This window comes from Erythrolamprus reginae, chromosome 10 (genome assembly GCF_031021105.1).
Source record: "Erythrolamprus reginae isolate rEryReg1 chromosome 10, rEryReg1.hap1, whole genome shotgun sequence".
NCBI lineage: Eukaryota > Metazoa > Chordata > Lepidosauria > Squamata > Dipsadidae > Erythrolamprus > Erythrolamprus reginae.
In genome coordinates, this window is record NC_091959.1 from 23,826,470 (window position 1) to 23,898,558 (window position 72,089).

General features: G+C 42.2%; 1 protein-coding gene across 1 annotated transcript; it reads left to right on the forward strand.

The window, feature by feature from the left end:
• Positions 1–28,975: 28,975 nt before the first annotated feature.
• Positions 28,976–47,264, forward strand: MINAR1 (membrane integral NOTCH2 associated receptor 1). Its single transcript, XM_070762041.1, has 4 exons — positions 28,976–29,158; positions 35,545–37,885; positions 40,479–40,733; positions 46,403–47,264. Exons 2-4 carry the CDS (start codon positions 35,597–35,599, stop codon positions 46,598–46,600), a joined length of 2,742 nt encoding a protein of 913 aa, XP_070618142.1. The 5' UTR covers positions 28,976–29,158; positions 35,545–35,596; the 3' UTR covers positions 46,601–47,264.
• The last annotated feature ends 24,825 nt before the right edge of the window (positions 47,265–72,089 follow it).

The window sequence follows — 72,089 nt, forward strand, 5'->3', positions numbered from 1 at the left end:
AGAGTGCAGCACTGCAGGCTACTTCAGCAGTTCAAATCTCACCACCGGCTCAAGGTTGACTCAGCCTTCCCTCCTTCCGAGGTGGGTCAAATGAGGACCCAGATTGTTGGGGGCGATATGCTGACTCTGTAAACCACTTAGAGAGGGCTGTGAAAGCACTATGAAGCAATATATAAGTCTAAATGCTATTGCTATACAAAAAAGTTAAGAGAGCAAAAAAATCTAAATCTATCTATAGAACAGAACAGAAAATAAGTGAATAGTGAATAGTGAATACACTATACACTTTGGTGCAGATGCTCTCAGTGTACATAAAAGAAAAGATACAACACTTAATGATTGCCGCAGGGTACAAATAAGCAATCGGGAAACAATCAATATTTATATAAATCATAAGGATACAAGCAACAAATGACAGTCATACAGTCATAAGTGGGAGGAAATGGGTGATAGGAATTGTTTTGGGGCAGGAGCTGGGCCAGAGCCCAGGAATGATGAGACAAAACTAGTAGAAATAGAAGTGCAGACGTAGTAAATAGTTTGACAGTGTTGAGGGAATTATTTATTTAGCAGAGTGATGGCATTTGGGGGAAAACTGTTCTTGTGTCTAGTTGTCTTGGTGTGCAGTGCTCTATAGAGTCACTTTGAGGGTAGGAGTTGAAATAATTTATGTCCAGGATGCGAGGAGTCAGTAAATATTTTCATAGCCCTCTTTTTGACTGGTGCAGTCTACAGGTCCTCAATGGAAGGCAGGTTGGCAGCCATTGTTTTTTCTGCAGTTCTGATTCTCCTCTGACGTCTGTGTCGGTCTTGTTGGGTTTCAGAACCAAACCAGGCTGTTATACAGGTGCAGATGGCAGACTCGATAATTCCTCTGTAGAAGGAAGGAGAAGTTCATCTTATACGATCATTTTATATGATCTTCGAGAAGTGGAGTCATCCCACTTCTCGAAGATCGTATAAAATGATTTTTGCTGATCTCCTTCCAAGAAAGTAGGCATCCTCCTCTCTTGAAATAACAACAGCAATAACTAAATGCCGGGATGTCAATGCTGCTGATTCTGTCCTTTTGAGGAAGAGACAGCAGTGATGCAGACTCTGATAGCGTCTGATGTAGTATTTAGGATGGCTTTAAAAAAAAATCCAATACCTTCAAACAGAAACGTTCCCAATGTTGTGACGGTAAAAGCAGATCCTTTACGCGGTGCATTTAAAGAGGCCTTTGATCACATAAACAGCTGTTAAGCTCAGATTGCTCCAGGAGGTAAGAAGTCTCAAGGAGCATCCTATCACTTCAAACTCCTTCTTGCCGTTGGCTTGGCTTGGAAGCTCAGCAGAATTAGCCCAGGTTCAAACTTGAATGGGAGACTATGTTAGTCTACGTTAGCCTGCAGGCTAAATTGGGAAGTCCCTGAGCTGTCAAGGGAGTGGGAAGCAATGAAATGAGGGGTGGGCAACTACCTGGACAGGGGGGGGGGACGTAGTCAAAATGGAGCTCCACCCCAGAGCACCCAATTTGCACTGAAAGGTGTTGAAAGAAAATGCAGGGTGTCCTGCATAAGCCACAACCACAGTGTGGTAGTAAAAAATTTGGTAGCCCTTCACTGATTGAAATCCTCTTAAACTGGGAGTAAGGAGTATGGCCGGTGGGTGGGCGTGCACATCAGAGTGACATTTGGCTTCTTGCAAGAGGACGTGTGGGTGTGGGGGATTTTGGCGATTTCCGGTGATTCTTAGCTTCTGTACCTGCGCGGAAGCCAATAAATCACTGAAATCTTGCGTGCCCGTGAATCTTCTCACAAGATTTACTTCCTGTGCATGCACAGAAACCAAATCTTGCTCTGACAAGTGCGTGCACCAGCTGGTCACCCGGAGTTTCACGCACATTAGCACTGGTAGCGGTGGTAAGTTACAAGCTCCACCTGGTGGGGGGCATTTTTGCCTTCCCCAAGCTCTGGAGGCTTTCCTCGAGCATCTGGAGGGCGAAAACAGCCTCCCCAGGCTCCTGAGGCCCTCTGAAGGCTGGAAACAGGCCCATTTCCGGCCTTCCCAAACTTCCAGTAGGCCCATTTTTCAACCTCCCAAAGTCTCCTTGTGTAATAATAATAATAATAATAATAATAATAATAATAATAATAATATATTAGATTTGAATGCCGCCCCTCTCCGAAGACTCGGGGCGGCTCACAACAATATTGAACAATATATGACAAATCCAATGATTAAAAACTCTGTCTAAAAACCCTTATTATTAAAAATAACCACACAACCACACACATAACACATAATCCTTGCCTCAAAGAGATACAATTTCCCTCCCTATTTACTATTACTGAGCATCCAAAATATACTATTTAATTCTATGTATATATGTTATATTATTATGTCAGTACAACACAGCAAACGAGATCACTATGCTGGATTTCATATTTCATCACCTGTCGGGCGCTTCCCAAGCACCTAGGACTGCGTGATGTAGCGGCGAATTATATTTGCCGATCCCAGTAAAGCGGCCTTTTGCAATTGACAGATGGAGATTTTGTTAATTCCGATGGTTTTCAAATGTCCGCTGAGATCCTTTGGCACTGCGCCCAGCGTGCCAAGTACCACTGGAACCACTTTCACTGGCTTATGCCAGAGTCGTTGCAGCTCGATTTTTAGATCTTCGTATTTCACTAATTTCTCTCGCTGCTTCTCCTCAATTCTGCTGTCTCCTGGGATTGCGATGTCGATGATCCATACTTTCTTTTTCTCCACAATCAGGATGTCTGGTGTGTTATGCTTCAGAATTCGGTCAGTCTGAAGTCGGAAGTCCCACAGTAATTTTGCTTGCTCATTTTCGACCACTTTTTCGGGCTTCTGATCCCACCAGTTCTTTGCCACTGGTAAATGGTAGTTCCGGCACAAGTTCCAGTGGATCATCTGTGCCACAGCATCATGTCTATGCTGGTAGTCAGTCTGTGCGATCTTTTTGCAGCAGCTGAGTATGTGATCGATTGTTTCATCTGTTTCTTTACAGAGTCGGCACTTTGGATCATCTGTTGATATTTCAATTCTGGCTTTGACAGCATTTGTTCTAATGGCCTGTTCTTGTGCCACCAGTATTAGACCTTCTGTCTTACTCAATCAGAACCATACATAACTCTTACTAGTCAAAGGGATACGTCAATTACCTCATGCCTGGTGACATAGAGGGGTTTCAAAATCTTGCGGAAGGCGAGGAGGGTGGGGGCAGTTCAAATCTCCAGGGGGAGTTGAATCCAGAGTGCCGGGGTCACCACAGAGAAGGCTCTTCCCCTGGGTCCCACCAGATGACATTGTTTAGTCAACGGAACCCAGAGAAGGCCGACTCTGTGGGACTTATATCCAAAACGGGCTGCGTGGGGACTCCTAGGTGGAACAGGGCAGGTGTGAGGGGCCAGCCAGGAGTGTGATTTGGGGGTTCTCCGAACTGCACAGAATCTTAGCTAGAAGGTCTCACAAACCCCTGCGAATCCCCAGCAGCCCACCACCTTCTTAAAATCCATAACCTCTCAGAAAAAAAACATTAGCAAACCACTTCTCTGTTATTAAAAAAATGGCATTGATTTGCTTTGGAAGAGGCTTATGGTCAATACAGCAAGTACGCTAAAACTCCCACAAGTACCTGCAGTGGAATCCGAGGCTTGTTTCTTGAAATTGCAGGATGCCAATTATTATTTTGTGTGTGTGTGATGCATTCAGTGAATGAACGCTGTGGCACAAGCCAGCCTTGTGAGCAATCTAACTTTCATTTCACGAGACATAGAAACATAGAAGATTGACAGCAGAACAAGACCTCATGGTCCATCTAGTCTGCCATTATACTATTTATTTATTTATTTATTTATTCATTCATTCATTCATTCATTCATTCATTCATTCATTCCTTTATTAGATTTGTATACCGCCCCTTTCCGTGGACTGTATTTTATCTTAGGATGGATATATGTTTATCCCAGGCATGTTTCAATTCTATTCAGTCCTATTGCTCTCCTATATCTCCTGTACCTTTCTTCTATTCCTATATCTCTTCTTCTATTCTTTCATTGATATGTTCTATTACTATATCTTCTTTTCTATTCTTTCTTGGATATACAGTATTTTACTATAAGTATCTCCTCTATAACCTTCATCATGTATTTTACTATGTGTGTATATATATATATAACATTTGTGAATGTTCCCAACAGTTTCTTTCTTCGCAGTGAGAAATTCAGTGCCGACATGCTGCTTGTAACGTACATCACTTACAGATGCTATTTCAAAACACTGCTGCAGCTACGCTATCTGTCTGAAGAAATGTACACATGCACTCCTGAAAATTCAAACAATGTATATCTAAAGTTTCACATTTGTACCATTACTGTAGGCTGAGAAAGAAAATGTGGTGCATTACTTTCTGGGCGACCCTCATATCTCTAACCATGCAAAATGATGTCCATGGGTTCGGGAAGAGTCAGCCGTATGTGAACCACACTGCAATGTGTGAGTAAGACTACAACCTTTGTGGCTACATAAAAATAGATTAGCTGGAATATCAATTGGACGTCCAAGGGAAAGTGGAGCGTTGATCAAAATTGCATCATTTTTCATGAGATAAGACGAGGCTTTTACATTTTTTGCCAATGTCACAGCGATAGATTCGCCCACGAACACTAAATGAGAAAGCTTCCTATGACAGGTGCACATTTTTCAAGGAATGGATGTAGAAACAGCTGCTTGCTACGCTCCAGGTAATGAAACAATCTGGAAGGGAAAACTTGGAGAATATGCTTGCATTTGCAATAAGTGAGAAATATTTTGCTCCTTAAATTCAGAAAATCATACCGACAAACAACAACAATCACCCGCCCTCCACGGTATTGTGCCCTTTGGATTTAAAACCACAAAAACAGGGGCAGGAGAGTCCAGAGAAAGGATTTGAAAGAAACACGCTCATTTATCCTCAAAACAGTAAGCCACCGTAATGGTAAATAAATCAAATAAATATCCATTCTGGATTAGACTTCAGCTCATGAACAGGGCAAAAAAGCAATGGTCTGAATCGGCAAATGTTGTAAATTAATTGGAACACATTTTCCCCCAGACGAAAATGGAGTAACGTTGTCAACAGGCAGCCAGTGTGAAACGCAACAGATCCTCCCAGTAATGAACAACATGTGTGACCTTTATTGCGGGTATTCAACACCATTCGTTCCTCTGCCTCAGTGGTACCATTTGACAAAATAATAATAATAATAATAATAATAATAATAATAATAATAATAATAATAATAATGACAACCACAATATTAATTTATTAATTTATTAATTTATTAATTTATTAATTTATTAATTTATTAATTTATTAATTTATTAATTTATTAATTTATTAATTTATTAATTTATTAATTTATTAATTTATTAATTTATTAATTTATTAATTTATTAATTTATTAATTTATTAATTTATTAATTTATTAGTTAATTTGTTAATTTATCAATTTATTAATTTATTAATTTATTAATTTATTAATTTATTAGTTAATTTGTTAATTTGTTAATTTACTAGATTTGTATGCTTTACCAAAATTGCAGCTTCTTTGATGTTTTCCCCACTGCAAAGTCCTTTTTATTGGGTGGGGGTTCTTTCCGATTTCACTTGCTGGAGTTCTTGGAGTGTCCTTCCACTGATCTTTTCATCTTTTCATCCAATAAATTTCTGTCTCTTTGAAAATAATAATAGTATTATTAATAGTAGTAGTAGTAGTAGTAATAATAATAATAATAATAATAATAATAATAATAATAATAATAATAATAATAATAATAGTACAAAGTTGGAAGGGACCTTGGAGATCTTCCAGTCCAACACCCTGCTTAGGCAGGAAACCCTACACTACTTCAGGCAGATGGTTATCTAACATCTATTTAAAAACTTCCAGTGTTGGAGCATTCACAACTTTTGGAGGCAAGCTGTTCCACGGATTAACTGTTCTAACTGTCAAGAGATTTCTCCTTAGTTCTAAGTTGCTTCACTTGTTTAGTTTCCACCCATAGCTTCTTGTTCTACCCTCAGGAACTTTGGATTCCCTGACTCCCTCTTCTTTGTGGCAGATCCTGAGATATTGGAACACTGCTATCATATCTCTCCTGATCCTTCTCCTCATCAAACTAGCCATGCCCAGTTCTTGCAACTATTCTTCATATGTTTTAGCCTCCAGTCCCATAATCCTCTTTGTCGTTCTTCTCTGCACTTTTTCTTGAGTCTCAATATCCTTTTTGCATTGTGGCGACCAAAACTGAATACATTATTCCATGTGTGGCCTTATCAAGGCCTGATAAACTGGTATTAACACTTCAGGTGATCTATCCCTCTGTTGCCAGGCCGAGAGCTTCTTGAGGCAATGCTGAACAAGAAATTACTTGGGAAGGAGTCTCTCAGATAAAGCAAATCTTCACACAAATGAACTAATTGTCTCCTACAAACACCACTCCCCTTTTGCTCCTAGTTATTTGCTATGGGAGGGGCCATTCAGCATCCCTTTGTGCTTTTACTCCAGAGTTGATTTGTTCCTTGCGCACGTGCACATTGGAAACAGGTTCCAACTGTTCTACAGCCCCCACTTATATCTGACTCCAAAGGTAGCTGATAACTGTCGGATGGCCCAGGCCCCAGGCTCCATTTCTGCCTCGGATGCAGAGCACTCATCAGAGACTTTCCGCGACTCCAGGACTGGCCCATGTTCCTCCCCAAACTTCTCACTGTCCTAATCTGCCGCCAGTTGGAGACACAACAATTATTCGTAAAAAATAATAAAGGCAGGACACAAATAAAAATATAAAATCTAGAATGGTTATGCCATTAGAGAAAGATATATAAGAGAATTGGAAAGAAGATTCCATTCTGTTCCGTAAGAGAGATTGCAAGACTTTCCTATTCATACTTCATATTGGGTGACTTTATTGGTTAACAATAAATGAATAAATAAATAAGTCAGTCTTTGAAGAAATCTCCAGACTGCTTTTGTTAACCATAAAGAGGGAAGATTGTCTCTTGTTCAGAATAAGCAAAACTCTGATGCAGGAAATACGATTCCCATTACTGACCACCGTGTTGGATGTTTTTCAGAATGCCACTTAGCTCATAATCTTAATAATTTTCTAAAAAATTATAGCAGTTCTAAAAGCTGTGCTGAGCAGAAAATGCTACAATTAAATTATTATGTATTGGACGGATCTTCTGATCCAATTACGCTGAGATAACATTTCTCCAAGTCAGGAACACTCTGGGAATAGGGGCTTGCTTGGTCATGAAAAGTTCCTGCCTGCACCGCAATGTAATATGGAGATTCAGCAAAATATAACATTGCGAGTGTTGATTTTTAGAACATGAAATATTGACCTCTTTCAGTTTTCTGCTCTCCTTTACCGTGGATATTAGAATTTATTTATTTATTTATTTGTTTGTTTGTTTGTTTGTTTGTTTGTTCGTTCGTTCGTTCATTCATTCATTTATTTATTTATTTAAGATTTGATTTGATTTGATTTGTTTTGATTTGATTTGATTTGTATGCCGCCCCTCACCAAAGACTCGGAGCGGTTCACAACAGGAATACAGAATACAAATCCAATGATTAAAAAAGCAAAACAGTTAAAAAACCCTTGATTAAAAATATGCATACAACCCAAACAAACCATACATAAAACGAATGGCCGAGGGAAATCAATTTCCCCATGCCTGGTGGCAAAGGTGGGTTTTTAGGAGTTTGCGAAAGGCAAGGAGGATGGGGGCAGTCCTAATCTCCGGGGGGAGTTGATTCCAGAGGGCCGGGGCCGCCACAGAGAAGGCTCTTCCCCTGGGTCCTGCCAGACGGCATTGTTTCGTCGACAGGACCCGGAGAAGGCCAACTCTGTGGGACCTAATCGGTCACGGATTCGTGCGGTAGAAGGCGGTCCTGGAGATATTCTGGTCCGATGCCATGAAGGGCTTTATAGGTCATAACTAGAATGGTCTGTTGCGCCTTTGATTTACTTCTACAAATTCCAGGTTTCCCTAGAACAGCGATGGCGAACCATTTTTTTCCCCTCAGGTGCCGAAAGAGCATTTGTGTGCGCTATCATGCAGGTGCCGAAAAAGTGTAGGCATGCCCTATTGCCAGAGTGCCCACACCCATAATTCAATGCCTGGGGAGAGCGAAAACAGCCTCCCCTGCCCCCCGGAGGCCCTCTGGAGGCTAGAAATGGCCTGTTTCCCAACTTCTGGTGGACCCAGTAGAGTCTTGTTTCACCCTCTCCAGGCTCCAAAGGCTTCCCTGGAGCCGAGGGAGGATAAAAATGCCCTCCCACATCCCCCCGGAGGCTCTCTAAAAGCCAAAAACGCACTCCAAGAGCCTCTGCATGAGCCAAAAATCAGCTGGCTGGCACACATACCCACGTTGGAGCTGAGCTAGGGTGACAGCTTGCATGCCAGCAGATATTGCTCTGCGTACCACCTGTGGCATCTGTGCCATAGGTTCGCCATCACTGCCTAGAATATCATATTAAAGGGTTCCAAAGACAGAGAAAAGGGTGAAAGAATCCATAAAGGTAAAAGTGAGTTAATCTTCTAATATTGCCAAACAGAGACAAAATAATAATAGTAATACTAATAGGGTGCAATTCAAAACATCTGGAGCACCACTTGAACACCATTGGCATTGACCATCAGTCAATTGCAAAAGGCAGTTTGCTTGGAATGGCTTACATCCTGATATCTGTAACACCATCAACTATCAACATTTGCCTATCCCAGTTCCTTGGGAAGGACTTGAGAGATGCACAGAAATGTCAAACCTGAACATCTGGCTGACTGCATGATGAGCAATAATAAAATAATATTACCTCTGGGACCGCCTTCTGCCGCATGAGTCCCAGTGACTGGTTAGGTCCAACCGAGTCGGCCTTTTCCAGGTCCTGTCAACTAGATAATGTCGTTTGGCAGGACCTAGGGGAAGAGCCTTCTCTGTGGGGGGCCCCGGCCCTTTGGAATCAGCTCCCACCAGAGATTTGCACTGCCCCCACCCTCCTCCTCACCTTCCGTAAAAGTTTAAAAACCTATCTGTACCACCAGGCTTGGGGTCATTAGACCCTAGCCCCCTGACCGATGAGTGTAGTATGTCTCGCTGTTTGAATGGGAATGAATGATTTTAAATGTTATTAGAGTTTTTAAAGTTTTTGAGCTATATTAATTGGATTTTTAAGATATGTATATTGTATATAATCCTTCACTGGAAGATAACAGTGATCCATGACATCATGCTGGCCATTAAATACAGATTTTGAGAATTGCTATTGAAGAGCAACCTTAACATTCTTTCTTCCAACCAAAGTATCTAAACTTCTCTGCCTTTTGGCCCTTTGGAAGGCAGCCGCTCCTTTCTGGGAATCCAGGCTCCATTCCACCACAGTCTGGCATCTACCAAGGAGATATGAAATAACCGTACAGGAATAAATAAAGGAAGACCGAAGGAATGAAGGCATTGCAGCCCTGTTTTTTTTTTTCCCTCCCTGTATCCACAAGGCCAGTAATTAAAGCCAAGCAGCCCCTATGCAGAGTCAGGCATTTGCCGTTTGTCAAAAAAGCTGTGAGCCAACCAAGGTTTTGCAGAGCTGGTATGATTGATGAGCCTGTTGTAATTGAATTAGTTGCGAGGCATTGACCTTTCTGATGTAGCCTGCCCTGGAAAGCAAACAACAAACCCAAAATAATGTTTTTTATGAATGTGTTGGGTAACACGGCCATCAATTGGCTCCTGATAAATAAGACAGGAGACATTTGGAAGAAACAAAGCAGAGCACAGGCTCTCCACTTTGGGTACAAAAAAGAAATTCAGCCACAATCCATTTGATTTGGAAGAATGGATATTTTCAGTCATTTTTTAAATTTTATTTTTAACAATATAGTGATGCTGGATTGGACCAAAAATTTAGCTGAACCCCTCAGTGCACATATACCAAACCCAAGTTTCTTTGGTATGTATGTTTGTTAGATTGGTTTTGTGGTTTATAATCGGTTGTTAGGGTAAATGGGTTTTTATTTACTGTTGTTCAACTTATTTTTATTATTGTACTATTCTATTGTTTTTATTGTTGTCTTCCCAGCCAAGATAGGTTTTCAAATAGGTGCCTGGACTCTTTTTCAGTTGATTAAGTCACATTATTTGAATGGCCACAAAAGGAACAAATGATAGACAGCATTATTTGTTGAGGAGCACAGAAACATTTTCAGGTTTTGTACTGAACCCACAAGGTTCAGTATGATAACAGCTTAGGCAAGTAGCTCAATTTTCTTGAATTGCTATAAAAGTTCAGTTCTAGATAATGATTAAAATGATTAAAGCGTTTATGGGTAAAAACTATTGAATTAGTTCCTATTTTAAAAGTAATTAAGGATCATATTACGGAAGGAAGGACAATAAAAAAACGATTAAGTATTCAATAAATAGTGCATAAACTTACTACTCCCACTACGTCACACCCCCCCCATTACTGGTATAACTGTTTCCAATATCTGAAAAAGAATATTTATCTATCTATCTATCTATCTATCTATCTATCTATCTATCTATCTATCTATCTATCTATCTATCTATCTATATCTATTAGATTTGTATGCCGCCCCTCTCCGAAGACTCTCTGCATGCTAGGCCAGTGTTTCCCAAACTTGGCAACTTGAAGATATCTGGACTTCAACTCCCAGAATTCCCCACCCAGCATTCGCTGGCTGGGGAATTCTGGGAGTTGAAGTCCAAATACCTTCAAGTTGCCAAGGTTGGGAAACACTGTGCTAGGCTACTATGCAGTCAAAAGGCAGGGTCAGTTAAAAATCGGATGCACAATTTTTCCTCGCAGATCCTCACTTGCTTTCTCATCACACAGATTTTTATTTTTATTTTTTGGCTTCTTGGCCTGAACTCGGTGTTCAGCGCAACTCACTAAAGAAACTTGACAATTTCCTGAGAACATAAAGCATCCATAAATCAGCATTAATCGTTTTTCCATGATGGCCTGGCCATATGCTATATTACCTGAGGAATCAGGGAGCCCCTTCATTGGCTCAAGTAGCTTTCTTTGCGCGGAAGAAAGTGTACATCAATAGGTGTTACCTCTGCAGGCAACATGCAAATTATAATTAGAGGAAGATGTAATTAAAACAAATGACAATGGGGTCTGGTTGTTATTGTTGTCAGAGTCTCCAGTTTGGTTGCTTGGCAGCCTGGGGAAATCATCTCGGGTTTGGAGCTTTTAGGAAAGGATTGCACTAACATGCTGCAAGATTTGCATGTTCCTCTTCCTCTTAAGCCAATAGCCATCCTTGCTGAACAGGATCCATTATAGATAGAATAGATAGAAGAAAGAATTCTTTATTGGCCAAGTGTGATTGGACACACATGGAATTTGTCTTTGGTGCAGATGCTCTCAGTGTACATAAAAGAAAAGATACATTTGTCAAGAATCATGTGATAAAACACTTAATGATTATCATACGGGTCAAATAAGCAATGAAGAAACAATCAATATTAATAAAAATCTTAGGATACAAGCAACAAGTTATAGTCATACAGTCCTAAGTGGGAGGAAAAGGATGATAGGAATGTTGGGAAAAAAACTAGTAGAAATAGAAGTGCAGACTTAGTAAACAGTTTGACAGTGTTGAGTGAATTATTTGTTTAGCAGAGTGATGGCGTTCGGGAAAAAACTGTTCTTGTGTCTAGTTGTCTTGGTGTGCAGTGCTCTTTAGCGACGTTTTGAGGGTAGGAGTTGAAACAGTGTGTGTCCAGGATGCGAGGGATCAGTAAATATTTTGAGTAAATATTCAGTAAATATTGAGCCCGGGGTAACGCAGCACGTAGAGTGCTGTACTGCAGGCCACTGAAGCTGACTTGTAGATCTGAAGGTCAGCGGTTCAAATCTCATCACCGGCTCAAGGTTGACTCAGCCTTGAGCCGCCCCGACTCTGCGGAGAGGGGTGGCATATAAATCCAATAAATCTAATCTAATCTTCCATCCTTCCGAGGTGGGTAAAATGAGGACCCAGATTGTGGGGGCAATACCCTAGCTCTGTTAAAAAAGTGCTATTGCTAACATGTTGTAAGCTGCACTGAGTCTAAGGAGAAGGGCGGCATAAAAATCAAATAAATAAATAAATAATTTTTCCCCGCCCTCTTTTTGACTTGTGCAGTATACAGGTCCTCAATGGGAGGCAGGTTGGCAGCAACTGCTTTTTCTGCAGTTCTGATTCTCCTCTGAAGTCTGTGTCGGTCTTGTTGGGTTGCAGAACTGAACCAGACAGTTATAGAGGTGCAGATGACAGACTCAATGATTCCTCTGTAGAACTGTATCAACAGCTCCTTGGGCAGTTTGAGCTTCCTTTGTTGTGTTTTTTTGATGATCATCCCTAGATCCAAAAGGTGCTTCCCTCCTCCTCCAAAAGGCAACTGGACTTCATTTTTCCTTGAAGACATTTTTCTTCAATATTCGTGAAAATATTTACTGACCCTCGCATCCTGGACATAAACTGTTTCAGCTCCTACCCTCAAAACATCGCTACAGAGCACTGCACACAAAGACAACTAGACGCAAGAACATCTTTCCCCCAAAGCCATCACTCTAGTAAACAAATATTTGCCTCAACACTTTCAAACTATTTACTAAGTCTGCACTACTATTACTACTAGTTTTTTCTCATCATTCCTATCACCCATCTCCTCCCAGTTATGACTGTAACTTGTTGCTTGTATCCTTAAGATTTCTAACAAAATTGAATGTTTCCTGATTGCTTATTTGTACCCACTGACAATTATTATGTGTTGTACCTCATGATTCTTGACAAATGTATGTTTCCTTTTGTGCCTATGCTATTGGGAGCAGGAAGAGATGGCCATAAGTTTAGAAACTTGTACTCAAATCTTCTTCTTTTTTTTAAGATTTCCAGTAGATGTTTTTAAACTCGGAAGAGAATCAACATTCAAGAATCAATATTGGTAAGCTTTAAAAAAATATAGAAGGGACACATGGGCTCTTATAATACTTCAAATAGATTTACAAGTACGAAGTCCAGTAGATGGGGATTCTAAGGTGGTTCCAGGAAGTGGCTATTGTCATACATAATTTAGTATGACTTTATGCATTTAATAGGTTTCAGATATTTCTTGTCGACCACCAAGCTTTTTAGAACTACTTAGCTCCATTACGGGGTAGGTTATTATTTTTTTTTTTTAAAAGAGAGAGAAATCACTAAGAGGGGAAGCTGAATTACAGTTGGATCTCCAGTGTATTTGTGCATGTATTAAATCAAATCCAATGTTTGCTGTCAACAGTATTAGCCCCAATCTCACAAGTGGACAGGAGACTGTCATGACATTCTATCACGATTTTATCACAGGCAGCTTGTAGACTGTATTTCTTGCTGGGCTACATGTTTATTTCTTTATTTCTTTATTTATTAGATTTGTATGCCGCCCCTCTCCGTAGACTCGGGGCAGCTCACAACATAGAATAAAACAATTCACAACAAATCTAATAAATTTTTAAAAAATTGTTTTTTAAAAACCCCATTATTAAACCAGACATACACACAGACATACCATACATAAATTGTATAGGCCCGGGGGAGGGGGGAATGCCTCAATTCCCCCATGCCTGATGGCAGAGTTGAGTTTTAAGGAGTTTACGGAAGGCAAGGAGGGTGGGGGCAGTTCTAATCTCCAGGGGGAGCTGGTTCCAGAGAGTCGGGGCCACCACAGAGAAGGCTCTTCCCCTGGGACCCACCAGACGACATTGTTTAGTCGACGGGACCCGGAGCAGACCAACTCTGTGGGACCTAATTGGTTGCTGGGATTCGTGTGACAGAAGGCGGTCCCAGAGATATTCTGGTCCGATGCCATGAAGGGCTTTATAGGTCATAACCAACACTTTGAATTGTGACCGGAAATTGATCGGCAACCAATGCAGACTGCGGAGTGTTGGTGTGACATGGGCATACCTGGGGAAGCCCATGATTGCTCTCGCAGCTGCATTCTGCATGATCTGAAGTTTCCGAACACTTTTCAAAGGTAGCCCCATGTAGAGAGCATTACAGTAGTCAAACCTCGAGGTGATGAGGGCATGAGTGACTGTGAGCAGTGAGTCCCGGTCCAGAGAGCATTACAATAGTCGAGCCTGGAGGTGATGAGGGCATGAGTGACTGTGAGCAGTGAGTCCCGGTCCAGATAGGGCCGCAACTGGTGCACCAGGCAAACCTGGGCAAACGTCCCAGGGGAAGAGCCTTTTTAGGTAGTATGGGGCTGATCTAACTTCCCAAAATGCAGTGTACTGAGTAACTGTGTTATATGGGTGAATTACTGTCAGTTTTAGATTTTTTTTTTTAATGCCTCATTTTTAATTCAGATTTAGTTTCTCAAACTTGATGCTATTTTTTAAATTTAAAAATGCACTAAGATACGTGCACATTTGGTGCCTATGTCTGCAAATGTATGAATGCTTGATTTGCAATTTGGACTAATCTATATGCTCTTCACAATCTTTTTCTGAGTGCATTGCATGCCTGATGAATAACTTAAGTCTTCATTTTTGCATTGGTTAAGAGGAGAAAAAGCGAAGGGGGAAGAGGGACAGAGAGAAAGAAAGAGAGAGGGTGAGAGGGAGAGAAGAAGGGGGAAGGTTCCTCTTCAATATAAGCTGCACAACATGTTTCTCCCACATTTACTTGGTGCAGGGATCAGAAATAACCTGTCTGGACCAAATACCTTACGAAACTAGACTTTCAATCCTGGGCCTAGAAAGCCTAGAACTAAGACGCCTTAAACAAGATCTAAGTATTGCCCACAAGATCATATGCTGCAACGTCCTGCCTTTCGGTGACTACTTCAGCTTCAACCACAACAACACAAGAGCACACAACAGATTTAAACTTAATATTAACCGCTCCAAACTTGACTGTAAAAAATATGACTTCAGTAACCGAGTTGTCGAAGCATGGAACTCATTACCGGACTCCATAGTGTCATCCCCAAACCCCCAACACTTTAGCCTTAGATTATCTACGGTTGATCTATCCAGATTCCTAAGAGGTCAGTAAGGGGCGAGTACAAGTGCACTAGAGTGCCTTTTGTCCCCTGTCCTATTACTCTCCTATATCTCCTATACCTTTCTTCTATTCCTATATCTCTTCTTCTATTCTTTCATTGATATGTTCTATTCCTATATTTTGTTTTCTATTCTTTTTTAGATATATTTTACTATGAGTATCTCCTCTATAACCTTCATCATGTATTTTACCATGTGTATACATATACATATATATATATGTGTGTGTGTGTGTGTGTGTGTGTGTGTGTGTGAAATGTTTTTTTTAGCTGGAATTTTAAAATTAAGGGAGACTAGGATGGTCCCATTTTGGCCTTGTTCTGGCCTCATCAGCTAGCCACACCCTTTCCTTTACTGGGATTCGATCTGGTGAACTCTGCCTTGTAAAGCAGAGAACTAGCAGTTAGAGCTATCAGATCAGAACCCTTCCAGCTCTGTACCAGGGAGGGGGTATATGTTTTTTTATGTCGGATCACCCTGGTATATTTTAAGGAACGTCACAGCTCCTTTTTTGCCTCTAGGCCCAACCCAGGACCACTACAAGGCAGTTAAAACCCTCATTGTGTATTGGACAAAATAAATGAATGAATGAATGAATGAATGAATGAATGAATGAATGAATGAATGATATCTGTACATGGGGCATAGTTGGAAACTAATTCATATTCATACCAAGCTCATTCATATTATTTTGTACTTTAGAGTGAAATTGGAATGGCTTTTTTTCCAGATGTGCTGGAGCTGCAGGATTTCCACTTGCCTTTGGGAAATGTTTTGAGAACTTCCAAGCAATGGAAAAAGCTTAAGAGCAAATCAGATAACATAAAGTACAGGACACTGAGGTTCCATATTTGTGGATGGTCTAGTGCCATGATGGCAAAACCTATGGCAGGGTGCCACAGGTGACATATGGAGCCATATTGGAGGGCATGTGAGGCATTACCCTATTTCAGCTCCAGTTTACATATGCATGCTGGCCCGATGATTCGGTTTCAGAGAAGCTTCCCTGAAGCACTGGAGTGCAAAAAACCACCCAATGGAGAAACCAGAAGTTTTAAAAAACGGACTTCCGATTTCCCCGTTTTCTGCCTGCGTGTGCCACATGCCCTGAATTACAGGTTAATTAATCCAAGCAGACACACAGAGAAAATAGAATGCAAATAAATGTTCTTTATTAACAGAAGAGAAGAAAAAACTCCCTTTTAAACTTCAAAGGGATTTCTTGTACAAACTAGGCACGCTTGGAATACAATCCAAGAATGATGTCCCGTAATAAATCCAATTACTAACCCAGTAACTGGGAATTGGCTCACAGCTACTGTTGTCCAAACGCTGATAAACACTCAAAATGAATTTTAGTCCAGAGTCCGGGAATCCTAACAAAGTCTTGAATACAGCAAGGCACGGTCTTGATGAACTACGATCAGATAATCTTCCACAACGGCTAAGCCAGCACACTGCTATTTTATCAGCAGCTCTAATTACTGTAGCCCCACCCAACCACAGGTGGCCTCTCTTATCTCCTGTAATATGTCTTAAGTTGTTCTCTCCTATGCATAGCTCTACACATGTGTGGGTCTGTCACAAGTTCCTCATTGGAATCCAACGAAGATAAGGAAGATTTATCTCATCCTGGGCTGTCAGCCAAGACCCCCTCTTCCATCTCACCCACACTTCCTTCGTCATCGGATACTTCACTAGCTGACTCTGTCGGGAGCAAAACAGGCCTGTGACTTGTGGATGTTTCCCCCATATCCACCTCCACATTCCTTGGGGCAGGAGCTGGGGCAGAGCTAACCACAACACCTGTTGTGCTCCTTTTTGCACTTCGGAGGCTTCAGTTTGCCCATTTGGCCTTTTTTTTTTTCTGGTATAGTATAATAATATAAAAATAATGCAATGTAGTATAATAGAGAACTGGAGGCTAAAACACATGAAGAATGGTTTGCAGGTTTGTCTAGTACAGGGGAAGGCAAAGTTGGCTCTTCTATGACTTGTGGACTTCAACTCCCAGAATTCCCGAGCCAATCATGCTAGCTCAGGAATTCTGGGAGTTGAAGTCCACATGTCATAGAAGAGCCAACTTTGCCTACGCCTGGTCTAGTGTATTGAAAAGGACTGAAGATGAGATGACAGCAGTGTTCCCATATTTGAGGGGCTGCCACAAAGAAGAGGGGGTCAATCTACTTTAGAAAGCACCAGAAAGCAGGACAAGACACAGTGGATGGAAATTAATCAAGGAGGGAAGCAACCTAGACCTAAGGAGAAATGTCCTAGCTGGGAAAACAATGAACCAGTGGAATTGCTTGTCTCCAGAAGTTGAGGGTGCTCCATCAATGGAGGCTTTGGAGAAGAGACCGGACAGCCTTTTGTCTGGAATGGGACAGGATCATCTTGGGATCTTGGATGAGAAGACCTCCAAGGTCCCTTTCCAAAAAAGACAAATTCCTTGTGTATCCAATCACACTTCCAATAAATAATTCTATTCTATCCTATCCTATCCTATCCTATCCTATCCTATCCTATCCTACTCTACTCTACTCCACTCCACTCCACTCTACTCTACTCCATTCCATTCCATTTTGTTATTCTATTATTCCTCTCTTGGGCTGCTCTTGGAAGCGAGCACAAAACCTGGGCTAAGAACAGCACGTGCAAACCACAAAGCACAACACAACCTTCTCAGGCGAGCAAGCTGTTTACTCTCTTTCCCATGTTACCTGCTCCAGCAGAGACTCGGCTCCCCTATTATTCATAAATCAAGTGCAGAAGGCTCATTTGTTTCAGCCTTAGCTCTGGCATCCTGTCTGATACCTTTCATTAATTTGGTGGTGGGTTTTTTTTCATCAGCACATCTGGTAAGGATGGATTGATTTCTCCCAGGCAGCCTCGGTGTCAAAAAGCCTTTAGCCGAACAAGAATTTGTGCCTATCATCAGTCATTTGCTGCTTGCCACCGCCAGCTCGCAGACACAATTTTGTAGGCACAAGACTTGTGTATCCTGGTTGCGAGCGAGCAAGGGAAGAAAGCAAATAAATTACTTAATTATATTGATATGCAAGAGGGGAAGTTCTTTTTTTAAAAAAAATGGGCAGAGAACAAGAAGAGGAGCTGACTAAAAGATGAGATAACTGCAGCCAATCTCCTTTATCTAGTCCTTGTACTCTTCAGTGACTTTGCTCTGCTCATTTTACCCTATCTTGATCGCTGCTTGGCAAAGAGGTGGCATGGAGGGGTCTAGGACAGTGATGACGAACCTATGGCTCGGGTGCCAGAAGTGGCCCACGGAGCCATATCTCCTGGCACACAAGCCATTGCCCTAGCACAGCTCCAATGTGTGTACTGGCCAGCTGATTTTTGGCTCACATAGAGGCTCTAGGAGGGCGTTTTTGGCTTCCAGAGGGCCTCCAGGGGAGATGGGGAGGGCGTTTGTGGCTTCCAGAGGGCCTCCAGGGGAGATGGGGAGGGCATTTGTGGCTTCCAGAGGGACTCCAGGAGAGATGGGGAGGGCGTTTGTGGCTTCCAGAGGGACTCCAGGGGAGATGGGGAGGGCGTTTTTGGCTTCCAGAGGGCCTCCAGGGGAGATGGGGAGGGCATTTGTGGCTTCCAGAGGGCCTCCAGGGGAGATGGGGAGGGCATTTGTGGCTTCCAGAGGGACTCCAGGGGAGATGGGGAGGGCATTTGTGGCTTCCAGAGGGACTCCAGGGGAGATGGGGAGGGCGTTTATGGCTTCCAGAGGGACTCCAGGGGAGATGGGGAGGGCGTTTGTGGCTTCCAGAGGGACTCCAGGGGAGATGGGGAGGGCGTTTGTGGCTTCCAGAGGGACTCCAGGGGAGATGGGGAGGGCGTTTGTGGCTTCCAGAGGGACTCCAGGGGAGATGGGGAGGGCATTTTTGGCTTCCAGAGGGCCTCCAGGGGAGATGGGGAGGGCATTTGTGGCTTCCAGAGGGACTCCAGGGGAGATGGGGAGGGCGTTTGTGGCTTCCAGAGGGACTCCAGGGGAGATGGGGAGGGCGTTTGTGGCTTCCAGAGGGCCTCCAGGGGAGATGGGGAGGGCGTTTGTGGCTTCCAGAGGGACTCCAGGGGAGATGGGGAGGGCATTTTTGGCTTCCAGAGGGCCTCCAGGGGAGATGGGGAGGGCATTTTTGGCTTCCAGAGGGACTCCAGGGGAGATGGGGAGGGCATTTTTGGCTTCCAGAGGGCCTCTAGGGGAGATGGGGAGGGCATTTGTGGCTTCCAGAGGGCCTCCAGGGGAGATGGGGAGGGCATTTGTGGCTTCCAGAGGGACTCCAGGGGAGATGGGGAGGGCATTTGTGGCTTCCAGAGGGCCTCCAGGGGAGATGGGGAGGGCATTTGTGGCTTCCAGAGGGCCTCCAGGGGAGATGGGGAGGGCATTTTTGGCTTCCAGAGGGACTCCAGGGGAGATGGGGAGGGCATTTGTGGCTTCCAGAGGGATTCCAGGGGAGATGGGGAGGGCATTTGTGGCTTCCAGAGGGACTCCAGGGGAGATGGGGAGGGCATTTGTGGCTTCCAGAGGGACTCCAGGGGAGATGGGGAGGGCGTTTTTGGCTTCCAGAGGGACTCCAGGGGAGATGGGGAGGGCGTTTTTGGCTTCCAGAGGGACTCCAGGGGAGATGGGGAGGGCGTTTGTGGCTTCCAGAGGGACTCCAGGGGAGATGGGGAGGGCTTTGGGGCTTCCAGAGGGACTCCAGGGGAGATGGGGAGGGCATTTGTGGCTTCCAGAGGGACTCCAGGGGAGATGGGGAGGGCATTTTTGGCTTCCAGAGGGACTCCAGGGGAGATGGGGAGGGCGTTTTTGGCTTCCAGAGGGCCTCCAGGGGAGATGGGGAGGGCTTTTGTGGCTTCCAGAGGGACTCCAGGGGAGATGGGGAGGGCGTTTGTGGCTTCCAGAGGGACTCCAGGGGAGATGGGGAGGGCTTTGTGGCTTCCAGAGGGACTCCAGGGGAGATGGGGAGGGCATTTGTGGCTTCCAGAGGGACTCCAGGGGAGATGGGGAGGGCATTTGTGGCTTCCAGAGGGACTCCAGGGGAGATGGGGAGGGCATTTGTGGCTTCCAGAGGGCCTCCAGGGGAGATGGGGAGGGCGATTGTGGCTTCCAGAGGGACTCCAGGGGAGATGGGGAGGGCATTTGTGGCTTCCAGAGGGACTCCAGGGGAGATGGGGAGGGCATTTGTGGCTTCCAGAGGGACTCCAGGGGAGATGGGGAGGGCATTGTTGGCTTCCAGAGGGACTCCAGGGGAGATGGGGAGGGCATTTTTGGCTTCCAGAGGGATTCCAGGGGAGATGGGGAGGGCGTTTTTGGCTTCCAGAGGTACTCCAGGGGAGATGGGGAGGGTGAAACACAGGCCTACTGGGTGCACCAGAAGTTGGAAAACAGGCCATTTCCAGCCTCAGGGGGCCTCCAGTGGTGGGGGAAGCTGTTTTCTCCCTCCCCAGGCATTGAACTATGTGTGTGGGCACTCACACATGTACAATAGCACGGGCACATGCTCTTTTAGCACCCAAGGGAAAAAAGGTTCGCCATCACTGGTCTGGGATTACTCACCACTGTCACTAACCATGGCCAGTTCACCACATTCAATTTGCCCCATGGGAGAAATCACCATGACCAACTCGCCCTGCAACAAAAGTTGATATGTGTGTGTGTGGGTGGGTGTGTACGTGTATATATTTTTGTATGCAGTAATGGGCAGCCAAAAATTTTACTGCCACACTGTGGGTGTGGCTTATTTCGTGGGTGTGGCTTGATGGCCATGGGACCAGGTGGGAGTGGCTTGAACAATCATCATCATTCAAGTGAACTGTTAAGTCCTCGATTTACAATCTCACCAGTGTCGCTCTCTGAAGTGACAATTACCGTATTTTTCGCTCCATAAGACGCAGTTTTTTTCATCCCAAAGTAGGATGAAAAATCAGCCACGTCTTATGGAGCGAAGATGCAGGCAGGGAGGGGGGGGGGAGGCGCTGGAGCAGAGGGGGGCGGCGGCGATATACTCATCTGGAGACCGCCGCCTCTGTCGCCGCCTCTCCTCTTCCCAACCCCGAAGAGAGCCGCGCCTTTCGGCCTCCGGAAGTGCTGGGCCGGGGGATGCCTCCACCCCGCAGGTTTAGGAGGCGGAGCGGCACCGGAGGAGCGTTGGCGATTCCGAGCCTTTGGGAAGGCTACGGGAATCGCTTAAGACCCAAAACCCAGCCAGTCGCTCGCAGCCGGCCGCCGCCTGTGCAAAGTTTGGCTGCGAACTCGGCTGGCTAGCTGCTGCCTGGCCCCCTCCCTCCCGGAGGAGGGTCTCCCTTCGCACCACCAGCAGCGCTCCCCACGCCAGCCAGCCAGCCAAGCCCCGCGCCCGCCGGAGCCGGCTCCTCGCTCTCCCCCCGCCGCCCGCCGCATTTGCAGGAGGTGGGGAGGGGAGGGCGGCCCGCCAAGGCCAGGAGGGACGCCGCTGCCCCCCCTTCCCTCTCTCCGCCCGCCGCTGCGCCTCCTGCTGAGCCCCCTCGGCCCCGCGCAGCGCCTGTCAGAGGAAGCTGCCCTGTCCCGGACAGGATCCGGGGGCGAGGTCGTCGGGGTTTGAGGGGCCCTAAACCGCCCACAGCAGAAAAACAGAAAAAATAAGGGAGAAAGAAAAAGAGAGAAAGGAAGAGGAGAGATAGAAAGGGGGAGAGAGAAAGAGGGAGAGATAGAGAAGGAGAGAGAGAAAGAGAGAAATACAAAGAGAGTGAGTGAGAGAAGGAGAGATAAGAGAGAGAAAGAAAGAGGGACAGAGAGAAAGAAAGAGAGGGACAGAGAGAAAGAAAGAGAGGGACAGAGAGAAAGAAAGAGAGGGACAGAGAAAGAAAGAGGGACAGAGAGAAAGAAAGAAAGAGAGGGACAGAGAGAAAGAAAGAGAGGGACAGAGAGAGAGAAAGAAAGAGAGGGACAGAGAGAAAGAAAGAGGAACAGAGAGAAAGAAAGAGAGGGACAGAGAAAAAGAGAGGGACAGAGAGAAAGAAAGAGGGACAGAGAGAAAGAAAGAGAAGAACAGAGAGAAAGAAAGAGAGGGTCAGAGAAAGGGAGAGGAGAGATAGAAAGGGGGAGAGAGAAAGAGGGAGAGATAGAGGAGAGAGAGAAAGAGAGAGATACAAAAAGAGTGAGTGAGAGAAGGAGAGAGAAGAGAGAGAAAGAAAGGGACAGAGAGAAAGAAAGAGAAGAACAGAGAGAAAGAAATAGAGGGACAGAGAAAGGGAGAGGAGAGATAGAAAGGGGGAGAAAGAAAGAGGGAGAGATAGAGAAGGAGAGAGAGAAAGAGAGAGATACAAAGAGAGTGAGTGAAAGGAGAGATAAGAGAGAGAAAGAAAGAGGGACAGAGAGAAAGAAAGAGAGGGACAGAGAGAAAGAAAGAGAGGGACAGAGAGAAAGAAAGAGGGACACAGAGAGAGAAAGAGGGACAGAGAGAAAGAAAGAGAGGGACAGAGAGAAAGAAAGAGAGGGACAGAGAGAAAGAAAGAGAGGGACAGAGAGAAAGAAAGAGGGACAGAGAGAAAGAAAGAGAGGGACAGAGAGAAAGAAAGAGAGGGACAGAGAGAAAGAAAGAGGGACAGAGAGAAAGAAAGAGGGACAGAGAGAAAGAAAGAGAGGGACAGAGAAAGGGAGAGAGAGAAAGAGAAAGAAAGGTAGAGAGAAAGAGGGAGAGATAGAAAGAAAGAGAGAGGGGGGCTTGTTTGTATATTTTCCCAATTCCCCTAGGGCAGTGTTATTGTAATAAATATTTTAGCCTACTTTTTGGCTCAAAATATTTTTTTTCTATTTTCCTCCTCTAAAAACTAGGTGCGTCTTATCAGCAGGTGCGTCTTATAGAGCGAAAAATACGGTAGGTTCAACCTGAGAGGCTAACAACAGTCATAAATACAATACAAGTAAAAAGGGCAATAAATACATCAATAAAGTCTACATAAACATAGAAAATCCATAAAGGCAAGAGAGAAGAAATGGCCATTTTGTTGCACTAGCTTCAACTCCTTTCTTTCTTTTCCATGGAAATCCACTGACCAATTTGGAGCTAGTGCCTTGGACGCCTACATTCTGAGATAGTTTTCTGCAAAGTGGTTCACTCCAACTGCCATAATTTCCAGGTTACCGTCTCCGACAAATCCTCAAATCCTCCAGATAGTAGAGATAACAAGACGGGGTTCACAAGTCACACTAAATCAATACAATCCAACTGTGGCTGGATTTGCTCAACCCATTAAATCAAAAACAAACATACACCAGGTGTATGTTCAGCTTTTCTCATCAGCTCCGATGCAAAAAAGGATGTTGAGACTCTAGAAAAAGTACAGAGAAGAGCAACAAAGATAATTAGGGGACTGGAGGCTAAAACATATCAAGAACGGTTGCAGGAACTGGGCATGGCTAGTTTAATGAAAAGAAGGACCAGGAAAGACAGGATAGCAGTCTTCCAATACCTCAGGGGTTGCCACAAAGAAGAGGGAGTCAAAGTACCTGAGGGTAGGACAAGAAGCAACGGGTGGAAACTAAACAAGGAGAGAAGCAACTTAGAACTAAGGAGAAATTTCTTGACAGTCAGAACAATGAATCAGTGGAACAACTTGCCTCCAAAAGTTGTGAATTCTCCAACACTGGAAGATTTTAAGCAGATGTTGGATAACCATCTGTCTGTAGTACTGTAGGGTTTCCTGCCTAAGCAGGGTGTTGGACTAGAAGACCTCCAAAGTCCCTTCCAACTCTGTTGTTATTATTATTATTACCAACTTGTGGGCTTACTGATTGGGGATTATGGGTGTCAACTTACAAAGCTTTCAAGTTGCCATAATCAGGAGCGGAGGAGAGCCAACGGAGTTGCCAATTGTATTAACTAAAATTACATTCCACAAATGCTTGCTTTACTGATTGTGTCCTAGGTTACCGGAGTCAGAAGGAGAGGTGTGGGCTTCACAGCCTTCCAAAGTGGTTCATTGGACAGTGTGATTTATGACATGTAAAGTGACGAGGGGAGAAACGGGATCATGAGGGCACATAAGCTATGTGAACTCATTCTGACTACATTGGACTATTACTGAAATGTTGCTCCTAATAAATGGCTGTATTTCTTTTGGAGTTTGGCTTGTGGCTCATGACTTAATTAGAGCATCTTTCAGAAACTTCACTATGGGGATTGTAATCTATCAGATATAGTGGATGATGAGCTACCCTGTCAGTCTGTTCTTATCTGAAATTTCACTTTTGCCAGCTGATTTGGACATGGTATCACTTTGGCATGCCAACGGAAGGTCTGTTGGACTGTCCATCATGGAAGAGATAGATCTTCTTTGAGGAAGACACATTGAAGCAACGTTTGTTTTGTATTCTGTGCTATATTTTCTGCCAGTTGGGAACTGGTAGCAGAGAGCTATGAGTTGCTGCAAAACCCACTGAAAAATGTAAATAAACAGGCAGAATCACAGTGATATATTGTATAGATAAGGCTTGCTCATCTGTCCATAATACGAAACTGAGAAAAGCATTGATCCACCTTTGATCTCAAGATGGTGCCTCTAAAATTTTGATGAATTAATTTCTCAGAAAATCACGGCTGTTACAAGTGCATTGTGACATTGTGAATACTGAATACTGCACTGAATACTGCTGCCCCATGTTATAAATAGAAAGAGGCTTACATTAGCATTCATTTACTGCACGGGACAATATTAAAACTGGAGGGTCAATGCCGAAAATGGAAGCCTTTTAATCAATTGTCAAATATAATTACAGCGCAGAGAACGACAAAAAAGTTAGGATTTACAGTGTGAAAGGACACCATATCTAATCCTCTCCTTAAAACTGATTATGAATCTATTATTATTATTATTATTATTATTATTATTATTATTATCATCTGCGTATTGTTCATTACTATGAAAGTATCTATCATGTACCATATCATGTAAAGTATCTATCATGTATCTATCATTTATTGTGTGCATCTTGCAAACATCTCAAGAAGAAGCTAGAACTTTTGTGTTTCTATTTATTTATTTATTTTTATTCATTTGTTTTGTCAAGTACGTATTGGTGGTATACAAAGATATAATAATATTTATATATATTTGTTGTGGTTCCGTCTGAGGCCCCTCCGGGAACGGCTGACCTTCTGTCGGTTTCCAGCTCAGAGGGAGAGGCTGAGGAACAGGAGGTGCAGACAGACGAGGAGGAGGAATCCCAGGCTGAAGAAGAGGGAGGACAGCCAGAGTCCCACCAGGGGGAGCTCTCCCCAGCAAGCAGCCTGGATTCCTTAGAGGAAAGTGCACAAGCCATAATTGATCTGCGACAACGAAGAGCTACTCAGAGACGGAATCAATTGGCTAAATACTTTCAGCATTAAAGTGGCAACAGCTGGGTTTGGGTGTGGTGCTCTTGGGAAAGGCTAAAAGGCAGACCCACCCTTCCTGGCTTGTGGAGTTTTATCTTTGAGAGTCGTGGGACCTGACTGTGAACTTTGGCGTCTTGGAATCCTGGTTTGTGCCTTTGACTATTGAAACCTTGGGGGGGGGGGGTGCCAGCAAGAAGCTTGCTGTATTGTCTGGACATCAGGACCCTGCTGTACCGTATTATATCCTGTCTGTTGGGAAGAACAGGTTTTCCTCTGTGCTTATTTTTTCCAGTTATAAAATACTTTTGGCTTTTACCAGAGTGTCTGGCTGTTTTTTCCAGTTGGTGTTGAGGTCTGGGGGAACCCAGACAGAACATATATTAGGACAGGAGAAGGAAGGTACGCTGGTGCACTTACACACACCCCTTACTGACCTCTTAGGAATCGGGAGAGGTCAACAGTGGATAGTCTAAGGGTAAAGTTTTTGGGGTTAGGTGATGATACTACAGAGTCTGGTACTGAGTTCCATTCCTAAGAGGTCAGTAAGGGGCATGCATAAGTGCACCAGTGTGCCTTCCGTCCCCTGTCCTAATGTTTCTTTTTTGCTAGTATCGCGTATATAAATATTGTTATAATTTTGCATACCACCAATACATACTTGACAAAACATAAATGAATGAATGAATGAATGAATGAATGAATGAATGAATGAATAAATAAATAAATAGAAACACAAAAGTTCGAAAATTATATTTAGGGCATTTTTCCCCCCACCAGCTTCATAATAGGCTCAGTTCAACCCTTATCCTAAGTGTACAAGAGAAGCTGGTGTTAGATGCTACCTTGGAGATTGAGACTCATGTGTGTATGTGTGTGTGTGTGTGTGTGTATGTGTGTGTGTGTGAGAGAGAGAGAGAGATTAAAGGAAAGGCGTGAAATTAATCGAAGCGAATTCTCCCTATCTGCCGCGGTTTAGGATTTAACAAGAATCCCCTATGGTGGCAAAGGGAATTACAAGTAAATGTGCAAGAGATGAAGAATAGAGTGGAGAATATAAGGAAAATTAAAAATATAAGGGTTAGAGCAGACCTGGACAAGGGGCGGGCTGCGAGTTGCATCTGGCCTGCCCGCTGTCTGTGACCGGTCCACGGAGGTCAGGGTCCGCTCCAGTGCGAGGATGAAAGAGCTCACTGCATCTGCCAGGACTCCTCCGGTTCCTGCATGAGGAAAGCAGGAACCAGAGGAGTCCCGGCAGACACGGTGAGCTTTTTCATCCTCGCACTGGAGCCGACCCCGACTTCCTACCGAGAGCGTCCAGCATCCGAGCACAGAAATCATGCAAACACTCCAGCGCAGTGACTGTGGTACACCGTGTTGCCGTAAAGCAAACAATTAGGGGTCTGTAGTGTGGGTCTGGGTGTTTAGGTCAGGCCAGGGTCTGGGTCTTTACAGTATTGGGTAGAACTGAGTTAACTATATTAGTCCGGCCCTCTAAAACAGGGGTGGGCAATTAATGAGAAATTGGGATGGTTTTAGAGGGCCAGACTAATATAATTAACTCAGTTCTTCCCAATACTGTATATTATTGGGTAGAACTGAGTTAATTATATTATAATTATATTATATATTATATATTACATATTATATCTATCTCATATCTCATATCTCATATCTCATATCTCATATCTCATATCTCATATATCATATATCATATATCATATCTCATATCTCATATCTCATATATTGAACACACGGTTCTTATCTAGAAAAGTTGGACCTTTGGGTCACAGACAGCGGGCGGGCCGCATTCAGCCCTTGGGCTGCATCTTGTCCAGGTCTGCTCTAAAACCATCCCAATTTTTCATGCGGCCCCATGGCAAAAATAATTACCCACCCCTGGGTTAGAGAAATGAGAAGGAAATTGCTACATACGTGGTATCACACACCTGCTCAACTGGCCTACTTTCAGCAGAATGTTAAAAATACTTGTTGGCACGGGTGTCAAGATAAGGTGTGTGTGTGATGCATATGCTTTGGAAATGTCCGGTAGTACAGAAATTTTGGAAAGAAGTGCAAGAGGATATTAATAGGATGCTAAATATACAATGGACAATTACGAAGGAAATGGCGGTACTAGTCAAAAGGAACGAGATGGGAGAATTTAGAGAAATAAAAGAAGCAGCGATAGAAAGCGCTCAGGCGGTAATAGTCTTGGGCTGGAAGAATGCGACAAAATGGACAATACAAAATTGGTCTCGGTACATGGTGGATCATATTCAGTTTGAGATTATGGATAAGAGGATGAATTCGGCCAATGAAACCAATCTGCTTGAACTGATAAGACAATGGGACAAGGTAAGTAGAATTCAAGACCAAGCTATAAAGAATAAATTAGAATTACTTTATCATATGTAAATAAATATATTGCTCTTAAATTAAAATGGTATATAGAAAATATGCCCCCATCTTGATGGAGGGGTATGAATATTGTTTGGTGGTGAGCACTTTGAGCATTAAGCACATGGTTATGTGTTGAGTGAATGTTCTATTATTATTACTACTATAAAAATTCAAAAAACAAAAAAACCCCACCAAGAATCCCCTATCTTGTATTTTGGGAGGAGAAAGAGGCGTCGAACCGTCGGGATTAAATCAGTTAAAAAATGAATTGGCGGCGCTTTCCACTTTGCGCGGCTTTAGGAATCGGATGGATCCGTACCCAGGTTTGTTTTTTAATGCGCTCTTGGCGAACCTGGAGCAAAAGAGGAAGAAAAGGAGGCGCCGAGAAGCGCATGAAAATCCGTAATGCGCCCAAAAGGAATCGCCCCCTTCTGCAGATCCAGCCCGCTGGCTTTTAGGATCGAAAAGAGATCAAGCGGGCTCCCCATCCTCAGGGCTTTGCAGAAAGCCTGCCCCGGTCTCTCCCTCCTCCCCAAAGCCAAGCTGGACCAATGATGGAGAAGCAGGCGCTTCGGAGGGGGCCTTGGCAGCGAGAGCGCGCGCCATCGCCGTGCGCGCAATCCCCCCGGAGCTTCGTGGCTATGTTTGCATCCGAGCCCGGACAGAGGAGCGTCCCTGGCTCACCCGTCGCCTCGCCCGAGGAGGGTCCGGAGCTGAGACGCTGACCTTTTCGTGGCCTCCCCCTCGAGGGATGCTCCTGAAAGAAGGCGAGGGGCTGAGTGGTTGGATCGGCGCAAAACCATCCCCAGCCATCTCCGCAGTGTGCTGGGCTGGGCGGATTTGGGCATCCCGTTTGCGGCTGGTTTTCTTCCCTGTGGCTTCACCCCTCCCGACGCCCTTTTCTTCTTCTTCTTCTTCCTCCTCCTCCTCCTCTTCCTCTCCTCCTCCTCCTCTCCTCCTCCTCTTCCTCCTCCTCTCCTTTTTCTTGCAAATCAAATCTTGGCGCCATGGGGAGACCGTACGGGGAGATCTTGTTCTTCTGCGTTCTCTTCTTCTTGCTGGCAAAGTCTCGGTTTCAGGATAAGCAGCGGCGGGAGAAGAGCCTGACGTGAGGGATCAAGAGGAAGCCGAAAAGGAGTCCGCAAAACGGAGGGGGGGGAAACACACACACACACACACACTCAACAACAACAACAATCCACCAACCTCAGCTCCGCGGGCGCTCTTCGTTTTCCCTCCCTTCTCCTTTCCAAGGAAAGTTGGAGGTAAGAGGGACCGGGGCGGGATGGGCTTAGGATCGGGGGGGGGGGGGGCGATCCGCCTTGGCTTTTCCACCCAAGGCGTCTAGGGACCGACTCTCTCTCTCTGTTCCTCCCCTGAAAAATCTTGGGTAAAGAAAGAGGAAAAGAAAGCCAGGGGAACGAGGCATATCTTTCTAGGAATAAAACCACCCCAACTTAAGGAGTTGGAAGAATTTGGGGAATGCTTTCTGTGTTTGTGTGCGTGTGAGAGGGGGGAGGGGGCTGCCCAGGTTTGTCCTAGCAAAGTATGGATTCTGGGCAGTGTTTTTTGCTTCCTCTCCCAGTTCTCCAGCCTAGCCACTCTCTCTGGATTTCTCCAAAACATAGACAAATATTTTGGGCAACAGCAACGTGGTGCAGGAACCAGCCTGATTTTATATGAATGAAACTCTGTGTGTGTGTGTGAGAGAGAGAGAGAGAGAGAGAGAGAGAGGTGAGGGGGAGAGAGAGAGAGGGAGAAGTAGGAGAGGGGGGAGTCCTATCTTGCCTCTAGCCCCTTCCCCTAGATTTTTTACCATCCAGTAGCACTGAATTTAGCTTCCACCTTTTTTGCCTTGTTTCCTTGAGGGGAGGGAGGGAGGGAGAGAGAGAGAGGCACATTGGATAGAACAAATTGATTGCAAGGAAGAAGAGGGCTTTGGGTCCACTGCTTGTACTCTCTTAGCCCCCGTGGGGAACAGTGATGAATTGGTGGCACAGAGGAGCAAAACTGCTTATAGCCTGCTGTTTCTTTGCTTTTTCTTCTTCTTAGCACAATAGAGAGCTGTGTGTGTGTGTGATGTGTAGGTAGCTCCTAATATTTGGAAAAGACAGAAGCGGAGAGACAATCTCGCAGAGAGAGACAATTCAGAATTTCTTTCAAAGAAACTGTGCGGAAATAAAATGCCCAGGACAGAATCCTCAGCTTTTGTTTTGCCCTTCGAAAGCAGAGCCCCCCATCCATAGCTCAGAGGGAGAAGTGGATCTTTGGCATCCAAAGGGCTCTTGGACTTCTTTTGTATTCGTTCCCTGCTAAAGGTCCTCCATTTTTTTTATTAACCACAAGGTGGGCATGTTTTTAATAGCGGGAGGACCTACAAACCTTTCTGTTGCAAAGCTGTGCTTGGTTCTCCTCCCAGCTCTGCTCTGCCCGTTGATCTTGGATGGATAGTTGCGAGCATATGTGCTGCAGTCATAAATTTGCATGCTCTCTCTTCCTCTCTCTCTTTTGGGTTGGTCCTTATCATTTTGGGTTCCTCCTTCCCACCCAATATTTTTTTTCCCTTCTTCGCCCCTACTTACCTGATGCTCTGGTTGCATAATCATGATTACCCAAGGTGTTCCGGGAATGTGGTGATCGGCAAAGGGAAGTGTTGTGATATTGATAAAATTGAATGGGTCCAAAGACGGGCTACAAAAATGGTGGAAGGTCTTAAGCATAAAACTTATCAGGAAAGACTTCATGAACTCAATCTGCATAGTCTGGAGGATGGAAGGGAAAGGGGTGGGGGGGGGCATGATCGAAACATTTAAATATGTGAAAGGGTTAAATAAGGTCCAGGAGGGAAGTGTTTTTAATAGGAAAGTGAACACAAGAACAAGGGGGCACAATCTGAGGTTAGTTGGGGGAAAGATCAGAAGCAACGTGAGAAAATATTATTTAACTGGAAGAGTAGTAGATGCTTGGAACAAACTTCCAGCTGACGTGGTTGGTAAATCCACAGTAACTGAATTGAAACATGCCTGGGATAAACATATATCCATCCTAAGATAAAATACAGGAAATAGTATAAGGGCAGACTAGATGGACCATGAGGTCTTTTTCTGCCATCAATCTTCTATCTTTCTATGTTTCTTCTATGATGATGGCCGGCTATGAATGTCTTTGAAACTTGGCTGAAACTCAGAGATGAGCCAATAGGGTCTAAAGTGGAAAAAGCTCCTTGGAAGTTCGATATCCTAGATTTGTGCAAACTGGTGTGTGGCCGGGCCTGTTAACCTGGCCTAATTTTTCCCTTCTGTAAAGTTAGGTCTAGATTAAGTTTGCTAGCCACGCGTTCCAAACTAAAGGAGCAACTTCTGCCCCCATTCCTCTCACCACATCCCTTCCATGAATCAACTTTTGGATTTGTGCTGTTGCTTGGAGAAGACATGATGCCAGTGCCAAGATTGCTTCCTAAGGGTTCTTTCCCCGCCCCCCTCCCACCCCAAAATGCAGGGAATTGCAGGCCTGCATTAAATGCTTGACTTGAGCTGATGAGTAAGCCCTTAGCAAATTATGTTGGGGGCCCCCTCCCTTCTGTTTCCCCAACGGCTTGAGAAGAGTGAATAAAAAACACATTGAGACTGCTGCAAGCGGAAGATCTTATATACCTGCCCCTGGGATTTACAGAAATGTAGAGTTTCAAAAAAAAAACCACCCCACCACAATAACAACCAAGTATTTGCATCTTTGTGAAACATACTGGTAGGAACCAAAACTCCAGTTTCTTTCCACTCCCATCCTGTAAGATGAGAGGAGGAAAAAGAGGAGGAGCCTTAGAAAAACCAGTTTGGGTACTGTACAACATTCCCTATCCACCCACCCCCAAGAAAACGTCTGTTTTCTGGTTGATCTACATGTTAATCTGAATTGTATTGACAAGGCAGACAGATGATAGATAGATAGATGGATGGATGGATGGATGGATGGATGGATGGATGGATGGATGGATGGATGGATGGATGGAAGGATGGAAGGATGGAAGGATGGATGGAAGGTAGGTAGGTAGGTAGGTAGATAGATAGATAGATAGATAGATAGATAGATAGATGTAGGTAGATAGATAGCTGATAGGTAGGTAGGTAAGTAGATAGATAATAGGTAGGTAGGTAGATAGATGGATGATAGGTAGGTAAGTAGATAGATAGATAAATGGATAGATAGATAGATAGATAGATAGATAGATAGATAGATAGATAGATAGATAGATAATAGGTAGGTAGGTAGATGGATGGATGGAAGGTAGGTAGGTAGATAGATATAGGTAGATAGATAGATGATAGGTAGGTAGGTAAGTAGATAGATAGCTGGATGATACATAGGTAGGTAGGTAGGTAGGTAGATAGATAGATAGATAGATGTTAGGTTGGTAAGTAATTGGGTAGGTAGGGAGAGAGAGAGAGAAAAGAGAGAGACAGACAGGCAGATGGACAGACAGACAGACAGACGGTATGTATGTATGTATGTATGTATGTATGTATGTATGTATGTATGTATGTATGTATATTCTTTCTCCTTCCTCCATCTCCAGCCCAGCCAAGCAAAGCAAAGCATGTTTATCTGCGAACAGGATTTCTGTCCCATTCTAGGAATGAGCTTGCTTGATTGTTCGCATCAGTTTTCATGCAACAATTTTGAGCCAGGACATATAAGCCAGTTTCACTGCTTTAGGGAGGTTGGGGGAAGGACAGAGGGGTTTATTTCTTGTTATTACTTAAAAGGCTAATGTGAGTGACTCCTCTACATGTGTGGTGACAGCAACAGAGCGTTCAGTGTACTTAGCTAAAAGATCTACATTGGTTGCAGTGGTGAGGAGGGGGATGTAAACAGTGAGGCGGAATGGTACAGTTAGAATGGCAGAGTCTTCCTTATACTGCATATATTGGTGTGTGTGTTTTCTTTCCCTGTGTACCTGTATTTCTAGAAGGAATGGATTGGGCATAGCATGGGCTGGCCCGCAAAAGAATTCATATTTAGCTTCCTCAGTTGAATCCTGTGTATCTTTGGTGTGTGTGCGCGCGCGTGTGTGTTATGGGCATTGTTTCTTAGCAAGCATGTTAAGAACTGCACCACTAATCTTTGCCCTGTTGTAACCCCAACCATGACAACAAATACAGTTTCAATCATGTCCAATAAGGATGCATAGGGAGCTATTCTTCTTCCCACCCCTGTCCGGGAAGGTTTAAAAACAAAAAAAAAACCTTAGTCAAAAATCTAGAATCTAATTTATAACATTGAATAGGATAAAGTGTTTGAAAGCATAAGGTGCTGAATTGTAGCATTGGTAGTAGTCATACTGATAGTAAATTACATAAATGATGGATCTAGGAAAACTGGGACTTCTCCTTTGACAAATTCAGTAGCAAAACCTGGCGGTTTTGTTTACATGTGATCAAGTTACTTTTTTCACATATATGACAGTGGGTAATTTTATAGGAGTAAGGCTCACTGAGTTCAAGGCTTACTCTCAGAGTGGGGAATGCGTAGCCTTGTGAGAACAGGTTTGAAACATGACTGTCCCAACAAGTTTGGATCGAATTGATAACAAATGTTTTTTTAGGGGCTATGTCTCTCTTCCGTGTCCTGTTTTATACTTTGCAATTCTGCAATTGTTTCAATTAATCTTTAATTCTGTAATTGGAGGACGATAATGCACATTGACCAAAATATAGCTGGGTCTGTTTTGGAAAGTGAGTTAGATATTTGTTTTTATTTCTTTCTCTTTCAATTGCAAGCAAATTAATTTCATTCTGAATTATAATCTTGCAAAGTAACATGCGATTAATGTTTAACCCTAAGGCAGGGTTACCATATCTGGGCTGCCTAAATTGAGACGGCTCCTAGGTGGCAGCAAAGAGCTGGCTTTCTGTGTCTCTTGTCTACCATCTAGTGGTCTGGATTTCTGAAGTTCTTTTATGATTGCAAACTTGTTTTATTTATTATAGTGGTACCTCTACCTAAGAATGCCTCTACTTACAAACTTTTCTAGATAAGAACCAGGTGTTCATGATTTTTTTGTCTCTTTTCAAGAACCATTTTCCACTTACAAACCTGAGCCTCTGAAACTGAAACCGGAAAAGGTGGGGAGAAGCCTCTGTGGGGCCTCTCTAGGAATCTCCTGAGAGGACACAGAGCCGGAAAAGGTGGGGAGAATCTCCTGGGAGGAAACAGGTCCTCCACCCTCCCTGTAGTTTTCCCAATCACACACATTATTTGCTTTTACATTAATTCCTATGGGAAAAATTGCTTCTTCTTACAAACTTTTCTACTTAAGAACCTGGTCACGGAATGAATTACGTTAATAAGTAGAGGTACCACTGTATTTGTTTTTATTTATTTGCCTCTTTCAAAGGGTTACTGCAAGCAAATTATTTCCATTCTGAATTATAACCTTGCCAAGTAAAATGCAATTAATGTTTAACCCTATGGTAGGGTTACCATATCTGGGCTGCCTAAATTGATACGGCTCCCAGGTGGCAGCAAAGAGCTGGCTTTCTGTGTCTCTTGTCTACCATCTAGTGGTCTGGATTTTTGAAACCCTTTTATGATTGCAAACGTGTTTTATTTATTATTTCCTGGTGGGGAATCTGAGACCTAATCAATAGGACATATTCAGAGGGTTGAAATGAAGGATTAATAAATGTACACAAATTTACATAAATGTATAGCCCGGTCCAATAAGAGATTAGAAGTAATTTGATAGAGAGAGAAAACACTCACAAAATGGCTACTATAATAGATTGTTAGATTGTGTCTACTAACAAAAGTTCGAGTTGTCAGAAAGCAGATCCTTCAGTTGACCCCTACCACTTGGAAAAGGTTGCCATTAAGATGACCTTGAGTGAAGAATGTTCTGCCTGACAGGCCCAGGCAAGGCAAGACAAAAACACACAGACAGGCTGGAAACACAAAATATATTGCTGTACAAATTAGCTGAGAACCACAATGACAGCACAAGAATGTTTGGTTATGATCTAAAGGTCAGGGTTAATGGCCAAGCCGGCAATAAATGTCTCAAAACCCCCCATGGTTTGTCAAGAATGCCTCCAAAATGGGCTGCAGGAAAAGTACTCCCTCTGTTGTATCCAGAGCTACAGTTTTTCCAAACACAAGTGTCCAAAAACTGGGTTTGTTTGTCCAAAGATACAAAATGTCAGTTTAGGGACAGTTCCTGTTAAACTGCAAACGATAACGCCTATGAAGAGGTCTCCCACAAGTCCTACCCTTTTAAGGGGAAAGATCAGAACGTGATAAAATGTTATTTTGCTGAAAGAGTAGTAGATGTTTGGAACAAACTTCAGCAGATGTGGTTGGGAAATCCACAGTAACTGAATTTAAACATGCCTGGGATAAACATATATCCATCCTAAGATAATATACAGGAAATAGTATAAGGGCAGACTAGATGGACCATGAGGACTTTTTCTGCCATCAATCTTCTATGTTTCTAACCCCTTCATGCTAAAAGACAAACTTTGAATAGTTTGGAAAAGGTGCTGTAGTTTTCTTACAACCTGCAACACCCTCTCTTCGTCAGCCAGTAGTAGATCATTGAGACGCAATGGCTTGTGATAACTACATTTTCGTTTTGTTTTGTTTTATCAATTAGTCTAGGACCGGAGCCAAACATTCCAGGTGAACTGCAGGGTTTCCTACCTACCATGGAGGCCCACCAGGAGGCTTCTGTGTTCCTGGTGAACATCTTGGAGGAACTGGATACGAAGCAGAACTCCATCTCCTATCAGGACCTTTGCAAATCCTTATGTGCTCGGTTTGACTTGTCCCAGCTGGCCAAGCTAAGGAGCATGCTTTTCTATACGGCCTGCCTGGATCCCAATTTCCCAGCCACCTTGTTCAAGGACAAAATGCGATGCAACGTCAACAACCAGCAGTCCAAGAAGATCATGGTCGCTGCTGACATTGTGACCATCTTCAACCTCATACAGATGAACGGGGGCATGGCGAAGGAGAAGCTGCCCACCGCCCGCGAGAAAATGAGGAAAAAAGAGTCGCTGGACTCCTGCCGATCGGACAACGAGGTGTGCAACTGCGTGGATAACTGCGAGTTGCAAGACGGAGAATTCAGCCGGGCTTATTCCAGCAAGAGGTCTTCCAAATGTAGAAAGGGGGATTGCAAAGACTGCCCTCCGTTTGTACCCAATTCGGAGATGAATATTTTGCTGGAGGTGAATAACGACGCCAAAGGCCGAACAGCTTCCCTCGATCGGTTGCAAGCTCTGGCCACCTACACCATTGCCAATTCTCCCCCCTGTGAAATGCAGAGCACTTACTTCCCCATGAACATTGAAACGGACTCCATCTCAGACCAGGAATCGCTGCCTCCCAGCTCGAGCCTAAAGGAATCGTTCATGCCCGGCGACGAGCCCTTTTTGATGCAGTCGTGCCTGCAGAAGCGCAACATCTTCAAGGAAGACTTCCATAACCTCATCACCATTTCGCCCAGCTTGATGTCGCCGCCGGGCAAAGTCGACGATGAGCTCGGGGAACCCCCCAGCCAAAAAGAAACCTCCAAGCAGACCTTCTTCAACCACAGCTTTGAAATACCTTACAGTAACCAGTATCTGAACCCAATTTATTCTCCTGTTCCGGAGAAGAGACGTGCCAAGCACGAAAGCTTAGATGATCTCCAAGCGTCTACGTATTTTGGCCCAACAACTGTTCTTGGGCCTCAAGAGACAAAACGATGGTTGGGGAAACCAAGCAAATCAACTCCTTGGCCGGTCAAGAGTTGGAGTTTGAACACAGAGGAAGTGCCTGATTTCGAAAGGTCCTTTTTTAACAGGAAACATCCAGAAGAGAAGATGCAATATCAAAGCTCAAAGAGCCAGCCGGCCAATTTCTCTGCTTCTGAAAGGCATCAACAATATCTTAGCTCTAAAGAACAGCAGTCCATGATGCAGCCCAATTACGGGGTCAAATCAAATGGGCATAAATCCAAAGACATCCCCTCCATCTTAGAAGTCGACAAGCACGAGCCCATTAAAAAATTTAAAGACAAAAGTATTAATTGCAGCGCCGTCCAGCTTCAAAGCATCGATAAAACTAGCAGTGTTGGGACCCAGACAGACCGGCAAGGGCTGGAACAGAAAAAGTTCAAGGAGATGGCCCACCCCAACCAAAATAAGTATGGCGAGAGACACTCGTTGAAGCAATCTGACGATGACTCGGAAATCGTCAGTGATGACATTAGTGATATTTTCAGATTTCTGGATGATATGAGCGTCTCTGGATCTACGGGGGTGATCCAATCTTCTTGCTATAACAGCACAGGCTCCCTTTCTCAGATCCACAAATCTGACTGCGAAAGCTCCCCCGAGCACCATTTAGCCAAAATGTCCAACGGAATCGTTGGCGGCAACCTAGACAAAGCACCCCGGTTGGAGATCAGCAGCCCAGATGATGAGCTGAAAACCAGTGTCTGCAAACTGGTCCTAAGGATTGGAGAAATCGAAAAGAAGCTGGAATCCCTCTCGGGTGTCAGGGATGAAATTTCTCAGGTCCTGGGGAAGCTAAACAAGTTGGACCAAAAGATCCAGCAGCCAGAGAATGTGAGTGTCCAGCTTGACCTTAATTCCTTGACCAGTGAGATTCCATCAGAAGACAGCACCTCCCCCAGGATGTTTTCATGTCACAATTCGTCACACGGGGGCAAACTGGAGAATAACCCCGACTGGTGCTGCTCCGATGCCAGCGGCAGCAACAGCGAAAGCCTTCGGGTCAAAGCCTTGAAAAAAAGCTTGTTTACCAGGAGATCCTCGCGATCGTTAACCGAGGAGAACAGCGCCACCGAATCCAAGATTGCAAGCATTTCCAACTCTCCTAGAGACTGGCGTGCCATCACCTATACCAGCCAAGCTGGCATCACAGAGGAAGAGATGAAAGACCGAAGTGGGAATGAAAACAAAGATTGGCACCGGAAATCCAAAGAGGTAATTCCTTTTTTTTGCCCCCTCCCAATTTCAATCAATAATTGAATCAGTGATTTCTCAAAATGGGTGAACAGTGCAGTCAGGCAGTAGGGAAAGTGAGTAGAATGGTTGGCTGCATAGCTAAAGGTATAACAAGCAGGAAGAGGGAGATTGTGATCCTGCTATATAGAGCTTTGGTGAGACCCCATTTGGAATACTGTGTTCAGTTCTGGAGACCTCACCTACAAAAAGAGATGGATAAAATTGAACGGGTCCAAAGACGGGCTACAAGAATGGTGGAAGGTCTTAAGCATAAAACGTATCAGGAAAGACTTCATGAATTCCATCTGTATAGTCTGGAGGACAGAAGGAAAAGGGGGGGACATGATCAAAACATTTAAATATGTTAAAAGGTTAAATAGGGAAGTGTTTCTAATAGGAAAATGAACAGAAGAATAAGGGGGCACAATCTGAGGTTAGTTGGGGGGGGGGAAATCAGAAACAACGTGAGAAAATATTATTTGACTGAAAGAGTAGTAGATGCTTGGAACAAACTTCCAGCAGATGTGGTTGGTAAATCCACAGGAACTGAATTTAAACATGCCTGGGATAAACATATATCCATCCTACGATAAAATACAGGAAGTAGTATAAGGGCAGACTAGATGGACCATGAGGTCTTTTTCTGCCGTCAATCTTCTATGTTTCTAGTAATATGTTCATGTTTTTGCACAGAGATATAGTTGTGATGGTCTCATAGGCCCCTAATACTAACACTCCCATGTCTGAAGCAACAAAGAGGTGAAAAGGATTTGTCAATGATATAAGCAATGTCCAATTGGGGGCTCTTTTCACGTCTCCATGAAGATGCCTACCAAAATTGTGCCCGTTTATCTACTTGTGGTTGCCCACTTTTGAACTGTTGGCTTGGTAGGAGCTGGAGTGTGTGATGAGAGCTCACTCCCCCTGCCCCCAGCAACAGGTCTCCAACACTTTTCTAGATAATGGGGGTACTCCTTTTATTTTATTTTATTTTATTTTATTTTATTTTATTTTAAACTATTTTTTTTCTCCACACTTTTGATACACATATCAATGCATATACTTTAGAACAGTGTTTCCCAACCTTGGCAACTTGAAGATATTTGGATTTCAACTCCCAGAATTCCCCAGCCAGCAAATGCTGGCTGAGGAATTCTGGGAGTTGAAGTCCAGATATCTTCAAGTTGCCAAGGTTGGGAAACACTGCTTTAGAATATATCAATAATATATACAATTATACATTTGTAACATATTTTGCTGATAAATGAAAAAGAAGGGAGACTAGTATTGATCTATTTTTATCTCTTTTGCTCCCTTCAGTTAGACACACCCTTGCTGGGATTTGAACCAGTAGACTTCTGCCTGCAAGGCAGGATATTAACCTCTAAGCTATAGGCTTGCCTTGCTCCCTAGTGGGGCCAAGAGGCAAAAGGAAAGCAGGATGCTTCCTCCCATATTTGGGAATTCCAGGGTGATTCAACTGAAAAAGAAATTATACATTTCTACCAATCATTCTTAATTCAACTTTGCCTCTATTATTTCTATTCATCCATCTCTTATTCTTCATTTCTTTACGCTCCCCTCCCTCTATCTCCCTGTCTTCCCTCTACCTTCTTTCTCTTCTTCTTCCTCCTTCCTTTCCCTCCTTCTCTTCCCCCCTCCCCTTTCTACATCCTCTTTAAGGTTTACAGTACTCCTTTTATTGTTATTGTTGTTGTTATCTCTTTTATTCATTAAACATAACACTCCACCAACTGAACATTTAAAAAATGTCACAAATAACATTTTTATCATTTGTTGTGGTTGTATCAACCACAAATGGTTGATACAGGTTGCTGCCAGCATCCTAGATATCAACCAAGTTTTAAAATTTATTATTATTATTATTATTATTATTATTACTACTACTACCACTACTACTACTATTATAGTTATCATTATCATTATCGTTATCGTTTAGTTATAGTTATAGTTTAGTTATAGTTTATTAGATTTGTATGTCGCCCCTCTCCGAAGACTCGGGGCGGCTCACAACATAATAGTGATACAATACATTACAAATCTAATAGTAGAGGTTAAATCAATTTAAAAACATTAATACATAGTATTATTTATCATCATCATCATTATCACTATTGTTTGTTTAATGAAGCAAACATTTAAAACAATGATAGGTTGGATTGAATTTTGGTATATGTTTGCCGGTCTTGACTCCTGGCAGCTACCTGGACTAGACACTGTAGTTTCCTTGGCAACATTTTGGAATTGGTTTGCCACTGTCTCCTTCCTAGGTCTGAGAAAGTCTGGTGAAAGGTCACCCAGCTGGGTTTGTGCATAAAGGACAATTGGAACTCAGAGTTTCCTTTTTGCAGCCTGATGCCAAATTCTTTGGGCATAAATGGGCGTGTGAAAGAGTGTGAAAGTGCACGCGAGATCTCCTCGGCCACAGCAAACCCTTAATGCTAAACCACTTTAGAACCAGCATGCATGCCTGTTTTCCGTTGTTGTCTGATCAGAAACCCACTTTCAGGCCTTCTGAGGATACCCACCCAACTCTCACACCTTGTTGCAGGCCGATCGGCAGTACGAAATCCCTCAGCCGTACCGCCATTCCAAACCACCCAAAGACGGTTTCCTGATAGAGCAAGTCTTTAGCCCTCACCCTTATCCAGCATCACTCAAATCCCATATGAAGACCAACCCTCTCTACACAGACATGCGCCTGACGGAACTGGCGGAAGTGAAGAGGGTCCAGCCTTCGTGGACCGTTGAGGAATACACAAGGAATTCGGGAGAGAAAGGGAAGCTGGCTTCTTTGGATCTACAGGTGAGACAATTCTTCCCTCTTCTTGGGGATCTGCTCCTGCCTAGCGGTCCCCAACTTTTTTGGGCACCAGGGACCAATTCTATGGAGAAAGATTTTTCCATGGACCAGAGGCGGTGTGCTGCCTGCATCCTGGGATGGGGGTATCTATATTCCAAGCAATGCACCCATTGAAAGCAGAACTCCAAGGCAGGTCAATTCCTATCTAGAACTGAAGTTTTATACTAACTTTATGCACAATTTATTGAATACTTAATAGTTTTTTATTGTTCTTCCTTTTCTAGTACGTTAGTATGATCCTCAATTAATTTTAAAATAGGAAATAATTAAATAGTCTGCTTTGACCCATAAACGCTTTAATCATTTTAAACATTATCTAGAACTGAAGTTTTATACTAAGTCTATGCACTATTTATTGAATGCATAATAGTTTTTATTGTCCTTCCTTCTCTAATACTTTAGTATGATCCTTAATTACTTTTAAAATAGGAAATAATTAAATGGTATGTTTATACCCAGAAATGCTTTAATCATTATCTAGAATTGAACTTTTATAGCAATTCAAGAAAATTGAGCTACTTGCCTAATCTGTTCTCATACTGAACTTTGTGGGTTCAGTATAAAACCTTAAAATGTTACTGGGCTCCTCAACAAATAATGCTGTCTATCATTTGTCATTTTTGTGGCTATTCAAATAATGTAACTTAATCAACTTTTCAGAGTCCAAGCACCTACTTGAAAACTTATCTTGGTCAGTAAGCCACACCCACCCAGTCACATAACCTTTAAGCCACCCCAGTCACATGATTGTCAAGCCACTCCCACCTGGCCACAAGGACGGCAACCCACTCCTACCTGGTCACATGGCCATCAAGCCACACCCACAAAACAAGCCACACCTACAGTGTGGCAGTAAAATTTTGGGCAGCCCATCTCAAAATTTTTGGCATCCTGCTCAAAGGATGTTTATTGAATACATCAAATCGGCATAGCCAGTGAAAACCATCTCTGACAGTTCCCACAGTTTTCTCCTAATTAAAAGAATAAAACTCCCCCCTCCTAGGTGTCACTGGTCACATAGAATAGAGTAGAGTAGAGTAGAGTAGAGTAGAGTAGAGTAGAGTAGAGTAGAATAGAATTCTTTATAGGCCAAGTGTGATTGGACACACAAGGAATTTGTCTTGGTGCAGATGCTCCCAGTGTACACAAAAGAAAAGATACATTTGTCGAGAATCATGAGATACAACACTTAAAGATTGTCATAGGGGTCAAGTAAACAGTCAGGAAACAATCAATATTAATAGAAATCTTAAGGATACAAGCAACAACGGTTTGCCGTTGTGCTGTTTATTGCACTCTGGAGGGTTCAGGGAAGCCAAAAACAGCACAACGGCAAACCGGAAGTGCATTTTCCAAACTTCTGTTTTGCAATGACAATGACATCTTGCGGAAGATGGGGAGGGTGGGGGCAATTCGAATCTCTGGGGGGATTCCAGAGGGTCGGGGCCACCACAGAGAAGGCTCTTCCCCTGGGTTCCACCAGCCGACATTGTTTGGTCGACGGGACCCGGAGAAGGCCAACTCTGTGGGACCTAACCGGTCACTGGGATTCGTGCGGCAGAAGGTGGTCCTGGAGGTTTTCTGGTCCGATGCCATTATGCTTTTTTTTGCATTCTGGACCTTGAGAATCCAAAAGGAATTTGTTTATAGCTACATTTCTCCTTCCCTCATGCTGCCACCCCTCCCCCTCAAATTCCCACAGGACCAAAACATGCATAATATGAAGGAAGCCAAAGTCTCCAAAGCAAACAATGGCTTTGGCCCCACAGCTACCACCTACAGCTCAGGAAACTGGATTGCATTTGGTCGCTTGCTAGTTGTGTACCGGTTTGCTGTCATCTCAAATTCCAGAGGGGATTATTTTATTTTATTTTTTCAAAACTGTGGTTATCTTCCTTCTGATCTCCCTATAGACCAGATGCTTCTCGCGGCTTCTGTTGCTCAGGTGTCAGGATTCGGAATTAATCAGCCACTTGGAAGCCCCAACAGACTGAAGCGGTGGAAAGGTTCAGTCACAAGGTGTTGCTCTGATTTGACTCGAGGGCATCTTGTCCGCTGTTTTTAGCAAGCAAGGCTGCCAAATTAAAAGCAAAGCAGCCTTGAAACAAAGGGAGCGCGAGTTTGCAGCTTCAGAAGGAACCTGTCTGTCCGCCTTGGTAAATTTGGGGGCAGGAGAGTCAAAGGAACTGTCATGGTAGAGCTACCTATCTCTATGGTGCCAGAGCCAGCTTGAGTTTTTCTTTTCTTTCCTTTCTTTCTTCCTTCCTTCCTTTCTTTTTTCTTCCTTCCTTCCTTTCTTCCTTCCTTCCTTTCTTTCTTTCTTTCTTTCTTTTTCTTTCTTTCTTTCTGTCTGTCTGTCTGTCTTTCTTTCCTTCCTTCTTTCCTTTCTTTCTTCCTTTCTTTCCTTCCTTCTTTCCTTTCTTTCTTTCTTTCTTCTGTCTGTCTTTCTTTCCTTCCTTCTTTCCTTTTTCTTTCTTTCTTTCTTTTTCTTTCTTTCTTTCTATCTTTCCTTCCTTCCTTCCTTCCTTCTTTCCTTTCTTTCTTTCTTTTTCTTTCTTTCCTTCTTTCTTTCTTTCTTTCTGTCTTTCTTTCTTTCCTTCCTTCTTTCCTTTCTTTCTTTCTTCAATTTTTTTTTTTATGCCGCCCATCTCCTTAGACTCAGGATGGTTTACAACAGGTTAGCAATAGCACTTTTAGAAAACTGAGCCAGCTTATTGCCCCCACAATCCGGGTCCTCATTTTACCCACCTCAGAAGGATGGAAGGTTGAGACAACCTTGAGCCGGTTATGAGATTTGAACCACTGACCTCCAGATCTAGCAGTCAGCTTTAGTGGCCTGCAGTACTGCACACTACCCACTGCGCCACCTCGGCTCATTTTCTTCTGAATAAATCAGAAAGCTTTCAAATATAATTGTTCTCCTTTCCATCCTGTCATCCTTCTCTCAGGACTGGCCCATGTTCCATGATGGGCTGCCAAAATTTTTACCGCCACACTATGGGCGTTATTTTGTGGGTGTGGGTTGATGGTCATTTGACTGGCTAGGAGTGGCTTGCCGGCCATGTGACCAGGTGGGAGTGGCTTGACAATCATGTGACTTTTAATTATTAGATTTGTTATACATTGTGTTATTATTGTTGTGAGCTGCCCCGAGTCTACGGAGAGGGGCTGCATACAAATCAAATGAATGAATGAATGAATGAATGAATAAATAAAGTGGCCAGAGGTGACTTAAAGGTCATGTGACAGGATGGGAGTGGCTTACCATCCAAGGTAAGTTTTCAAATAGGTGCTTGGACTCTTTTTCAGTTGATTAAGTCCCATTATATAAATAGTTACAAAAAGGACAAAGGATAGGCAGCATTATTTGTTGAGGAGCACAGGAACATTTTAAGATTTTGTACTGAACCCACAAGGTTCAGTATGATAACAGATTAGGCAAGTAGCTCAATTTTCTTGAATTGCTATAAAAGCTCAGTTCTAGATAATGATTAAAGTGTTTCTGGGTAAACACATACCATTTAATTATTTCCTATTTTAAAAGTAATTAAGGATCATACTAAAGTACTAGAGAAGGAAGGACAATAAAAAACTATTAAGTATTCAATAAATAGTGCATAAATCTATTACCTCCACTGCATCCCTCCCCATTACTGCGCCATGATGATGCTATCAATATCACAATCACACAACAGCCTTCAAATCAGGGGTGGGTTCTGTATTTTCCCCCTGCTGGTTTGCTCAATGATGAGCATTGCGTGTGCTTTGCACATAGATGTGCACATGCATAGTACTTTTAAAAAGTCTTCTGTGCATGCACAGAAGCAAAAAAACTGCTATAGAGAAGCAGCTCGGGGGCGTGGCAGGCCTGGGTTGCTCTCGGTTCTAGCGACCCAGGTGACCAAGTTACTACCGGTTCTATAGAACCATTCCAAACTGGGAGGATCCCACCACTGCTTCAGATCTGTGGTGACCCACCATCCGCTTTTGATTTTCACAGAGTTCTGTCCATTTGGGGTTGAAAATTAAACAATACAGGCACATTGTGCCTCCTATAGATGCATCTTAAAAGGAAAAGCAGAGGCAACTTTTAATATTTAAAGTTAAAATTGCACCAAATGTTTTAAATTGGGGACAAATACAAGAAGCTCGTGCTGCCTATGATTGTAAATCAGATTAATTATAACTGAATTTTATTTTATGGGAATTATATGCTGGGAATCTCTGGAAATAGAGGGCAATAAGATAGACAGATCTTCATTTACTTTGAAGATTTTAAAAAAATTATAACAGCCCTTTGATTAGCAAAACACAACATTGTGCAGAATAAATTATTTTTGCTTTTGTAGGGGGGCTTTGAAGTCCTATTTTCTCCCAGGCATTGAGCCAAGATGCTACCTAAACTACATCTGTACTTTTGGAGTTAATTGTCTCTGGTGCTATGTGTTTTTATTGATACTTATTTTGCAATTTGATACTTTTAACCCTACTTGGTTAGAATTGCTTGGAAAATGAGTGGCTTTAAAAACTAACTAACTAACTAATTATTGCCTTAAAACCTGAACTTTTCCTTCTAGGTATTGCAAGACAGAAATTTAAAAATGAAGATAATAAATACTTAATCCATCATGTTATAAGAGCAGCAAGACTGCTATATGTATAGAATTGGAAAATAGAAACAGCCCCTACAACTTTAAGCTTTATAATTAAAGTCCTTGACTGATCAGAAATGACCAAAATGACTTTGGAATTACAGGAAAAAGATAAATCTGAATTCTACAAAATATGGGAAAATAGGTACAAACGGCTCAAACAGAAAAAATACATTTTAAAAAATTGAAGGAAAAGCAAAACTAGACACTCCTTCCTTGCTTACCCAAATAAAATGAAAATATAGAAACATTGCACAATAAATCGATGGAAAACCAAACCCCTAAAAACTAATCTATATCTTCCTCACAAATATGCAAAATGAATACAATATAATATAAAGAACTAAAGAAGACAAACCTACACTAGATACAAATACCTAATATTAGGTCGCTTGATAGTGATAGTCAACAATATGGTTGAAATATTATGTCTTTTATATAATAAATAAATATATGTACATAGTGAAATAAAATAATAATTGATGATAAGCAAATATCTATGTGCATATAAAGAACACTACTGAAACTGAACACATTTTACATGTTGTTTAAGTTTATATGTTCATTTGTCTGTTTATCATGTTTTTGTCTTTGTTTTTTTCTTTGAATGTTCTATTTGTTTAATTTTTTTTCTTTTCTTTCTATTTTTATATAGAAACTTAATAAAGATTATTTTTTAAAAAAACTAACTAACTAAGCAAGCAAGCAAGCATAGCTTAATTCAGGGAGTTGTCCACAAGTCTTAAAGTTGCCAAGTTTGAAGATCTCTGACGCAAACTATATTCTAGCCTAGGATACTGAATCAGATGTATCCAGATTGTGAAGTTAGCATATTTTGCTCAGCCAGCTAATGATGTGTATGCTGTGAATGATTTATGGAGAGACAAGAGGAAATCTAACAGATGGAGAAACTATCTTTTTAATGCTCCTCCCCTTTTTGTTTGTTTTTTTTAATTTCAGACGCAAGAATCTTTGAATCCCAACAATTTAGAATATTGGATGGAAGATATATATACACCTGGGTATGATTCGTTAATAAAACGTAAGGAGGCTGAATTCCGAAGAGCAAAAGTTTGTAAAATATCTGCTCTAATTGCAGCAGCTGCCTGTACAGTAATTTTGGTCATTGTGGTTCCAATATGTACTATGAAATCGTGAATCCCACGATGGTCGAATCGACAACTTGCCTTGTACAGGACTTCACTTTGGATATCCCACTGATGTTTAACCATATGGCAAAAAAAAAAAATCAATAAAATGTTCCTACTAGTTGGGAAGGATACATCGGACGATCCCAACAACCAAGCATGCAAAGAATTTTAGGTGTTTTTTTAATGTATTTATTTTAAAGGGGAAAAACAGTACAACATCCTTTTAAACCAGCAACATGGCTAGCAGACATAAAGGCGTCTCGGCTTAAATTATTACAAGGGGATTTTCTTCACGTCCTCTGAAGACAAGAGAAAAATATCTCCCTGTATCTGGAAATGGATGAAGAGCAAAAAGTGGTGGTTTTTTTCCCTCCTTCCTGTACTTTTATACTGAATTATATATATAGATGACTATGAATTCTTGTACAATATACATTTACCAGACAGTAATCTTAGCATTTCATGAAATACAGTGGTACCTCTACCTAAGAACGTCTCTACTTACAAACTTTTCTAGATAAGAACTGGGTATTCAAGATTTTTTTCTCTCTTCTCAAGAACCATTTTCCACTTACAAACCTGAGCCTCCGAAACTATAACCGGAAAAGGCAGGGAGAAGCCTCCCTGGGGCCTCTCTAGGAATCTCCTGGGAGGAAACAGGGCCGGAAAAGGTGGAGAGAAGCCTCTGTGGGGCCTCACTAGGAATCCCCTGGGAGGAAACAGGGCTGGAAAAGGTGGGGAGAAGCCTCCATGGGGCCTCTCTAGGAATCTCCTGGTAGGAAACAGGGCCTCCACCTTCCCTATGGTTTCCCCAATCACAAACGTTATTTGCTTTTACATTGCTTCTTCTTACAAACTTTTCTACTTAAGAACCTGGTCACGGAACGAATTAAGTTCTTAAGTAGAGGTATCACTGTATAAGCTATCTGAATGTATTTTTATCCCATTTTGTAATGCGTTCCTTTTTAGGTTAAGTTTCGAAAACAGATCGTGTGACCTTGGCGAGATGGTGTGTTCTTACCCTTGGAATTAATAAGGGCTGTTTGTAATCGGGTCTCGCCCTACAAGTTCCTTTGAGATCATCCCAGGGTGTGGAGGTCAAGTGCCATCTGCTGTAGACCAAAAAAAAAAAGGTTGTGTTGAACATGCCCTTTCTGAAAGGGAAACATTTGCATAAATGTCACATTTCCAAAAGAACCTGGCATGCGCTCGGCAATCCTTTGGCTTCCTTTTTTTCATCACCTCCACAAATGGTCCCTAAATGTCTTCCTTTTTCAATCCTGCTTTGACCATCCGAAATCGAATGGCTTCCAAGAAGCACATCTTGGCTTTGAAGCATTCTTGGAACGGCAAGCAAGACAGTGAAAATGTTAGAAAAATCCACCCTTGCTCCTTTTTACATGTGGAAAGAGGCCGGTTAAAGTAGCACCATTGTGAAGGCGCATAGACGTCTCTCGGGATAATGTTACAGGATCAGTCTGGGTCAGTCACCAGGCCCAGAGGTTTTGTCTTCTGAGTTGGACTCATGCTCAAAAGAGCACAGCGGTTAGTGTGTAGTACGGCAAGCTACTTCTGCTGCCAGCAGTTTGGCAGATCGAATCTCAGTAGGCTCAAGGTTGACTCAGCCTTCCATCTTTCTGAGGTCGGTAAAATGAGGACCCAGATTGATTGATTGATTGATTGATTGATTGATTGATTGGTTCGATTTCTAGGCCGCCCTTCTGAGATTCAGGGCGGCTTACAATATATTAATACATAACAATGGAAGAAATCGAAATTGAATAAAAGAACACTATAAAACATCACTATAAAAAAACCCTTGACTTAAAAGATATCACAGACAACCCATCTCATACAGCTCTGTCATATCTCCAGCAGTCAGACAATAGTAGGGGCTGGCACAAAGTAACCAGAGTGGGAATAGTATGGATCTCCATGGGGAGTTGATTCCGGAGGGCTGGGGCAACCACAGAGAAGGCTCTTCCCCCAGGGCTCGCCAGCCGAGATGGTCTGGCTGACGGGACCTGGAGAAGGCCGACCCTGTGGGCCCTAACTGATCAATGGGATACCTGAGGCTAGAGACTGTCCCGTAGTAATCAGGTCCTAAGCTCATTGTTGGGAGCAATATGCTGACTCTCTGTAAACCAGTTAGAGAGGACTCTAAAGCAGTGTTTCCCAATCTTGGCAACTTGAAGATATTTGGACTTCAACTCCCAGAATACCCCAGCCAGCAAATGCTGGCTGGGGAATTCTGGGAGTTGAAGTCCAGATGTCTTCAAGTTGCCAAGGTTGGGAAACACTGCTCTAAAGCACTATGTAGCGCTATATAAATCTAAATGCTATTGCTATGCTGCAGCCCATCCTCAAGGAGTTTCTCTCTAGCAGAGAGACCAGTGCACCAAGGTTGGGTTCCACTTACCTTCCCTACCAGATTGTGTTGCAACAGAAGTGTACTTCACTCATGCACTCATCTACATACAGGCACAGAGGGTTTTTTCCCAACTGCTTTTAAGAAGCAGTGACAAGAGGAAAGGTTTGGGGGTGTGGACAGCCAGCCATCGCTGTCAATTCAGCGAGTAGGGGCAAATTCCCATCACAGGTTCGGGTAGACTGGTCCAAATTGGCAGCAACCCACCACTGCAGCAATCACTCTGCTAGAGAGAACTTCCCTGAGGGTGAGCTCCATCACCATCATCATCATCATTTTTTTTATTTATTTATATTTTTTAGATTTGTATGCCGCCCCTCTCTGAGGACTTGGAGTGGCTCACAACAACAGTAGATACAATAAAATATAAATAATAAACTATATTAAAAACCCCATTATTATTTTAAAAAAAACCTAACTATTCTAAAACAATCATACCAATCTCATATTGAGTCAGGAAAGGTAAGGGGAGAAATCAATCCCCCCATGCTTGGCGGTATAGATGGGTCTTCAACATCTTATGGAAGGCAAGGAGGGTGGGGGCAATTCGAATATCAGGGGGGAGTTGATTTCAGAGGGCTCTTCCCCTAGTTCCCGCCAGACGACATTGTTTAGTCGATGGGATCCAGAGAAGGCCGACTCTGGGACCTAATCAGTCGCTGGGATTCTGGAGCTGGGCGTGGATAGTCTAGCGAAGAGGAGGCCCGTGGGAACATGATAGCAGTCTTCAAATACTTGAGGGGCTGCTGCAGTGATGAGGGGGAGTGACACTTTTCCAAAGCACCAGAGGGCCAGACAAGGAGCAACAGATGGAAGCTGACCAAGGAGAGATTCAACCTGGAAATAAGGAAGAACTTTCTGACGGTGAGAGCGATCAACCAGTGGAATGGCCTGCCTGCAGAGGTTGCGAATGCCCCAACACTGGAGATCTCCAAGAAGAGACTGGACTGCTATATGCCTAGGATGGTATAGGGCAGTGATGGTGAAGCTTTTTTTCCTTGGGTGCCGAAAGAACGTGGGCGTGCTCTATCGTGCATGCTCGAGTGCCCACACCCATCATTCAATGCCTGGGGAGGGCAAAAACAGTTTTCCCTGCCTCCCAAAGGCCCTCTGGAGGCCAGAAACGGCCTATTTTCCAACTTCCGGTGGGCCCTCCCCAAGCTCAAAGGCTTCCTTGGAGCTGGGGGAGGGTAAAAATGCCCTTTCCCATCCTCCTGGAGGCTCTCTGGAAGCCAAAAATGCCCTCCAGAGCCTCTGGCACACCCATGCATGTTGGAGCTGAGCTAGGGCACCGGCTTGCGTGCTAGCAGATATGGCTCCATGTGACACCTGTGGCACCCGTGCCATTGGTTCACCATTAAACTCTAAATAAAATAAAATAAATAAAAATGAGTCCAAAAGTTTGGAAGACAAAACCTGTGGTTCTGATGACCAACCCAGACTGGATCCTGTAGCATCGTTGTGATATACACAATGGAAAGCCAACAGTTATAATTTGCACATTGGTACAGAGGAGCAGATTATCTGTCATAAAAGTCCCTCTATGCAAAGCTAATTTTGGGGGGGCATGTTTTTTGGCAATAGGTATATTAAGCCCTGATTCAGATATGTATAACACCTGGCTAGGCATAGGTTGGCAAGGTCTTCTGCAGCTGGGCATAAAGTGGTGCTTCTCCAGTGCAATTTTTGAGCATGTTTATTTGAATCCCTCTAAGAAACATCTTGTGCCTTTCGATATGTGAACCAATAGGATTGTAGTGGTGCCTGCATTCTTCTAGCCAACATATTTTCATTTTTTAAAAAAACAAAAGCAAAACTTGGGTTTTGACACTAACCAAGTTCAGCTAACCCAAACTGGCTAAGGTCAGTCCCAAAAATGGGCTAAGCCAGTCACCAAGTTAAGCAATGTTAGGCACATGCAGGCCAGGATTAGATTAGCAATATGACCCCCTTGGGAGCCAACTAGAGTATTTTGTATTCTTTATACATATCTCTTAGATGAATTGGATTATTATTATTATTATTTTTAAAATGTGCATCATAGTAGACAATTTACTTTGGGATCTGCAGAGAGAAGCTTGTTAGATTCTTTGCAAAAAAAAATTGTGTTGATTGTAAACTTGATGCCCAACCAAGATTAATTCCAAACAACTTCTGAAGTGACTGCCAGTTCAGCCTGCTTGGTTTATGGATCCATGGAAATCTGGCCAATACAACTGCTTTCTTTCAGTGTGTTAATAGAAGGTGTTTATACTCACTCACTCCCTAGGTCTCAAATGTTTCCTTGCTCCACCCCAGCTATGTTAGGAATGAGAAGTTCTATTGTTTCAATTTGGATTTGAGGCAAAGCTAGCTTTTAGTTCACTCTGAAACCCTGAGCCAGCCAGGTTCAGAATGGAGCAACTTGGACCATTGTAGCCTGCTGGTTGTGCTAATTGTTCAGGTAGGAAAGAGATGTGATAGAAACCATAAAGACATTGCGTGCATTATGGAATCATCAACCAACCGCTCAAATTATGTCATGTGTGTTAGCCATATCATTATTGCAAAAGATCTACTTCGCACCATAATGTCATAATACATATACAGTGGTACCTCTACCTAAGAACACCTCTACTTATGAACTTTTCTAGATAAGAACCGGGTGTTCAAGATTTATTTGCCTCTTCTTAAGAACCATTTTCTACTTACAAAGCCGAGCCTCCAAAACTGTAACCAGAAAAGACAGGGAGAAGCCTCTGTGGGGACTCCCTAGGAATCTCCTGGGAGGAAACAGGACCAGAAAAGGTGGGGAAAAGCCTCCATGGGGCCCTCTCTAGGAATCTCCTGGGAGGAAACAGGGCCTCCACCCTCCCTGTGGTTTCCCCAATCGCACACATTATTTGCTTTTGCATTGATTTCTATGGGAAAAATTGCTTCTTCTTACAAACTTTTCTACTTAAGAACCTGGTCACGGAATGAGTTAAGTTCGTAAGTAGAGGTACCACTGTAGTGTCATCTACTACCGCTTCTTAGAGACGCAGATGGAAATGGTAACCCAATGGAATAAAATGAATCAGACTGCATGCCAACATCCAATTCATGGTTCATGTATTCCAGCCCCTAGCTGCAGCCCCAATATTCCTTTATGGCAGTGCAACCATAATTGAAAAAGGTGTCTTGTTCTTTTATTCCAGTATAACCACCATCTGAGTTCTTTTATACCTGTGTGAACCATTAATGATCAAAGTACCATATGGGAGGGCAGACTAAATTCCTAGATTGTCCTTCTTACCTGCAGATGTATGGTCACCATACATCTGAGCAAGTCAAAACACTTGATAGCTAATATAATTCTTGCAACAACCACAATAACTGGATCCAAACCCATCATCTGGGAATAGAACCCCCAACCATTTTCTCCAGGAACTGCCCAGGGTTCCATTAGCCCTGGCTATTGGTCAGGCCAAGACCATCAGATCTAGCTGCAAAAACCCAGGCAATCTCTAAATCACAGCAAAGAGATACAGAAATGGCTATTTTCATCTAGAACTTTTCTTGATGCCTGTGCCCAGTTCTTTTAACGCTTAGGAAAAGCTTAAAGAACAAGACCTCCCTCAGTGGAAACAGTAGAGGTAGCTTTAATCTATAGCTGTTATGGTGGAATCTATATTCTCTGCTAGCTGGCAGTGAAATTTGTAACGGATGGGTTGTCAGTTTTGTAGAAGAAGGTTTGAAACAGTGATACATTTTTCCCCAGGATCTCCAAAGAGAATTTTTAGTCTGAAATATTAGGGAATTTTTGCCAAGTGATATATTTTTTGCTATTGTTCATATGGTTTCTTGCCAAAATATTAAAAGTCTGATTCCAGAGGCCACTGTTCAAGAACTATGTATAACGAACCAAGAATAAACCAACCAAATGCTCAGTGGACCTCAAGGCTATCCAAATGCAAGGTTCCTAAATGACTCAAATCAGTGGACCACAGTTTCTGCCCTCTGGGTTATTGATTGTTTCTTTTGATTGCACCAGTGTGCAGTACCAATGTTTTCATTTGATTGGTAGATTCCAACCATCCTTGGGGGGCACCAACGAGAACATCTATGATTGACATCAAAGGGCCAACAGGTGCATGTGATGTCATCCTCACTTCCATGTGAATGCGCTGTGTTTCTTAATTCAAAATTTCCCTTTATTTTTATTTTTTTGATCCTGATTCTTCAAAGTCCAGCTGAAATGTTTAAAACATGCTGTAGTTGCCATCAAGCTCTTATGTGCAGTGTATCCCTTCCCACTTAGGGCTGAGTTTCTTTGATATGGGAAGCACATTTGTTTACTTGGGCCTTAGAGTCTTGTGCATACTAGAGGTGGTTCAAAAACCATGATTCATGGCTTAATGTTTTGGGAAGATGTCAACCAGCTGTAATTCATTCAATATCAATCAATCAATATAGAGCTGGAAGGGACCTTGGAGGTCTTCTAGTCCAACCTTCTGCTCAAGCAGGAGAAACTATTTTTTTTCCAGACAAGTGGTTGTCCATCTCTTCTTAAAAGCCTCCAGTTATGGAGCACCCACAACATCTGAAAGCAAGCTGTTCCATTGGTTCATTGTTCTCATTGTTAGGAAATGTCTCCTTCATTCCAGGTTGTTTCTCTCCTTGTTTAGTTTCCCTCCATTGTTTCTTGTCTTGCCTTCTGGTGATTGTTAGCAAACTTGGCTGCATAGCTAGAGGTATAACAAGAGGGAGATTGTGATCCCGCTGTATAGAGCGCTGGTGAGACCCCATTTGGAATTCTGTGTTCAGTTCTGGAGACCTCACCTACAAAAAGAGATTGATAAAATTGAACGGGTCCAAAGATGGGCTACAAGAATGGTGGAAGGTCTTAGCATAACATTTATCACGAAAGACTGAATGAACTCAAACTGTATAGTCTGGAGGACAGAAGGGAAATGGGGGACATGATTGAAACATTTAAATATGTTAAAGGGTTAAATAGGGAAGTGTTTTTAATAGGAAAATGAACAAAAGAACAAGGGGGCACAATTTGAGGTTAGTTGGGGGAAAGATCAGAAGCAACGTGAGAAAATATTATTTGACTGAAAGAGTAGTAGAAGCTTGGAACAAACTTCCAGCAGACGTGGTTGGTAAATTTAAAGATGCCTGGGATAAACATATAGCCATCCTAAGATAAAATACAGGAAATAGTATAAGGGCAGACTAGATGGACCATGAGGTATTTTTCTGCCGTCAGTCTTCTATGTTTCTTTGTTTCTAGGTTCAAGTTGTGGATATATAGCTAACAATCCAGCCCATTTTCATTCCAGGCATGGTGATGGTAGTGTGGAAAAGTTTGTGCATGTGGATTTATCATATTAAATTTGCTATACCAGAGAACAACATTGCCTGCAGTCTAGCCATCATTGTTTGGTTCCATTCCAGCTTTGGCTTGAGTCTTTCCCAATGATGGGCAATCAAAATTTTTACTTTCACACTGTGGGCTTCACTTATTTTTTGGGTGTACCTTGATGGTCATGGTACCGGGTAGAAGTGGCTTGCCAGCCATGTGATCAGGTTGGAGTGTCTTGACAATCATATGACTGGGGGTTGGCTTAAAAGTCATGTGACTGGGTGGAAGTGGCTTACTGACCAAGGTAAGTTTTCAAATAGGTGCTTGGACTCTATTTCAGTTGATGAAGTCACATTATTTGAATAGCCACAAAAATGACCAATAATAGACAGCATTATTTGTGGAGGAGCACAGTAACATTTTAAGGTTTTGTACTGAACCCATAAGGTTCAGTATGATAACAGATTAGGGAAGCAGTTCAATTTTCTTGAATTGCTATAAAACTTCAGTTCTAGATAACAATTAAAATGATTAAAGCGTTTATGGGTAAAAACAGACTATTGAATTATTTCCTATTTTAAAAGTAATTAAGGATCATACTAAGATACTAGAGAAGGAAGGACAATAAAAAACGATTAAGTATTCACTAAATAGTGCATAAACTTACTATTCCCCCTGTATTCCCTACCCCCATAAGGGCAGCAGCCCATTACTGGTGGAATCAATGTAGGGATTGGGCTGTCTTACAGCCATAACTATAGCAGCGAAAGAGTTACAAGACTCTAGAGCAGGGGTCCCCAAACTTGGCCACTTTAAGACTTGTGGACTTCAACTCCCAGAAGCATAGCTGGCTGGAAAATTCTGAAAGTTGAAGTCCACAAATCTTAAAGTGGCCAAGTTTGGGGACCCCTGCTCTAGAAAGCTGAAGAGGTTAACGGGAAAAGAGAGATTTGCTTTCAAGGTGATTGATTGATTGATTGATTGATTGATTGATTCATTGATTCATTGATTCATTCATTCATTCATTCATTCATTCATTCATTCATTCATTCATTCATTCATTCATTCATTAGATTTGTATGCCGCCCCTCTCGGTAGACTAACAACAATAATAAAAACAGCATGTAACAAATCTAATATTTAAAACCACTAAAAAACCCTTATTAAAAACCAAACATACACACAAACATACCGTGCATAAATTGTATAGGCCTAGGGGGAAGGAATATCTCAGTTCCCCCATGCCTGACGGCAGAGGTGGGTTTTAAGGAGCTTGCGAAAGGCGTAAGATAAAAGATTTGCTTTTATTCCATCGTTGCTGCACACACGGCCTGCCCATTCTGCTAAGCGTTTTTATTTCTTCTCTATGTTCCACCAGAAATGCATAAGTTCCTGGGTGCTTATATTAACGACCCAGGTTTCAAGCACAAATGGGAAATGTTGATATTCATGCTGTACACACTTCATTAGGAATTAATGCTGCGCAGGAAAGATCTGCATGTTATTAGCCCTCGCCGAGTGTTATATTTTTTTAAGGCTTGTTTTCCTTTGCTTCTTCTAAAGAGAAGAATACATGGTCGTCTGTGAATTCTTTTAATGCTTTTATCAAAATGACCAAAGCAGCAGGGTACTGTTGCATCATAAACTCTGCCTGTTTGGGTGGCGTGCGATGTTGTGACATCTAAACAAAGGGGTATTACAACTCTGTGGGTACTTTCAGATTGCCCTGATTACATTCAGGTTTTCCACAATTCCCAGCAAAACATAATCCATATTCTTGTCATCTCAACTTTTAGAAATTATTATTATTATTGTCAATACAACATAGCAAACAAGATCACTATGCTGGATTTTGTATTTCATCATCAGTCGGGCGCTTCCAAAGCACTTATTATTATTATTATTATTATTATTATTATTATTATTATTATTTATTAGATTTGTATGCCGCCCTTCTCCGAAGACTCGGGGCTTTCAAATTCTTTCAAATTCAGGAAAGGTGGATCTTAAATGGCTTTTTTTTAATCTTGATTTTTGCATAGTAAAAATATCTGGTAGCAGTAGCTTGCCTTTCATACATTGTGTTTAGTATTGTATTTATATACACTGCTCAAAAAAATAAAGGAAACACTTAAACAACAGAATATAACTCCAAGTAAATCAAACTTCTGTGAAATCAAACTGTCCACTTAGGAAGCAACACTGATTGACAATCAATTTCACATGCTGTTGAGCAATTGGAATAGTTGTGCAAATGAAATATTCAATGATAATATTTCATTCATTCAGCTCTAGGATGTTTTATTTGAGTGTTCCCTTTATTTCTTCAACAGTATATATTCACAAGTATGTATGTATGTATGTATGTATGTATGTATGTATGTATGTATGTGTATATATATATACATATATATATATATATATGTGTGTGTATATATATATATATATATATATATATATATATATATACACACACACACACACACACACACACACACACACACACACATGTATGTCTTTTTCTGTTGAATCACCCTGGTATACCCAAATATGGGAGGAGCATACAGTTTACTTTGTGCCTCTCGGCAAAATATAATGTATTATAATATATATAATTTCTATAAATAGACTTTTGTATGGTGTGAATAACAATAATATCAGCAACAACAGTAATAATACAGCTATAGATAGTTTATAATCCGTAGTGTAATTGAGAAAAAAGTAGTAGACAATATTACTCAAGACAATAATGCCAAGCATATTAATTTTTGTTTGTATATATGCCTTATGAATAAAACACAGAATAAAAGGGCAACATGAAAAGTTAATCAAGTCATATAAAAAAACTGGGACCATTGTTACTTCTGGAAATATGGTGGATGCCCATTATCCCAGATGACATAATTTTGGTGACTGGGCATTGTGGAATTTGAAGTTCAAGCTGTGAAAGGCTGGCATACTATCTGAGATTATCCTTTGTGATCAGGGTTGCAACTGATGCGTGTAAACCCAGTGAAGTTCAGTGGGAAACACATTGCAATTAGTGATGGGCGAACCGAACCCGCACAATTCGGGTCCGTACTGAATTTTGCGGTGTTCGGTATACCGAACACGAACACTAAATTTTTTCAAACTTCGGGCAAAGTTCAAGGTCATGTTCAGCATTCGGAGCTTTGACGTCGCCGGCAGGTTGCTAAGGACGCCAAGGTGATCACTTCCTGGATTCCATGGAATCCAGGAAGTGATCCCCTTGGCATCCTTAGCAACCTGTCGGGGACGTCAAAGCTCCGCCCCCGGAATCTCTTCATGGGAGGGATTCCCCGTTCAGGTTCGAGTTCGGGTTCGGACGAATTTTGCGTAAAGTTCGTCCAAACTTGCCGAACCCGAACACCGTTGGGTTCGCCCATCACTAAGCAATCCCTTCTGTTCATTTCTTTCAATGGGACAATTGCACCAAAGTCTTGCTGGCTCCATTTATTCATTTTGTGAGAGCCAAGAAACAGGAATAATACGTTGATTTCCAATTTATTTTGTTTCTCTGTTTGTTTGTTTGTTTGTTTGTTGGACTGGGGCATTTGGTTACTTGTCAGATGCAGTGATGCCTTTTGTTTTATAAAGCTACTGTACAACGTGGCCTTTCGGTTCTTGAAAAATACGTTATCAAATAAACTTGAAGAATTGTATGCGTCCTTTGAAGTCCGCCTAATGAAACAGAAACATTCATTTATCACCCTGTCACCTGATAATGTTTCCAGGGGCATCAAGGCACAAAGCTTGCAGGTATGAATGGTAAGGAGGTTGGATAAAGGCGCACTCTGCCTTGATTTGGCAGGATTTTTTTAATGGGACTTGCATCAAGGAGATAATGAGAAAGCTGAAGCTGATGGAAGATGAATTTATAATAATAGATGCCTGCAAGGGATTCAGCAGTCTCCTTGGAGAGGTTGCTGAACAGACTGATTATTTAAGACTGTTGGTTTCCAGGGTTATCCAGGAATCTCTTGGTCGGAATATAAATGGATAGGCCGAAAGAAATCATTCTCAAATATATCAAATGCATGACATTAAAAACTAAGTATAACCTGCTTATTAAACTAGAGGTATAACAAAGCAGGAAGAGGGAGATTGTGATCCCGCTGTATAGAGCGCTGGTGAGACCCCATTTGGAATACTGTGTTCAGTTCTGGAGACCTCACCTACAAAAAGATATTGATAAAATTGAACGGGTCCAAAGACGGGCTACAAAAATGGTGGAAGGTCTTAAGCCTAAAACTTATCAGGAAAGACTGAATGAACTAGGGAGAGGGGCGGCATACAAATCCAATAAATTATTATTATTATTATTATTATTATTATTATTATTATTATTATTTATTATTATTATTAACTCAATCTGTATAGTCTGGAGGACAGAAGGGAAAGGGGGGACATGATCGAAACATTTAAATATGTTAAAGTGTTAAATATGTTAAAGGAAGGAAGTGTTTTAATAGGAAAATGAACACTAGAACAAGGGGGCACAATCTGAGGTTAGTTGGGGGAAAGATCAGAAACAACATGAGAAAATATTATTTTCCTGAAAGAGTAGTAGATGCTTGGAACAAACTTCCAGCAGACGTGTTTGGTAAATCCACAGTAACTGTATCTAAACATGCCTGGGATAAACATATATCCATCCTAAGATAAAATACAGGAAATAGTATAAGGGTAGACTAGATGGTCCATGAGGTCATTTTCTACCGTCAATCTTCTATGTTTCTAACACAATGGCCCTCTTTCTTTAATGCAATGCGTCTCAATTAATTTTCTGTTATGTCCTCTCCTAGAAAGAAGTAAACATTTTGTGCTCTCCCAACTCTTCGCCGGGATGATTGTTTACAATATTCAGCATGTTTTCGCTGAAAAAACTCAAACGGTTTATCAATGTGATTGGGGTGTAATGTGTTTAAGTGACACTTTAATTTATTTGGCTTCATGATGTCCGCTGCCACTATTCTTAGACACAGTAAACATACCGGTCTTTCCTCATCTCCCACCATAGTCACAGTGAAGCCAAGCACTGTATACGCTTCCTCGTCATATTTCCTTGTCTTAGCTTTTGGGAGACTTACATTTGTCTCATGATCTCCGTCTCTCTCCTCCTTTCTTTTCAACCCTGTTAAATCTTTTTCCATGGTGCCTCTTAAGGGTTTGTTATCTGCACTTCATATCTCCTGCTCTATGCTGTGTGCTATTGTTCGGTGAAAAAACTCCCACTTCCCGCAGCAAAAAAAGCACATTCCCTGAGGTCGCCCCCACCCCACCTCTGACATCACTCTGCACGACCCCAGGGGGCCCCCGCCCCACTATTTGAGAAACGATGCTTTAATGTTTTAAGTTACCTCAACTCTTCATTTGATCAGCGTTCAGAGATGCTTCTGTGGTTCAGGTTATAGGATCTAGAATCAGTAATTCTTCCAGCAGATGTTTGAACTAGGTTTTCTTCAGATATGCTAGACCAATCATGCTAGCTCAGGAATTCTGGGAGTTGAAGTCCACAAGTCATAGAAGAGTCAACTTTGTCTACCCTTATGCTAGACTACAGCTCCTCAGAATCAGCGAGGGATTGCCCAGAAGAAAGAAGATGATGCATATACCTTGTAGCATACATGGTTTATTGAAGTCTATGCACAAGAATTTGGTCAACCGATATCCAGCACTAAATAGGCACTATGTAAAAGACAATAGCATTCAAAGGGGTCCGGACTTTGATTTATTGTGGCAATGCAAAGATTCTAAACTGATGACATCTTTAACTCCACCCTTCCAGCTCAGCCTCCTTGTCTTCTATGGGGATTATTGGAATTGGAGCCTCCACATACTGGAAGGAATCAGGCTGGAGAAAGTTGGTCCATAAGGAGATCAAAGACTGGATGTGATTGATTGATTGATTGATTGATTGATTGGTTGGTTGGTTGGTTGGTTGGTTGCATTTATATGCCACCCCTCTCCGAGTACTTAAAGAATATGAGATTTGCCGGTGTGATTATCTCAGCTGTAGTAAATAAATCAGTTGAACATTAGAGTAAAGCTTCATGAATTAACCATGAGGGTGATCTACACCAACTGCTGAAGAATTGCTCAATATTTACACTCTCCTCCTACATCTAAAAGGTCTTATGGGAGCTCCATTCACCGTAGATGATTACCTGTCCTTACCCATTAACTCTAAATGGATAAAATCAACTCAGCTATATATCATCGTAATTCACTTATTAAACTAAGGGCAATCCTGAACACCTGGCCACTACTTCCCATAGTGAAGTTCTGAAAATGGGCATATTATTTGTTAGTTTTGTAATCCCATTTTGGGAACCACAAAGGCACTTGGGATTATTTCTATTTATCTGAGCAATGATTTATTCATTACAAAAGAACTGGTGCAGCCCTCCTAGTGTATGTTGAGTCTTTGTCCAGTGAAGGGCTGCAAACATTTTTACTGTCACACTGTGGACGTGGTTTATTTTGTGGGTGTGGCTTGCCAGCCACGTAACCAGGTGGGAGTGGCTTGACAATCATGTTACCAGGGTGGCTTAAAGGTCATGTGATTGACCTAAAGATGGCCAACCTCACGTCACTCACGTCAAGGGTTTGGGTTAGGGTGATGGCCTCTCCTCACCTCAAAGAGATAGAATTTCCCTATCTGTTTACACTTACTGAACATCCAAAATATATTATTTAATTCTATGTATCTATATCATATGTGTACATACCTATAACACATAGGCACACAAAAATATTATTATTATTATTATTATTATTATTATTATTATTTATTGGATTTGTATGCCACCCCTCTCCGCAGACTCGGGGTGGCTAACAACAATGATAAAAAACAATATGTAACAATCCAATTTAATAAAACAACTAAAAACCCTTATTATAAAAACCAAACATGCACACAAACATACCATACATAACTTGTAATGGCCTAGGGGAAGGAATATCCTAACTCCCCCATGCCTGGAGACATTGCCTTGAGTAATTTGCGAAAGACAAGGAGGATGGGGGCCGTTCTAATCTCTGGGGGGAGTTGATTCCAGAGGGCCAGGGCCACCACAGAGAAGGCTCTCCCCTGGGGCCCGCCAAATGACATTGTTTGGTCGACAAGACCCGGAGAAAGCCAACTCTGTGGGACCTTATCGGCCTCTGGGATTCGTGCGGTAGAAGGCGGTTCCAGATGTATTCTGGCCCAATGCCATGTAGGGCTTTAAAGGTCATTACCAACACTTTGAATTGTGACCGGAAACCGATCGGCAGCCAGTGCATTATCTACTATATAAACTGTATGTATATGTACACACCCACACCCACACATTATACACATTCAACCTCATTTACTGTGATAGGAAAACATACCCATCCCAGAGCCCAGAAAAGAAAAAAAAATTTCTACCGGTTCTGCATACCTGTCTGTACCCATAGGAGCCCATCACTGTCTTTGTCTCATATACAGTGTAGAAAAAGATTTTGTCTATCCAGTTGGGTCTGAATTAAGGGGCTGGTGCTCACCTTTGTGTCTTAGGCAAAGGAGCCAGCATTGTCCGAAGACATATTGGTCATCATGTGGCTGGCATAATATCACACCGCAGCACAGATCAAGTGGCAAAACATAGAACGCTGTTAAATTTCCCACTGAAGTACCTATTTATCTACTCACATGTGCATGTTTCAAACTATTCAAAGAAGAGGCAAAGAACCCCAAGTATACCTACCAACTGATGGGGACCAAGCTTTCTGAGACAAGCCAAGAAAGGGGTCTTGGGGTTTTGGTGAACAACTCAATGAAGGTGTCAACCCAGTGCGCAGCAGCAGTAAAAATAAAAAAAAAGCAAATTCCATGCTTGGCATGATTAGGAAGGGAATCGAAAATAAGTCAGTAAGTGTTGTTTTGCCTCTGTACAAATTGATGGTGAGACCACATTGGAGTACTATGTACAGTTCTGGTCACTGCACCTCAAGAAGGATAGAATGGAACTGGAAAAGGTGCAAAAAAGGGCAACAAATATGATCAAGGAAATGGAGCCCCTCCCTTATGAAACCAGGTTGGTCTCTTCAGCCTTGAAAGACAGCATTTAAGGGATGACCTGATCGAAGTATATAAAACCATGCATGGGATAGAAAAGGTGGATAGAGAAAAGTTCCTTTCTCTATCACACAATACTAGGACGAGGGAGCACTCGTTAAAGCTCATAGGGAAGAAAGTGAGGACAAATAAAGGAAAATATTTCTTCCCCCAGAGGGTCGTTGGTTTATGGAATTCACTCCCAGACGAGGTCGTGACAGCTGTCAGCCTGAACAGCTTCAAGACAGGATTAGACAGATTCATGGATGCCAAGTGTATCATAGGTGGTTATTGAAATGGATGCCCATGTGCTGCCTCTATGTTGGTTGAGGCAGGCAGGATTCCCTTGGGTCCCATTTGTTGGGGGTCAAGGGAAAGGGAGGGTTTTGCCTTCTCTTTCTGCTCAAGATCCCCATGGACAATTGGTGGGCCATTGTGTGACACAGAATGCTAGACTCGATGGGTTTTGGCCCGATTCAGCATGGCTCTTCTTATGTTCTTATGTTCTTAAGAGGGTCTCACCCTCTTAAGCGCTTGGGTCTCAAACCCAGCCTCTTAAAGGCCGAGCCATTGTGCCCCCACTCATATATAAACACAGAAAACTACCTTTCTCAGTCAGATTCCAGGTTTTGAATATTTTCCACAGCTCACAGCTGTGGATACAAACCATAGCTCTGCTACTGACATAATAATTTCCTGGCCTCATAATCATTTCTGCATTAAAGTGAAGGCTAATGAAAGTAGTGCAATATTACATTAATATAATGAGGAATATATGTAGGCCAGGATCAAGAACTTTTGGGTTCTTATTTCTCTGAGCTACGTTGTTTTCTTGCAGATTAGATAACATCATCTATGCCTTAAATATGTCCATCAAGAAGGGATGTAAGGTATATCCTGACAACCTTTGCCAAAGAAAGATTTTCTTTTCACTGGGTTTGGCCTTAGGCCAAAGACACTTACACACCCTTATACTAACACACTATTATCTTCTGCCTGTTTCAAAGAGTCTGCCAAGTATAAATGACAGACAGGTATCTTTGCTGTTATTTTATTTTTATTTTATTTTATTTATTTAATTGGATTTGTATGATTCCCTTCTCTGAGGACTCGGGGCGGCTCACAGCATATATAAAAAACAGAAGAATAATATAATCCAATTAGTACTACAATATTAAAAACAATTAAAAAGAGAAGATTAACCTAAAAAATTAACTTATTAACCAAACATTCAGCAATCATACTTAAGGCATTCAGTGGTCAGGGGAAGATCTAAGAGTCCCAAGCCTGGCAGCAAAGATGAGTTTTTAAGCTCTTTCAGAAGGCAAGGAGGGAAGGGGCAGTGCAAATCTCTGGGGGGAGTTGATTCCCGAGGGCCGGGGCTCCCACAGAGAAGGCTCTTCCCCTAGGTCCCGCCAACCGACATTGTTTGGTTGACGGGACCCTAAGGGGGCTAACTCTGTGGGATCTCACCGGTCACTGGGATTTGTGTGGTTAGTGTGACGGGGTATAATTAAAAGGTAGGAGATAGTTGGCTTTGGAAATTTTCCCACTGATCTTTTGTTTAGCATAATGGGATAATTCATGACCAGCATTTCCATTTGCTATGCTACTGGAATTGCCTTTCTTTCTTTCTTTCTTTCTTTCTTTCTTTCTTTCCTTCTTTCTTTCTTTCCTTCCTTCCCTCCTTCCATTACCCAACCAGGTAATATCATCAGTTATCAGTTACCAGGCACATCTTTGAATCTTATACAGTGTGAAACTCAGGATGGCTTTTCCGATGGGATTGGGCTTTGGAGGGCTGATGTTACCAAACTGGGTAATGAGATGTCTGCAAGAAAACAGCCAACCTAAGGACTGGGTCAAACTTTCTTCAAGCTCACCTGCAGCATTCCATTGGTTTTATTTTTCTGTCTTCTGCATCCAAATTATTTATGATTGGCTGGGCTGGAAAAACAGTAGTTGAACAACTGTAAGCTAGGAGAGAAAAAGAATGGGAAAGGGAAAGGAAGAAGAAGGAGGAGGAGGAGGAGGAGGAGGAGGAGGAGGAGGGGAAGGTGGAGGAGAGGGAGAAGGAGTAGGAGTAGGAGGAGAAGGGGAAGAAGAAGAAGAAGAAGAAGAAGAAGAAGAAGAAGAAGAAGAAGAAGAAGAAGAAGAAGAAGAAGAAGAAGAAGGGGAAGAAGAAGGGGAAGAAGAAGAAGAAGAAGGGGAAGAAGAAGGGGAAGGGGAAGGAGGGGGAGAGGGAGAGGGAGAAGGAGAAGGAGAAGAAAGGGAAGAAGAAGAAGGAGAAGAAGGGGAAGGAGGAGGAGAGGGAGAAGGAAAAGGAGGGGAAGGGGAAGGAGGGGGGGAGGGAGAAGAAAAAGAAGAAGAACAACAACAACAATAACAAGAAGCTCTAGAAAAAAATACTCTTCCATTCTCATTTCAAGATTACTCTAAACCTAACCAAATGTCATATTGCATCATTCTTTCACCTCCCCTTCCAGTCTTCCACTTTTGTAATTTTTAAGCCCACCAGTTCAAAAGAAAATATGGGCAGGTCACAACAAGTTATAACTACAAATTGAAGGACAGTACAAGCATTTAATGACAAAACAGCAAAAGCATGTTTGTTATTTTAGCTACTGTCTGGATCACCTCATATTGTATAATTTTCTAGTTTGTCCTTCTCACGAGGACATAGAATCCTTGTGTTTATTCACACCAAACAATTTAGCCTCTTTGCTGAATTCCCAATTTTCTGGAGTACCACAATCCATTGAGTCATAGCTAGCTAAATGTAGTAAAATATAGGAGAAAAAAAGAGCTTTAATAGGAACCATTCTGATCATTGTACGTGACTGCTCTTTTTTTAAACTTGACCTGATTAGTAGTATTGTGTGAATATTGCTATTTTTGTAAAATGAGTCATTTCAATCAGTTTAATCCCATCTCCAGCTCAGTTTAAGCATTCAACTAGTATCATTTGAAATGAGGGTTGCAGGACATTACATCCATTCAACAGCTCAGTGAAAGAGGGAGATTAAAACATTATAAGGGTTTCCAACTCATGCTTGGATGCACCCAGTGAAGAGAAAACCACCTCCCTTGAGTAGCAATAGCACTTAGACTTATATACTGCTTCACAGTGCTTTACAGCTCTCTCTAAGCGGTTTACAGAGTCAGCCACTTGCCCTCCAACAATCTGGGTCCTCATTTTACCAATCTTGGAAGGATGGAAGGTTGAGTCAACCTTGAGCCAGTCAGAATCAAACTCCTGGCAGTGAGCAGAGTCAACCTGCAATGGTTGGAATGCAGTTTCTAACCACTACGCCACCACAGCTCCAATAGGTATAGATCCATGACTTATGACCACAATTGAGCCCAAAGTTTCTCTTGTTAAGTGCTGACATTTGTTGAGTGAGTATTTCCCCATTTTACAACCCTTTTTCTGCTACAGTCGTTAAGCAAATCACTGCAGTTGATACGTTAGTAACATGGAGCTGGCAGTGGCGCAGCAGGTAGAGTGCTATACTGCAGGCCACTGAAGCTGCCTTGTAGATCTGAAGGTCAGCGGTTCAAATCTCATCACCGACTCAAGGTTGACTCAGCCTTCCATCCTTCCGAGGTGGGTAAAATGAGGACCCGGATTGTGGGGGCAATAGCCTAGCTCTGTTAAAAAAAGTGCTATTGCTAACATTTTGTAAGCCGCCCTGAGTCTAAGGAGAAGGGCGGCATAAAAATTGAATAAATAAATGAATGAATGAATGAATAAATGTTTGTTAAGCGAATCTGACTGCCCATTGATTTTGTTGGTCCAAAGATTGCAAAAGATGATCACGTGACCTTGGAACACAGCAACGATCATAAGTATGAACCAATTAGCAAGTATCTGAATTTTCCCCACAAGTTCATGGGGGTGCTACAAAGGTCATAAGTGTGAAAAATGCTCATCTTTTTTCAGTGCCATTGTAACTTTGAACAGTCACTAAACCAACAGTTGTAAGTTGAGGAGTACCCATATTCCACATGAAAGAAGTTCTTTGTCAGTATTTATCCGACACTGAAATACTCTTCAACTAGAAGATAACTTTTGTGAAAAGAAATACTGAGTAGTAGGAAGGTAGGGAAAAGGGTGTTGTAGCTATCCTTTTGTCGTTAACAAGTAGTACTTCTAAATTCAATTGCTCCTACTCCTACGTGGAAATAATAGCATTTTTGAATGTGTCTCCGTGCTAACAACAAAATGACAGCTACAAGACCATTGTCACTATAAGGGTTTCCTTCTATTCAGTATTTTTTTCCACAAAACTTCTAGTTGAAAAGTATTTAAGTATCAAATCAACATTAACAAAAAACTTCTTTCATACAGAAAACCTACTGCCATGTTTCCTTCTCATTGTTATTCTTAGACTTCCTCCTTGACAAACTTTTCATAAGCCAGCAAAATAAGAGTTTGATTTCTAAAGCTCCCGTTGGATTGCTATGGGCCTAGTGCAGGATAGATAGAAATGGTAGATAGATAAATAGATTATAGATAGATAGATAGAGTAGATAGATAGATAGATAGCTAGACAGACAGACAGACAGACAGACAGACACACAGACACACACACGAATTCTAGCGACCGATTAGGTCCCACAGAGTTGGCCTTCTCCAGGTCCCATTGACTAAACAATGTCATTTGGCGGGTCCCAGGGGAAGAGCCTTCTCAGTGGCGGCACCGACTCTCTGGAACCAGCTCCCCCCGGAGATGAGAACTGCCCCCACCCTCCTGGCCTTCCGTAAACTCCTTAAAACCCACCTTTGCCGCCAGGCATGGGGGAATTGAGATATCTCCCCCGGGCCTATACAATTTATGTATGGTATGTTTGTTTGTTTGTATGTATGTCTGCTTAATAATGGGTTTTTAAAATGTTTTTAAATTATTAGATTTGTTATGAATTGTTCTATTGCTGTTGTGAGCCACCCCGAGTCTACGGAGAGGGGCGGCATACAAATCTAATAAATAAATAAATAAATAAATAAATAAATAAATAAATAAATAAATAAATAAGTAGGTAGGTAGGTAGGTAGGTAGGTAGGCAGGCAGACAGGCAGGCAGGCAAGCAGGCAGGCAGACAGATAATTAGATAGATAGATAGATAGATAGATAGATAGATAGATAGATAGATAGATAGATAGATAGGTAGGTAGGTAGGTAGGTAGGTAGGTAGGTAGGTAGGTAGGTAGGCAGGCAGGCAGGCAGGCACATAGGGAGGTTGGTACATAGGTAGGTAGGTAGGTCGGTCGGTCGGTTGGTAGACAGACAGACAGATAATTAGACAGATAGACAGACAGACAGACAGACAGACAGACAGATAGATAGATAAGTAGGTAGGTAGGTAGGTAGGTACGTAAGTACGTAGGTAGGTAGGTAGGTAGGTAGGTAAGTAGGTCGGTCGGTAGACAGACAGAGTGTCAGATAATTAGATAGATAGATAGATAGATAGATAGATAGATAGATAGATAGATAGATAGATAGATAGATAGATAGATAGATAGGAAGGAAGGTAGGTAGGTAGGTAGGTAGGTAGAAAATTAGATGGATAGATAGATAGAAAGATAGATAGATAGATAGATAGATAGATAGATAGATAGATAGATAGATAATTAAATAAATGATAGATGGAGGGAGGGAGGGAGGGATAATTAGATGAATAATTAGATGGATATATAGATAAATGATAGATGGATGGATGGATGGATGGGTGGGTGGGTGGGTGGGTGGGTGGGTGGGCGGGCGGGCAGGCAGGCAGGCAGGTAGATAGATCTTATATAGATAATTAATATTAATAATAATAATAATAATAATAATAATAATAATAATTTATTAGATTTGTACGCTGCCCCTCTCTAAGGATAGATAGATAGATAGATAGATAGATAGATAGATAGATAGATAGATAGATAGATAGGTGGGTGGGTGGGTGGGTGGGTGGGTGGGTGGGTGGTGTGGGTGGGTGGGTAGGTAGGTAGAAAGATAAGATAGATAGATAGATAGATAGATAGATAGATAGATAGATAGATAGATAGATAGATAGATAGATAGATAGATAGATAGATAGATAGATAGATAGATAGATAGATAGATAGATAGATAGATAGATGGTAGACTGACAGACAGATAGATAGATAGATTAGTGGGGCAGGAAGCTGGCCAACTCCAAGAGTGGGATCCCTAGATGGATTGTTGCCTAGGAGCACAACGTTGCCTAGCCTTGTTTTAGACTTTATTTAAGGACTTGGTTGCAATTAGACTATTGTTGAAGTCATAGCCATCTCTCCTGGGAAATTATACTGGGAACTGTCCAAAGTTCTGCTTAAGCCCATTTCCGCTGATCTGACGTGACACACTTGCTAATTGCTTGTAGCATCTTCCCACCAGTCTCTCACCTTCTGGCTTGCTCAGCAGGAGCTCACAGTTTTGCTGGACACACATATCCACCCACACACAAACTGAAATAGAGAGTAAAATAAGTCGACTTGCCAAGGAAACGTAACAGTTCTCATTTGCAGTCCATTAATGAATATTTCCCTCCCAGGGTCTTGGTATTTAATATTAATATTGCATATTGTAACATTTGGATCACTTATTTAATCGCTCTGGTTATTATTTTCATGTGCCTCTTCTGGATTTCATTTTGCATTTTTATTGTGTTGCATGAAAAAGTCCTAACATAAATCCCTATTAATTGCTTGAACCTATTATTTTTTTTAATTACAACTAGGCAACCTGTGCACTGTAATTCATTTCAGAAGAATTTTCCTACCGGATTCCTCAGTGCCTTTAACAATGACTGGCTTCTAATGTATTGCCTTTGTTGGAAAAGCTGGGACAGATATCCAGACATTATCTGCCTTGAAAATAGCCCATGTTGAACTGTATAACACAGTCAAACCTTAGCAGAGGAAATTGTTTATGACATTTCTATCTAGATTGGGGGAGTGGTGGAGCTTTCACCTCACAATCAGGAGGCTGTGAGTTCAATCCCGGGTATGGGAAAATATTTCTCTCTCTCTGGGCACAATGAGAATATATCTCATAGAAAATATCTATTGAGTCTTTGGAGAGGGGCTGAATACAAATCTAATTAATAACAATAACAATAACAATAACAATAATGATGATGTCAATACAACACAGCAATCACTATGCTGGATTTTGTTTTTCATCACCAGTCAGGTGCTTCCCAAGCACCTATGACTGCGTGATGTAGCAGCGAATTATGTGTGCCGATCCCAGTAAAGTGGCCTTTTGCAATTGACATATGGAGATTTTGTCAATTCCAATGGTTTTCAAATGTCCGCTGAGATCCTTTGGCACTACGCCCAGGGTGCCACGGACCACTGGGACCACTTTCACTGGCTTATGCCAGAGTCGTTGCAGCTCGGTTTTCAGATCTTCATATTTCACTAATTTCTCTAGCTACTTCTCAATTCTGCTGTCTCCTAGGATTGCTATTATTATTATTATTATTATTATTATTATTATTATTATTATTTATATCTTCTGAACAGAATAGTACTAGCTCAATACTGGAAACAAGAAGGGGGTACCAACCGAAAACATAATAATTTAAAAGATTCTGAATTGTGCTGAAATGTGAGATTCTGAAATGTGCTGAATTGGACAAAATGATCATTGAATTAAAAGAAAAAGAAGATTCAGAATACTATAAAATTTGTTATACAAGTGGCTTGACAAAAAAAAAAACCTAATGGCGCATGAAAAATGGGGAAATATTTATAACAAAAATGAATAGGATATTGTATACAGTAATACTAATATCAAAATTGAGGAATATATATATGAATAATGGGTGTTATAATTACGTTTCCAATTGATGCAAGATATATAACTAAGATAACAATAAATGAAAATCTTAAAGCATAGAAGGTGATATGTGCACCATAATAGGATTAACGTATGATAATGTATAGTTGTTTTGTAGATGGTATTGTTATGCTTTTCATATTTTTTCTTTTTGTGTGTGTATGGTTTTTTTGGTTTCGTTTGTGTGTTTTTTTTTCCTCTTTGTGGTTTTTTTCATTTTGTATTCTGTTTTTAAAGTTTATATACCAATAAAAATATTTTTTTTAAAAAAGGGAGAAAGAATATATCTGCTGGACAAAACTCTGCATTGGCGAGTTATACAAAATGCTCTGCTAGCTCCATTCATTTGCCCAGATTCCACCCTGCAAGGGATTGTGGAATTGTTAAAAGATGAATTCTATCTAAACAGAATGCAGGCAGAGTTTGAGTTGTACCTGTTATGCACATCTCCGGTTTCCAAGAGCCATTGATGTCAATCTAATATGTGAGCTCACATAGGTTGAGATTTCTGACCTTTGAGCTCTGGGAAATCTGCCTTGTTCCCGATGCATTCAATTGTAGACCTTGTGAATGATCTTAGATTGCTCCTCTTCAATTGTAAGGTGTCTTTTAAAAACAAACAAACAAACAAACAAACAAACAAACAAATAACAGAGTTGGAAGGGACCTTGGAGGTCTTCTAGTCCAACCCCCTGCTTAGGCAGGAAATCCTACAGCACTTCAGACAGATGGTTATCTAACCTCTTCTAAAAAACTTCCAGTGTTGGAGCATTCACAACTTCTAGAGGCAAGCTGTTCCACAGATAAATTGTTCTAACTGTCAGGAAATTTCTCCTTCGTTCTAAGTTTAACATTCCCTGGGCATCCTTAGAGTAATAATAATTAATAATAATTTATTAGATTTGTATGCCGCCCCTCTCCGAAGACTCGGGGCGGCTCACTAACAATAATAAAACAATGTTACAGTGGAACAAATCTAATATTAAAAGAGAAAAAGACATATAAAACCCTATCATTTAAAACCAAACAACACATACATACCAAACATAAAGTATAAAAGCCTGGGGAAGGTGTCTCAGTTCCCCCATGCCTGGCGGTATAGGTGGGTCTTGAGTAGCTTACGGAAGACAAGGAGGGTGGGGGCAGTTCTAATCTCCGGGGGGAGTTGATTCCCAAGGGCCGGGGCCGCCACAGAGAAGGCTCTTCCCCTGGGGCCTGCCAAACGACATTGTTTAGTCTACGAGACCCGGAGAAGGCCAACTCTGACGGACCTTATCGGTCGCTGGGATTCGTGCGGTAGCAGTAGGGCCCTCCTTTCTGGTTCTTGCTTTGTTTTGCAAAGAAAGGGAGAAACCAAGAGGACATATTGTGGACTCTGCAAAATTCTTGGCCTTGGATGAGAAGATATGAACTCAACCCCTTTCTCAAATGGGCACAAGAGCCTCTACGTGAATCTGCACCTGCTACATGATTGAAGGCTGAAGACCTACGCCTGCCAACTAAAGAACGTTTGGTATATCTTACATCTTAGTTGTGACAGACACAGAGCTCTGGATGATGTGATAGCTGACACTCTGTCAGGAGCGTTGACAAACACATCTGGAATTCATTTACTGATCCTTCAACTTGTTTCCATAAAACCTTCATTCACCATTGGCCTTGCTGCACCAGTTTTGCTAAGTAACGCCTCTTGCTAATACACTTTCTTGGCAGCCCGGCAAAATGTCAGCAGACAAAATGATTCTTGCATCTGCCTTTTACTGCAATCAGAATAGAATA

Coding starts and splice junctions, on each gene's coding strand:
- MINAR1 (XM_070762041.1), top strand. CDS start 35,597: ATGGAGGCCCACCAGGAGGCTTCTGTGTTCCTGGTGAACATCTTGGAG. Junction 37,886..40,478: donor GGCACCGGAAATCCAAAGAG/GTAATTCCTTTT, acceptor ACCTTGTTGCAG/GCCGATCGGCAGTACGAAAT. Junction 40,734..46,402: donor TGGCTTCTTTGGATCTACAG/GTGAGACAATTC, acceptor TTTTAATTTCAG/ACGCAAGAATCTTTGAATCC.